The 66,437-nt window shown below is 43.1% G+C and overlaps 2 protein-coding genes across 5 annotated transcripts; one reads left to right on the top strand and one right to left on the bottom strand.

Annotated features, from left to right (window-relative positions):
* Window positions 1–4,738: 4,738 nt before the first annotated feature.
* On the top strand, window positions 4,739–11,571 carry LOC310761229 (ashwin). Of its 2 annotated transcripts, none has more exons than XM_083611078.1 (4): window positions 4,739–4,940; window positions 7,043–7,209; window positions 9,107–9,476; window positions 10,173–11,571. In XM_083611078.1, the coding sequence occupies exons 1-4, from the start codon at window positions 4,815–4,817 to the stop codon at window positions 10,227–10,229; spliced, it is 720 nt and encodes a 239-aa protein (XP_083467204.1). In that variant the 5' UTR covers window positions 4,739–4,814; the 3' UTR covers window positions 10,230–11,571. The 2 variants fall into 2 exon arrangements, with proteins under 2 accessions (XP_083467204.1, XP_083467205.1); XM_083611079.1 differs by lacking the exon at window positions 4,739–4,940 and adding an exon at window positions 5,038–5,177.
* Window positions 11,572–15,759: 4,188 nt separating this feature from the next.
* Window positions 15,760–55,979, bottom strand: FHL2 (four and a half LIM domains 2). Of its 3 annotated transcripts, XM_083611038.1 has the most exons (7): window positions 55,604–55,712; window positions 34,712–34,848; window positions 32,200–32,379; window positions 28,270–28,444; window positions 18,363–18,532; window positions 17,539–17,725; window positions 15,760–17,190 (listed from the first exon to the last, which is right to left on the bottom strand). In XM_083611038.1, exons 3-7 carry the CDS (start codon window positions 32,353–32,355, stop codon window positions 17,039–17,041), a joined length of 840 nt encoding a protein of 279 aa, XP_083467164.1. In that variant the 5' UTR covers window positions 32,356–32,379; window positions 34,712–34,848; window positions 55,604–55,712; the 3' UTR covers window positions 15,760–17,038. The 3 variants fall into 3 exon arrangements, with proteins under 3 accessions (XP_083467164.1, XP_083467162.1, XP_083467163.1); XM_083611036.1 differs by lacking the exon at window positions 34,712–34,848 and having other exon boundaries at window positions 55,604–55,979; XM_083611037.1 differs by lacking the exons at window positions 34,712–34,848; window positions 55,604–55,712 and adding an exon at window positions 46,936–47,144.
* Window positions 55,980–66,437: the final 10,458 nt, after the last annotated feature.

Raw genomic sequence — 66,437 nt, 5'->3', positions numbered from 1 at the left:
TTTGGTGCCACCATTCCCCTGTTGCTTGCCCACTATATGAAATTTGGCTGGGGACTAGTTCCCCACCCCTCTCTTAAAGTTTTATTATGGTATCTATTAACACATGACATGTGTGGTATTTATTAACAGATTTATTATGGTATAAGCTTTTCTGCACTACAGATGCATGACGTCTTACACTATGTTGGCAGATTTTATATATATTTATGGATATTTGAACTGTAAAGCAATGGGAAATGAGTCCAGTCCAGACTGACAATTATGTTGAAACTTAAATAGCAGTAGTTACAAACAAAGGTCAAGGAGCATTTCCATTACATTGAAACAGATTTAAACTTGCAAAGGAGTATGTCAAGAAACACTAAAAACTGTACAATAGTTTTTCAGTTGTAATATTTTTTTCCTGGTCTTAATTATGTATTTTCTTATAATTTCATAAAATAAAAAATACATTTATGAAGACAAGGACCCAAAAGCTACAAGGAAGGAGGGAAACCCCAAGAAAACAATGTGGACTTAAAACTGTCTGGCCACACAACAATCACTGAGATTCTGTAACAACTGCAATACCAAATGTGTTATGATGATTCCCCTTCAGCTTACTCCAGCTACTCCCATTTAACTGGGCTAGACAAGATCAGAAAGCAGAGTTAAACATTAACAACCAGTACAGCAAGTTTCTACGTTAATTATTTTCTTTGTGGTGATGCATCAGGTAGTTGTATGAAGTCTCCCAAGTCCTCTGAAGGATAGAGTGAAGCAGACCATGTCTTAGATATAACTGTCCCAAGACTCTCATACATAGCACAGGCTCTTTATGCAAATAGTATATTAGAATGGCACTGTCTAATACCTTAAAGGCTGCAATTCTAGACCCATTTACAGTATCTGGAAATAAGCTCCATCGAAAGAACTGGAATACATGTGGTTTTTAACAGCAGAACTAAAATACGTGCAAGTCTTTCGATAAGGAGGTGATTTAAAAACTACTTGCAATAAGCAGAAATATAGAGCCAGTCCACACTTTTGAAAGCTGTCTATTTTCCTTCTGTGCAGTGATGCAGATTGTGCCCAGAAGGTCAGAGCAAGCGTATGGGAAGCAGTAAAGAGGAAAGGTGGGACTACTCAGAGACAGGACTTCTTGAAAACATTGTTGCCCAAGGGCTGAGCAAAACCACCTGAGTTGACACTGCTTTTTTATTTCTTAACACACAAATTTGTTGATAAGCTGTCCAGTTACGCCACTCCCATGCAGTTGCACATAGACACAACATGTGTCGTTTAAGCACAATTATCTGTGTACACATTCTTTTTTCCTTTTAATCGCCCAAAGACCAGTTGGGAGTTTGTAGCAAAACCCAGGAATGAACAGGAAACCTGCAAGCAGCATGAGCTCATCAAATAAAAATACTGATTATTGCAAGGGCAGAATCTGTGCAATCAACCACTCCTATAGACTTGACCTTCTAACAATTTAAATATTAACAGTGCAATTGTATACATATATACATACTCAGAAATAAACCCCATTGCATTCAATGGAACTTAACTCCCAGATAATGCTGCATAGGACTACAGCCTAGCAGTGCACTCATATATATATATATATATATAGTACAAGTTCATATATATACAAGCTCATTTAAGTACCAAGGTGCTTACTTGCAGGTGAAACATACTTCTGAGCAGATACACTTTGATTAGAATGTTAAATATATTTGTTAGGAAAATAAGGATAATGAAATGTGAATTGGTTATTTCACAAAGCCAGCCTTGAAGTGGTTTTCAAACTACTGTACTAACATGCTAGTAACAAACTAGTCGAAAATATTAAAATCGTAGCCATTTCTAGCATTATTCAGCCCAAGAGGTCCCTCATGATGGTGTGTGTTCATAGTTCCATCCAGTACTTTTTTTTCTAAAAAAAATGTTTAGGGGTACTCTCATTTTGACTCCAGAAAACAACCGTTTTATACTTCAAATCAGGAAAAATAAATACAGTAAATGTACAAAGATTCACAAAATGTTTAAGGGTATGCATACCCCCAGAAAAAAGCACTGGTTCCATCCTTCACACATCAACGCCAAAGTAATAAGCCTCATCATATTCAGTCAAAAACCTAATCCATGTAATGCCAATTTTATCCACAATATATTATTTTTGACGGCAACATCTTCAGGTAGTTTTATGGCTTCAACAGGCGGAGGTAACTAACAAGAAAATTCAAACTCTAGCCAGGCAGCAGTGGTGCGACAAAGCGGCAGTCAATGCCACACCCACAGCACAGTGGGAGCAGAAGGTGGGAAGGCAATTCACTGCACCAGCCTGGCACTGGCACAGCAATCAAACCCAAACTGGGTTCAATTCTATTCAGCAACAGCAGGGGGATCGCCTCAGGATCCAGTGCATCCCAGGCTGGCCAAACCCCTCCACAACAGCCTGTTCAAGGGCTGAGGGCTGCTGGCAGCACTTCTTTCCACACATTTGGCAGGTGGAAAACACGCCTCTATGCCAGCAGGGCTGGGTAGAGGGACACCCCCACCCACCCTCCTGGCACAAAGGGGTGTGTAGATTTCCAGCCCAATTCTGCAATCTGGGGTGCAGACTTACCTGGAAAGAAGACCTACACAGTAGGCCTTTCAACATTTACATGCGGCCACTGGGAGAGATCATCAGGAGGTTTGGGCTGGGTGTTCATCAGTATGCGGATGATACCCAGCTCTACCTCTCTTTTAAATCAGAACCAGTGAAGGCGATGAAGGTCCTGTGTGAGTGTCTGGAAGCGGTTGGAGGATGGATGGCGGCTAACAGATTGAGGTTGAATCCTGACAAGACAGAAGTACTGTTTTTGGGGGACAGGAGGCGGGCAGGTGTGGAGGATTCCCTGGTCCTGAAGGACCAGGTGCGCAGCCTGAGAGTCATTTTGGACTCACAGCTGTCCATGGAGGCACAGGTCAAATCTGTATCCAGGGCAGCTGTTTACCAGCTCCATCTGGTACGTAGGCTGAGACCCTATCTGCCTGCAGACTGTCTCGCCAGAGTGGTACATGCTCTGGTTATCTCCCGCTTGGACTACTGCAATGCGCTCTACGTGGGGCTACCTTTGAAGGTGACCCGGAAACTACAACTAATCCAGAATGCGGCAGCTAGACTGGTGACTGGGAGCGGCCGCCGAGACCATATAACACCGGTCTTGAAAGACCTACATTGGCTCCCAGTACGTTTCCGAGTACAATTCAAAGTGTTGGTGCTGACCTTTAAAGCCCTAAACGGCCTCGGTCCAGTATATCTGAAGGAGCGTCTCCTCCCCCATCGTTCTGCCCAGACACTGAGGTCCAGCTCCGAGGGCCTCCTGGCGGTTCCCTCACTGCAAGAGGCCAAGTTACAGGGAACCAGGCAGAGGGCCTTCTTGGTAGTGGCGCCCGCCCTGTGGAACGCCCTCCCATCAGATGTCAAAGCGATAAACATCTACCTGACATTCAGAAGACATCTGAAGGCAGCCCTGTTCAGGGAAGTTTTTAATATGTGACATTTTAGTGTATCTTTCATCTTTGTTGGAAGCCGCCCAGAGTGGCTGGGGTACAAATAATAAATTATTATTATTATTACATTTTAAGTACAGTACAGTGGTACGTCGGGTTAGGAACTTAATTCATTCTGGAGGTCTGTTCTTAACCTGAAACTGTTCTTAACCTGAGGTACCACTTTAGCTAATGGGGCCTCCTGCTGCTACTGCGCCACCACCACACGATTTCTGTTCTCATCCTGAAGCAAAGGTTTTTTTTGTTAATTTTTTAAATTAATTTTCCAATAAAAAAACATCCAATTAACATATCAAATCATAATCCAATTAAAATAAAAAACTAAAATAAAAAAAGTTCTTAACCCAAGGTACTATTTCTGGGTTAGCAGAGTCTGTAACCTGAAGCGTCTGTAACCCGAGGTTCCACTGTATGCACACGTTTGCATGATAAAAGAAATATGTGGAGTTTTTCCCCGCTGTGGGAAGCAAGTTAATAATAAAAGCAAAAGATTTTTCTAGCTGATTTCTGCCAGCCACGCAGCAGAACTGCAGACAGGACGTTTACAAAACCAAACAGTTAAAAATAATTACATTCTGGTTTGCATCAAGATTAGGAGTGTGAATTAGCCACCCTTTAGCACATCCCAATTGCCATAAAACAAAAACACGCACAGAAACCAATCCTTCTAAAAGATGCATGGTGAGCTGCAAGCGAATATTCAACAGGGAACAAATTTTAATAATGATAATGCAGCATTGTGATCAAGAATACAGAAGCCTTCCCAACTGCACTCTCTCGGCACACGTAAACACAGCTCTCCAAACACGGATGCTGCCTTCGTGGCCCGGACTCCGCCTCCTTTGCGTCATTTCTATGCGCGCAGCTCTAGGCTGTTACGTCATCTACCCCGTTTCCCCTCCTAAAAAAAAAAGGAAAAAATGAAGAGTGACACATAGCCTCCACTTCCGATCGCTGCAGCCTTCGCCTCCTGGGTTGGCATCCCTTTATCTCGGGAGACAAGGGAGGAGTGCGCCTCCAAACTGCAGTCAAACTGGTGGAAGGTTTGCAGCGCTTGCTGTGGCCGCAGTGGGAGTTTTGTGGAGCCCTTCTTTTAAACCGCTTTCCCAAGCGGTGCCCGGAAACTCAGCGTGGATTGCCCTCTCTTCACTTTCCTCCCCCTCTTATCTCTGCGGCGTCGTTGCAAGCGTAGGAATTCTGGGTAACCGGAAAGAAGGTTCCGCTGAGCAGGAGGAACGCTCAGGCGGCCAATCAGGTTCGCGTTCGGAAAGATGGCGGCGCTCGGGTCCCGAGAGCGCTCTGCGGGGGAGGGAGGCAGCGGCGCGCGGGCGGACTCGGACCTCTTGCTGCACCCGGAGCTGCTCTCGCAGGAATTCCTCCTGCTGACGCTGGAGCAGGTAAGGGGGCGGGGCGGGGCGGGGCGGGGGGGCGCGTCGGTTGAAAGGGGGCGGGGCGAGAAAGGGAGGGAGGGAACCGTTAAACCGCCTCACCTGAGACCGAGCGGAGTCCGGGCTCTTAAAGCCGGGCCGGATCTCGGGTTGCCAGTTCATACCCTCCAACCGATGAAAAATAGGGACGTTCTGTTCAATAATGATACTGTAATATTGATGATGATTCAAAAAATAATAATGAAGGTAATTCTGATAATAACAAATATAATAGTTCAACTAACAACAATAGTAACAATAGCAACAACAACATTGCAAATAATAATAACGATTCAAATAAGAATAATAATTTATTCATACTTCATCAGCCTGGGTTGCCCCAGCCACTCTGGGCAGCGTCCAACGTTTATAAAAACACAACAAGACATTAAACATTAAATAACTTCCTCATACAGGGCTGTCTTCAGATGTCTTCTAAAGGTTGTATAGTTAGTTACCTCCTTGGCTCAGGGGTCGCATAACTCCATACCCTCCAACATTTCTCCGATGAAAATAGGGACGTCCTAAGGAAAAGCAGGACGTTCCGGGATCAAATCAGAAACCGGGACGGCTTTTGTAAATCCAGAACTGTCCCTGGAAAATAGGGACATTTTGAGGGTCTGCCAGTTTAACCCAAAGGAAACCCACCTGCCTTTTAGTACCTGCTAGATGTGGAAGAATCTTCTGAGGAAGCTTTATTCCTGACTTGGAGCATAGTCTGTTCACAATTGAAAAATGTCTGCTGATAAAAGCGCAAGAGCAGAGCCCTGGGAGGGGGGAGAAAAACCGGCAACGCTAGGTGCCTCGGAAGCCTTCGTAGCAGCACCTGCCCTGCAATTATTCCTATGCATGTTTCAGACTATACAGAGTCATAGTGTTGGAAGGGACCCCTAGGGTCGTCTAGTCCAACTCCCTGCAATGCAGGAGTCTCAACTAGATTATACGTGACAGATGGCCATCTAACTGCTGCTTTGAAACCTCCCAAGGAAGGAGAGTCCAACACCTTTTGAGAGTCCGTTCCATTGTCGAACAGCACTTACCATCAGATAGTTCTTCCTGATGTTTAGTCAGAATCTTCTTTCTTGTACGTTGATCAGGAGAAAACAGGCTTGCCCCATCCTCCAGATCTTTGAAGGGAACCATCATATCTCCTCTTAGTCTCCTCTTTACAGAAGCTTGTGGATTCATTTTGAAAATTTTGAAACTCACTTTTCAGGGTACAGTGCCATCACAAAGTTTCTCCAAAACATACAAAAATACCACTGCAAAACATGCACACACACAGCCAATGCAGCAACGGCTGAATATTACCCCCCCTCTCCAAAAAAAGTACTTTGCAATATCTCCCTGACAGATATTCCTGTCTACGACCATTGTTGTACTCACACTTTACACTTGAAGACACTTGGAAGACTGGTGTTACATGCCCACACAGTGATAGGTCTATTAGGGGTGCTCCTTTTTTATGGCTTTAACAGCAGCATAATATAAGGACATTAAGCAGGTAAAACTCTTTACGCTATAGTCAGACTGAGAGGAAAAAAGGCCCATCTGCGAAATTTCTGCATGTTGGACTCTCATTAAAGGCACAGAAGCAGGGCCAGTAAAAGAAGGAACAAGCCTATTTCCAGATAAGTAGTTTAGGTCAGCAGTCTCAATCTGGCAGCTATAATATTACAAAAGTGTATGGGTGTACTAGGGAAACTGGCCCTTCAGCTATTACTGAACTCCAGCTTGCTTCATCCCTGACCATGCTGGTTGGATTTGATGGAAGCTGGAGTCCAGCAACATCTTGAGGGCCACAGACTCCCCACCTTGAATTTGTGGGGCACTCAGAGTCTTCAGGCTGAGGGAAGCTGTTGTTTCCACCCCCAACTCTATTTTGCTTCCTGAAGTGAGGTGAACTGTGCATCCGTTGCAGGGTGCAGCAAATTTCTATGCATTTCTAACTGTTTTAATGAAATTACCAAGTTTATTACAAGTGATGTGATTTTTAAGTGTATTATGTACACTTGTTATCCAGAGAACATTTGCAGTCATAATGAATATGTTTTTTTATTACTCCGCAACAGAAGAACATCCCAGTTGAAGATGAAGTGAAGATCAGTAAAGATGGCCTTACTGATCTCTATGTTCAACATGTCATACCATTGCCTCAACGTGAGTTACCAAAAACTAGATGGGGAAAGTTGATGGAAAAGAAAAGAGGTCAGCAGGTATTCAAGCATGAGGTCAAAAGGTAATTCTGTTTTGCTTAGTTTGTGGATTCAAACGCAAATCCGTCCTTCCTTATACCAAGTAAAACCATTGATCCATCTAGCTCAGTACTGTATTGGCAGTGGCTCTGCTAGATTTCTGGCAATAGCTTTTCCCAGCCCTACCTGGCAAGGGATTTAACCTTTTATCATGCAACACATGTGCTCTGCCACTGGGTTTTGGCAAATTTTCCATTCAGAAGGGAGTTCCGTGTTTCTTTTGACCTGTTCCTCCTCGCTCAGTAACTACAACAATGGTTTTTTGTTTTTTATAGGTATTGGGGCTGCCAGCGGGATGTAGAGAATTATTATTGAAAGCAGTAGCGTAGTCAGCAGTCTGATAAATCCAGAGCGAGAGCAAATTAGATTAAGAACTGGAAGGTACTTTTCATTGGAGTTCATGCAGAACAGAGTATCTAGCTATTAAATAAATCTGCCGAATAAATTCGTTAAATGTGTGTGAGATACCACATTTATTTATATTGTGCAAACCTGTCCTATCTCCCCAGGTGTGGCTTCTTGTTTCAGACAGAAGCTGATATGAGTTAACTTTGCCCTGCCTGCCAATCAGAAGATTGGGGAAATGGGTCTGGTCCCATTGAGGATGGGCTTTGTTTTTCCACTCTGGAAAAAACAAAAAAACCCAAGCCTTGCACAGTTTTTTTGCAGTAAAAAACATTATCCCAGTGCTCAAATGTAGTGAATGATAGCAACACTAGTGCTAAAGCAAGGGATCAATTTCTCTGGATTCTGGGACTTGAGCACAAAATTGTATGCTGCCCAACTCTGAACCATGCCTTGGTATATCATATCTTAATTGCTCTTCTGGCAGGAAAATAGAACCTGAAGGCTTCCTCTATTGAACTCTAGTTTAAATCAATCGAACTTAATTATGCTTAGCTGTGTGCTGGGGCCTTTTGTTATTTTCACTGTTTTTTTAAAAAAAAATTCTAATCATCAGTAATCTGTATCCATAAATAACCACTATTTAAACATGTCCTGTTTTTGCTTCTAGAAATAGAGTGTTTCTTCTGAAGTGTCTCAACAATTGCTTCTATCATAACTCTTAATAAAAATGGGAAATAATACATCTATAAATTTGGGTTGGTCTGTTCATAATTGACTGGTTCCTTTTAGCAGATTCAGTTTATTTAGGCTGCAATCACATGTCCACTTAACTGGCAGTAAAATCCACTAAAATCGGTGGTCTTCCTTCTGGGTGGACATACTTGTGATGGGACTGTTAAGGAGCATTTATGTAGACCAGGGATGTGAAACCTGTGGCTCTCCTGATGGCGTTGGACTCCCAACTCCCATCAGTCCCAGCCAGCATGGTCAATGGCCAGGGATAATATGAGCAATAGTTCAGTCACATCCTGAGGACCACAGATTCCTCATCCTTGTTGAAGACAATTGTAAGATGCAAAGAAACTTGGGATGAACTGTACAAGTCCTAAATTGTTTGAAGCTAAAGAAGCAGAAATAAAAATGTTTTTTGTTAATTTATCTGATACCCAACATTTAAGTCCACTGATTTAAATAGGTTTACTCTGAGTATGACTTAATTTTTCTGACAGTGTTCATTTATTTTTTTAAAGTGTTAATGTTTTCCTGATTGCTCAGGTGAATTAAATGTGAAATAAGTGAATATCAGAAAAAAGCAGCAGCAGTGCCATACCGCACTAGATGAATTCCCAACCTATTTCAGCGCCTGACCTGCTGATCTGAACACAAACCCAGATAAAAGTTCCACTGAAATAAATAGGACCCACTTCCAAGTAGTTGTGTTTGGGACAGTGTAAATCTGTAATGACTGTGGTTTCATTTACATCTGTGCTGCAGTAATTAATATTGTTTCTATGTTACCATTTCTTTGTTCAGCACTGCTCCAGCGGAAAGTCTACGGAAACGACCTCTCATTGTGTTCGATGGTAGCTCAACGAGTACAAGCATAAAAGTGAGGAAGACTGAGAATGGGGCTATTGATAGTCTAAAACTCCTTACAGCTAGAAGCGCCAGCACTACTTGTAAGGGACTGACGGTTCCTTCAAATTCTTCAGCATGTGTGTCTGTCTCCACTTTTTCACCGGACATTAAAGTGGGATCCAGGATTCACGAAGCTAAGCAGAATAATATTATCGTCGATAACAATATGGCACCTGGTCAAAGGTCACCCCCATTGGTGCCTTTAACAGGAACTACTGTTGTGAAATTAAAGAGAGCTGCTCCGAAAGAAGAATCTGATGCATCCGTAAGTCTTTCCACATCTGTTTCCTTTAACCAGATGTAGTTGTTGCCATGTCTCGTAGCATAAATGTGAAAGCTGTAGCAGTATTTTGTTATCTCTGAGTTTCTGCAGGCCACTAGGATGCTGTGCACTAATTAATTGAATATTGCCATATATTATGCCTTAACACAAGTTTACTATGGTTAAAGAACTGTAAGATGGGCATGAAAGAGTTCCTTTCTAAATTACTTCATCATTATTACTGTGTAAATTACGGCCAACCAGTAACATAATTCTCTGACTCAATCTGAAATGTGAGGGTCATTATTTCGGAATGTGGCAAGCTTCATTTGGCTTTGGCTTTCAACAATGCCTATTTTTCAAGAATATGAGTTCTGTTAGGAGTAGATTTTGAAATTAAGATCCTGCTGGTTTCTATGCTCTGCCAACTCACTCGTCTGCATGCCATTTCTTGTTCCCAAAGGTCATTGGGCGAGTGCTTAAACACAAGACTGATCTAAACATTTTCATGCTCATTTTAGAAATGGAATTGGGTGGTCTTTTGGTTCTTGCTTTTCTCTTCTATGTTTAGTTACGACCATATTTTTATTTTAGCCACAAGATGGCATCAGAAGCCAAACTCTATAGTATAATATACAAGGTTTGTTTAAATGATTTCGGACAGGCAATCTTAACATCGTTTAAATCTTTCTCCCTCAGAACGGTCTGAAGTCTCCGGAATCAAAAAAGAAGATCCAGCATGTGAAATGGCCATGAACCAATGAGGCGCTGGAAATGTAAATAACATTTAGCCTCCATTTCAGAACAGATGAGTCATATTGAACAGGGTTGCAGATTGCGGTGGATTCTTCATAACGTTAACAGTTCTACAGTACAAAGCAGGCACCATATTCTCACCCATCACCTTAAGGATATTTTCTGTATTGCACTTTGAGTCATTTACTTCCCATTTTAATGGTTGGTTTTGGTGGAACAAAATTATTCTACCAGCCCTCCTTTGGAATTCTCACATGTACTGCAGTTCAGCCTTTGCATGGCCTGGTAAGAGAAAAGCAGTGTGCATTTATAACTATTCATGTTCAACTGTACAGCAGTATTGCTTTTCTTTTCTTTTCTTTTTTGCGAATACAGTTCTCTACACAAGTGTATTTAGACAGGGTGGACGACTATGTTTCCCCGTTCAACTGGACTTCCCATGGTAATAGTGGCTTTTGCACAAAGTTCTGTTGGCAGGGCAAGAAAAATATTTTGAATTCTTAGGTGCTGATACCAAGTGTCTAGATGTCTTTTCCAGCCTTGTTATGCGATGGTTACCTCTTACAGACATAGGAAAAATACTGAACTGTGTAATTTCTTTGCTTCAAATTGAAGTTTTTGTTACAATTGAAGATGAATTTCTGTTGTCTTTTGAGCAGATGGAAGCACATTATAGACTGTATGCAGAGAGTATTTGAGAGAAAAGTAGTGCATGAACTAGTGCCATGCTTTTGTACAGTACATGCATAAGTATTTTTGCATAAAATACATGAACCTTTGTGGTCGATTTAACTTGCCTGCCTACAAAATGCCTGCTAAAATTCTGGAGAAAAACTAACACTCCACTCATTGGGGCAGTTTGAATAGAGAGATAAATTATACGGAGAGTAAGCAATTGTGGTTTGCGAAGGAAGAAGTCTTGCCTATTTCCTATCTGTGAATAAATGTGGATTTCTTTTAAACCACATGGATCCTCTTTCATATGATGTAAAACCCAACCTAGCTGGGTATAATAGTTAGAATTGCGTACCATACACAAAGTAGTGTTCAGTCAAATTCAGGCTGCCATCCTGTACATGCCTACCACAGAATATGGACTTAGTGGTATTTACTTCTGAGTAGACATGGTTATAACTGCATTGTTGGTGCACGACTTCCACTAGATCATGATCAAAGATTTGGAAAGAGTGGTGTGTTTGAGGTGTATTTTGAGTTTCCCTCTTCCTGAACACGTGTGCAAGTTTTGTACTTTAGTACAGCACAGTTTAATTTTGTGTGTTTGTATCTGAGCTGTCTTTTTAGTAGCCTCACCTGATTTAAATAAATTGATTTAAACTGACAATGTATTAAATTGTGTGGACCATCTCTGTTCTACAGGACTGGAGACAAACACCTGTTATCCCAGTCTTCAAAAGGGTTTGAGGAAACCATACACTGGTCCAGGGGTCACCAGTCCAGCACCCATGGGTGCCGTGGTGTGTGCAGAGGCCTTCATTGGCACCCTCAGGCAGGGATCCCAGATTCTGAGCTTTCATTAAAAAAACCCACTAGCACTTTAAAAAAGAAATGTGTAGAAGAAACCATTCTAAGCAGTTTCTGTGAAATGAGCCAGACTGGCTGCTCCCGCCTATCAGTGTTTCAGCCAACGAGTGACAGAGCTGCGATAAGTCACTTGTTTGGACATCAGGCAGTTAACAGCCTGGGGTCCTAAAGATATAACCCAATTTTGTTGTTGGAAAGAAATCTTGAAACTTGGAGTTCACCATTTGTTTTATATACAAGCATCCCCTTACGCGGGGGTTACGTTCTGGGCCCTCGTGTGTGTTAGTGAAATCATGTACAGTGGGGAGGCCTCTCTAAACACTCTTTAAGTGCAGTCTTTGCCGCGCTCTCTTCAATTCATACTAAAAATACTGGATCACAACTAGAATCAAAGCTCTGGGCCGCCTGGAGGATTCACAGGAAAGTGGCTGCTGTCCATAGCTGTCAACTTTTCCCTTTTCTTGCAAGGAATCCTATTCGGAATAAGGGAATTTCCCATAAAAAAAGGGAAAAGTTGACAGCTATGCTTCTGTCTTTGCCCTACCCTGCACATGAGCTGTTAGGCAGGGAGGCTGAGCAGCCTAAACAAAGCCCCACTGTGTCTCAGGTCCCTTTGGGGCTTCCTCTGCCCTCACCAACATCCTCTTCAGGCTCCGGGGAGGGTCTCCTCATGAGCCGCAAGGACACTCCAGCATTCTCCCGCCATTTCCGGGTTTGATTGAATTATTAAATTATTTCTCAGTGCCTTACATATATGTGGTCACAGGTGACCCAATCAGGGGTGTGTGTGCATGGCCGTACTTGATTTTTGGCTTGGCTACATTATTCTTGATCTGCAGAGCCGCACATTCTCAGTACTGCAAAACCGGTTTTGGTGTGGCGCATTGTCCTCAATCCTTGCAGGATGCGTTCAAAATAAGCAGGTCCTCTCTTCCCCATGCTCCAACACCCTGTTTGAAGAGATCTTTTTCAAAAGTCGGCTGCACCGAAGACGAAATGGGTAGTGAACATGGAAGTACAGTGGTACCTTGGGTTACATACGCTTCAGGTTACACACTCTGCTAACCCAGAAATAGTGCTTCAGGTTAAGAACTTTGCTTCAGGATAAGAACAGAAATCGGGCTAAAGTGGTGCTTCAGGTCAAGAACAGTTTCAGGTTAAGAACGGACCTCCGGAACAAATTAAGTACTTAACCTGAGGTACCACTGTAGTAAAAAAAATTGCTTTTCACTTTTAAGTCAAAGATCCCCGAGCGTATCTGTCCTGCAGCCAGCCGAATGAACCCACAAATGATGTGGGTTTTAATATCCTTGTCATGGAGATGGTGAGGAGTAAGGAGTATTCGCAACCCCAAGTACTTGTTCAGAAGACCATTTCTTTGCCCCTGTGTTGCCTTTTCTGATACAGCAATGAGAGATTTTCAAGCATTTTAAGATCATTTGCTTGATATCATTCTAAACAGAGATTGAGTTAGTGGGCAGCACATCGTAAACCCATCGTCAATACCCAAGACACATGGTTGCCACCAACAATATCCATTCATTACCGTGTTTGATGAAATGCAGAAAGCAGCTGCTACTGATTCATACCATCGAAGGAAGCTGCAGGAGCAGCGCTCTTGAAGTCAGTAAGGTGAACTTTATATTTTTGGACAAATATAGAAAGGTTTCATCTCATGGTACCTTTCATGCAGAGGCCATGACATATATTGTGGCACACTGCATAGCAAGCATCACATTACATTCCTCTGCAGTAGGACTGTACCTCTCTGAGCTATCGGTACAGAATTTTACTACGTTATCTAAGAATGTGGGTAGACAAACTAAGGCCCGAGGGCCAGATCCAGCCCAATCGCCTTATAAATCCAGCCCGTGGACAGCCCTGGGTATCAGTGTGTTTTTACGTGAGTAGAATGTGTCCTTTTATTTAAAATGCATCTCTGGGTTATTTATGGGGCAAAGGAATTCATTCATTCCCCCCCCCCAAAAAAAATATAGTCTGGCCCCGCACGAGGTCTGAGGGACAGTGGACCGGCGCCCTGCTGAAAAAGTTTGCTGACCCCTGTCTTAGAATCTATGCAAGAAGTTAAGTCCAGACATTCCAGCAACTTCATGAGTGGCAACGACCGTGCTGCTTCCTGGAATTGGCCTCAGGTTCTGCACAGGAGCATGTGAGAGAGGGCAACAAATGCCAACGAAGGCTAATATGAATATGGTCTTTGACACAAAGTAGTTTGGCCAATAGGGGAATCGATTGTAAGTGGATTATGACAGTGATCTAAACATTAGTTTATCAGATTATCAGGTTGTCAGTGGCCTGAAGATTTGCTTCTAAATTCTCAACCTCATTAATGTATAAATGGCTATATAACTTCTTAAAGGTAACAGTGCAATCCTACACGTGTTTGCTCGGTCCTCTTGCCTTGACATTTTTAAAAAGAGCTATAGATTGGTCATAGTAAGGGAACTTTGGTTGTCAGTCTCCGTATAAAGATAACAATTGGGATAATCTCTTGGGTGGGTGAAGTTAAGCGAGATTGTGATTAACGGTATGTATTCCTGGTAGAAAAAGATTCCCTCTGGGGAAAATAAAGTTGTTAAATAATTTTATGTATGCTTCCATCTGGGAAATAGAAAAAAAAATCAAGATTGATTCGGGGTTTCCTTTTCATTATTTGTTTTGTTCTAGAGCCTGCCTTGAATTCCTCAGCAGCAACTATATGCGATGAGTGGCTTCCATAACTGGTAGAAATTCACACAGAACTGCTGTGTCAAAGTTTAATATTTAGCTTGGGAGAAAGATCAAGCTTTTATGGTCTTCTCTTAAGAGTATATATGGATTTTAAATCTTCTGCATTAATCGCTGGAGAGCTTATGTTTTTATTGTAGAAAAGAAACAGCATATGCCAGAAATGGATTTACATAATTCTTCCCCAAAATTATAATTTGCCTGAAAAGACTAACATTATAAATAATTATGCCCTGCACACTTTTTGAGATGTTTCCCCTATATTGTTTGAGAGATCTTAAATCTGAATTAATATCCTGACTGTGTGAAAAGCAGAAAATATTCTGTCACTGGTCCATGTACAGTCATACCTTGGGTTACAGACGCTTCAGGTTGCACATTTTTGGGTTGCGCAACGCGCCGAACCCAGAAGTACCGGAATGGGTTACTTCCGGGTTTCGGCACTCGCACATGCACAATAATACTAAAACACGCTTTGCGCATGCGCAGAAATGCCGAATTGCGATGCACACGTGCGCAGACGCAGCACTGCGTGTTGCGAACGTGCTTCCCTCATGGATCACGTTCGCAACCCGAGCATCCACTGTATACATTTTCTTCGGACCTGTTTTCAAGAGCTGAGATAAAACGAACCCTATGTTTTTGTAAAGTGGACAAACTATCTACCTAATATAATTGGACACAAAGTGAAAATGAATGTACTGCAGTAGCAGGAGCTGACTCCTAGCTACCTTATCCTTAAGCTAGGAAGATAAAGCCTTCTCAAGCCCTACTAATAGTTATGCATCACAGTATAAATCTGAGGAAGCTGCAATCTCATCTTCCTCTTGCTTATTTATGATTTCAGAATCTGTTTTGATCAGCGCCTGAAGTTACTGATTGCGAAAGTATGATGAACAGCAGACACTGGAGCAATATTGTACAAGCACTGCAGATACACTACTGGAAATACCTGGAACAGGAATGTAGCTGCTCTTAATTTCCATGATTGCCTAATATTTCAGAAAATAAGGGCAATTTTCTGTTTGTACCAGTAGCAGCCAGTGATTGGGCTGTTACTTTCTGAACATGTAATGCTTCTGTTTTTTAATGGCCTCACTGAGATTTGGGGTTTGGTTTTGTTGTTCATATGGATCCATTCTTTTTAAATAAAAGGAGTTTATCCACGCCTTACCTCAAATGCTAAGATTTATTGAAAGTTAAGTCTTTAAGATGTCAACTTCACCAAAATACAGCAGACTTCATTAGAAATACGCTTATTACTTCATAAAATACAAGGTGCAATGGAATTTCAAAACGAGTACTAAAAACGAAAAATGTACTTTGCAAAATGGCCTTGCAGTATCATGCAATAATGTGTTGCGGATTCACATCAATTTAAACCTCATGCAGTCTGTTCCTGTGTACATTTATGTCGAAGCACGTCCCAGTCAGTTTAATGGGAGTAATTCCAATGAAAATATGCATAGAATTGTAGCCTCAAAGCCCTTATTTTAAGGCATAACCAAAACTTTCTATCTAACTTTCTATCACTGATTGAACCAACATACCCTACTTTCAAATTATCACCTACTTGGACATGATGAACATTGATACTTGATCTATCAATACCAAACAGTAGCTCCTGTAATCTTTCCGGAATCCCCAAGTCGAATATGATATCAGTTTTAAACTACATACATCTTTTGAAGAGAAATTTGTGTTGCTAAGAATGTAACAGCCCTGTTGAATTAAACCAAAGGCCCAGCTACATCAGCACCCTGTGTTGTGTGGTAGCCAAGCAGATTATTATGGGAAGTCCACAAGCAGGGTATGAGCTAAATTAGGGTTGCCATATTTCAAAAAGTGAAAATCCAGACACAGAAGCTGTTGAGCTCTGCTCTTTTTGGCAAAGTTGTTGAGTTGTTGAGCTTTCCCCCCACGAAATCTCAACAACAACAAAAAATGCGTTTTTGAGCTATTTTTTAAATTAAAATTGCCTAAATCTACACTACCAACATGGGCTGCCATATGTCCAGATTTTCCTGGACATTTAAGCAATTTCCGCCTGGATGCTGCTTAAGGGGGATGAGTGCTGGCTATGTCTGGAAAATTCCAGGCGTATGGCAACGCTATCTCAATACCACACTTCCTGTTGTGTTCTCCAGCACCTGGCAGTCAGAGTTCACACTGTCTCTAAACCTGGAGATAATAATCAGCTATCTTCACTGGTAGCTTTTATCCTCTAAATATCTGAGCAACTCACAACTCCGTATTTGAACTGGACTCGATTCATAAATGTATTGCCTAGCAATCAATGTCAAAACCACCTCCCCACCCTTTTGTCTTTCCCTTCTCTAAAGCATTTCTACAACCTAGAAAAAGAAAAAGAAAAAAAAATCCTGATGACTATATATTGCAGGGGGGAAAACCCAAACACTTTTTTCACTTCTGGTCAAAACCCACAGCTGTCATTGCTTATTTGAGAAAATATATGCACTTGTGAGAGCTGATGGTGGTGGTTTTATTCTTTTCACATTTTAAATGTCCTTCCCACACTCAGGACACAGGATGTCATCCCTTTCTGTGAGGAAACCGCGGCCCACCAATGACAGGGAGCACTTCTTGCAGTTGAAGCAATCGTTGTGCCACTGGCGTTCCTCAAAGGAGATGTACTTGGTTCCTCCAAGTCCTGAAAAGGCAAAACAAGTATTTAAGAAGAAACCATGGGAACACCTTCTGTAAGGTCATTTGGGTCAGATTCCCACATCGTTTCCAGTTGTGAATAAACTTCCTTGGACTTAAACATGTGGGAAAGTTGCATTTAAACACATCACTGACATAACTTTGTCACAGCTGAGTCTGCATGCAGAATTCTAGATTCCTGTCAGTCCCTAGATCAGAGATGAGGAACCCGTGGCCCTCCAGGAAAAGCAGCAAATAAATAAAATGAACAAATTAACTTTATTCTGAACTGTCTGATGCTGTTTTTGAGGTGCTTTTTTATGTTTGCAAAGGAAAACGGTAACATGATACTTACCACTGATTGGATTGGTGCATCCTGCACACTTCTTGGCATAGAGGCTGCAGTAGCAGTTCAAACAATAGGCAAACTCATCCCGGGAAGTAAAGCGTTGCCCAGAGAGCTGTTTTTTGCACCCAGTGCACACAAAACACTCCTTGTGCCATGGCTGCTCCCGGTAAGTAATTCCTCCTGTAGTAATTGGCTGTGAAATGAAAAGAAAAATGGGAATGAAAAAGAAAAGAAAAAAGGAATTCCTATTGATTTTGTGCCCCATTTCCGTTCACCTTGCAAATCTTTTAAGCAAGAGGCAGCAGAACTAGTCTCAAGCTTAACCCCTCACACCTTTTCTGCGAAGCCCCTGACAACCTTCTTTGTTCCCGTGTCTTTCTGTCTTTTACCTTGTAGCTAAGCCAAAATACACATGACTTCAAAGCATTGCACAGCCTGATATAGTTCAATGCTCTGGAACATGTTGGCGCAAAAGTACAGTGGTACCTCGGGTTACATACGCTTCAGGTTACATACGCTTCAGGTTACAGACTCCGCTAACCCAGAAACTTTGCTTCAGGATGAGAACTTTGCTTCAGGATGAGAACAGAAATCGTGCTCCAGTGGCGTGGCAGCAGCAGAAGACCCCATTAGCTAAAGTGGTGCTTCAGGTTAAGAACAGTTTCAGGTTAAGAACGGACCTCTGGAACGAATTAAGTACGTAACCCGAGGTACCACTGTATATGCAAAACTGGATTGCAGTTTTGCTTCAAACTAAAGCAGACAAATGTGTGTGTGTGTGTGTGTCGCTTTCGGTTTAATAGCCATTTGCACGAAGCAATAAACAATACCTTCTTGCACTGGACACACTGCATAGCAAACTGCTTTTCATAGCAGGGCACGCAGAAATTTTGACTGTCTTTGGGAATGAAACTCTTTGTTCCGATTGGCTGTTGGCACCGATGGCAGATAAAGCAGGTCTCATGCCAGCTGTTTCCTTTATATTCCATCTTGCGGGTACCTAGGAGGAGACCACAGCATGAGATTTCTACCTTGGCTTTCAGGCTGCTGTGTAGGGAAAAGGTAAGCCAAAACTGTGTTCCATTTTCCAGTTTGCATATGAGGAGAAGCCGGACACACTTTTAGCAGAAACTTGGGTTTTTGTGGGAACAGCAAAAGTATAAATTCCTGCAGCTATTACACTATTATGCAACTATTATGCTATTATGCAACTATTATGCTATTATGCAACGCTAAAATTCAACACTGCATTTTTGTGTGTGTCCCCTGCATCATGGTGCCCAGCGTGACAGCACTTAGTTGAGCCACCCTAAAACCACCTCCGATTCATTCCCTCTCTGGAAACAAACCAGAGCAGAAGAAGCCCAGGCCAAAGCGAAAGAGGAATTTTTGCATTTAAATATTTCAAGCACACCTTGTATCGGTCTTTGAAAAGCCAATGTTGAAGGGCATCCTAGTTAAATCAACCACATTATTGTTGGGCGGCAGTTTAAAGGCAAAGTGCTATTACCTCTGTATGATTTGCAAGCAGCTTTCAGTGATATTAACATCATTTATCAGATGGGAGGATTTGTCCCTCTTAGAGTAAGCACTACATTGAAAGAGACTTAAAAAATTATTAAGTGAGCTCTAATTGGCATAAAAGCAATGTAGCAAATGTGTTAACAGATTATTATCTTGCTCTATGACATTTTAAATGGCTTTTCACATCTTATCAGTTTATTAATGTGCTATATTTATAAAGCTATAATTATGCTACGTTTAGTGCTTATGCGATTTTTTTATTATTAAAAAAAAAGAGAATTAGGTAGACTTGAGAGCTAAAGTGTCGATCCCTGAAAGAATGAAAGGATGCCCTATTAAACAAAGCAGATCTGATAACTAACAGAGCTGGGCAGCTTCACAAGTTCCCATCTTTGAAGTACTGCTGAGATGTTTTCAGTTCTTATTCCATCCCTACTACGAGGGTATAATTTTATTGCATTCTGTTTGGACCACTGCAACCTGCTTAGATCAGAGATAGCAACAACATCTGCCCACCTGCGATGCACTTCTCAGCCCACATTGCACAAGCCAGCAAGTGCTATTATACTACCACATTTAATAACCACACTGGAAAATCCAGAGCCTGTAGCATCTGCCTTTCCTATGCAGAAAGGGGTCGTGTTTCATTCATCTCTACTATTATATTTATTATATTGCATTGCATGCTGTAAGCACACAGTGCAGGCACGCACTATGAAGCTGCATCTGGATGGATTTGTGTGTACAATTATTTTCATAATTTCTGTTCTGTTTAATTATATGAGGCGATATCTAGAGTTACTCATGCTCAGAGTAGACCTGTTTAAATATATGGGCTTAAAAACTTTGATTTCAGTGATTTCTGATGGTAGGATTGGAGGAGGACCTCAGTTCAGCAGGGCTACCACCGTGGCTCCCCCCCCCCCAGACGGAACTTGCCACAACTCAGTTCTGGCATCTCTCAGGTGGGCACCATTATAGGAGAACAAGGGAGAAGTTCATGGTGAGTTACGGCACCTCTTTTTCTATAAAATAGCACTGGCTACCATGGTCCTTTTATAGTTGCCAGACTCTGTGCAGAACAGTTCTGATGGTATAAGATTAGTCTGTGATACATGTGTCCTCAGCTGATTATATATATTTTTTTAAACCCTCACATTTTTTAATGCTTTTTTGTGTGTGTGTCATTTTTGGCTCGGGTCTCAAAAGCTGGAAGTGGCCTGGGTCTCTCCATACCTTTGAGAGGGCCTGGCAATCCCCACCCCTCAACATCTGCTGCCTGATGTGGCCACCTCACTTTGGCCAATGGTAGGGCCAGCCCTGCTGCCAGGGACTGGACTGAGGAGGAATGGTGGGGACCGCAGCCCCTTCTCCTAAACCTTCCCGAGGACAGGAGGACAGCATAGATTTAGAACAGTGGTTTGCAGAAGGTCATATTTCAGAGGCTGCAGAGGATATAAGCTGGGAAATACTGGAAGAGGAACAGCAGGAAGAGGAAACACCAGGGGAGAGACAGCTGACAGACGCAGTGTCCTTTGAAAGCATTCCTGACCCTCCTCCCCATCCTAAGACAAGGCAGGCATTGAGGGTAGCAGAAGAGAAAGCTCAGCGGCAGAAAGCTCATATTAGCCAATGTAGCGGTGACGCAGAATAGTAGAGACGGAGAGAAGAAGAAGCGTTTGGGTTTGATATCCCGCTTTATCACTACCCGAAGGAGTCTCAAAGCGGCTAACATTCTCCTTTCCCTTCCTCCCCCACAACAAACACTCTGTGAGGTGAGTGAGGCTGAGAGACTTCAGAGAAGTATGACTAGCCCAAGGTCACCCAGCAGCTGCAGGTGGAGGAGCGGGGAAGCGAACCCAGTTCACCAGATTACAAGTCCACCGCTTTTAACCACTACACCACACTGGCACACTGGAGGGGATGGAACTTTTCTTGGAGCAAAACCATTTCTAGAGAGAGACGCATTCTTTTGTCTCTCCCTTTGATTGTTGAATAAACCAATTGGTAAGAACTCTTCTATTCTTTTATCTGCTTCTTTGCTGCCACCGGGGGAGGGATCTGATTCCCCGAAGCCTGACACCCACCTGCCAAAGGTGTTTCCGTTTCCTCGTCCCAAATCATGTCATGCAGGTTCCTTTCCAAAAGTGAATGCTAGCGGCCATTTAAAACACGAAAAGCAAAATCCTTGCAGATAATTCCCAGATGATAAAGGGCACCTTTTGTGGACTCTGGGGTATGCTTTTAGGCAAACACTTGTGTCCCCTCCCCCCCCGCATCTCCCAAATGTGTGGTTTCATTTAAGCCTTGAATCAAGCCTCTGTAATCTCCGCAAGCGCTTTAACACACCACCTAGGCCATCTGCCATTATACATAGCAGGGTTGGCGGCGGCGGTGGTGATGGGGAGAGACCTGTAGCTAATGCAAAATTGCAGCGGATTTTGGTCATCTGCTTTGAATGTAGCTGCATAGTTGTGGTTTCTGCTTTCCTCTCTTGTAACCCAAACCTCTCTAATTTTAATGTCATGGCTAATCAAGCATAAAAATTAATTTGAGGATAAGCGACACAAGAGGCAATTCAAAAAGGTTGGGTTTTTTTTACTAGTGATCATCTGTTGATTATACATCGACTTCCTGACTCATAAAAAAAACTGGTTTTCCCCTGCCTTCTATTTTCAGCACAGCCATCAGACTCTGCCAGCAAAAACACCCGTATCAGCCAAGTTATTGCATTATATTCAGAAAGTAAAATCAAACCATGTTTAATTGGGCTTTGACTCCACGATTCAGGATGTTGGGAGGCTGCTAGTTTGGGGGCAGTGAAACCTGAGCATGAAGCATGCTCAGCTTCCAGGGTTTCAGAGAGTGCCTTTTCTGATTTTCTTATAAAAGCAGATAAACTGTGTGCCTTTTGATAGCCCCAGTTAAAAGTCAGAAAGTCAGGGAAAAAACCCTGCTGCTTAAAAATAATAATTATGTACTTAATTTTCAAAGTATGGAGAATACGTCTTGCCTCCAGGTAAGCTTTTACATTTATATTAAAATTTATGAAACCTTTAGGTCTTTGGGGCGCTTCCAGTATTCCTCTGCAATCAATGTAGGGCATTATCTACTTCACAGACTTAAGCAATAGGAGATCCAAGATGGCGTCGTCGTTAGTAGTAGCGTCGACTTGAGCTCCGCATCAGTTGATGCTGTTTTTATTATTTTTATCAGTTTTTATTAGCTTTTTATCAGTTTTTACTAGCTTTTATCAGCCTCAGTATTATCTTTGTTAGTTGGCAGCTATTAATTTACAAAGCCTAGGTCAAGGGCCTGAGTTACAGAAAGTCTGGAAAGCGCCGGAGAAGGCCCTAATTAGCTCCGGCTCAGCAGGAGTGGAGATCAGACCCCTATTACTTTGCTGCAGTAAACCATTCTGATTTATTACCTTTTTCCACGCTCAACATGGTCCTCACAAGAAAGAACTATATGGACCTGGGAATTGCACCAATATCACCTCAGGGGGAGAGGGAGCCCCGAAGGAAGCAAAGTAAAATCACCAATTACTTCCCCCATAAAGAAGGGAATAAGAATCCACAGCACGAGAGCACTCCAAAAGAAATTGCCCCTACTCTGCTGGATTGGTCATTACAACGCAAAGACTTACAAACTAAGCATGAAAGACCAAATTATTCCATGAGCTGGGCGCAGGAACTGGACCTAGCTGAGAACGCCTTAATAACCAATTCCCCCAACCCCAATGACCTCGAGCACCAAAAAGCAACTCAGAATCTCAGGGAAAACCAGCAAGACCCCCAGAATCTCCGGGAAAACCAGCAAGACCCTCAGCCCTCAGCGAATGCCAACAGTATAGAAGAGAGGGGTGACCAGTTACACAATCAAAGAGATCAGATATGCACAGACCTCTACAATATAAAAAACTACCTAGCAGTAACAAATGGCCTACTCCTGACGCTTGTGGAGAATTTCAAACAAGCAAAAAGAGCCACAGATCAGACCCTGGACACAGTTGCTAGAATCCACATACCACCTAAAAAGAACTCACGCAAAAGAAAACCGAAACCCAAGACTAAGAAAACTAAAAACATCAAAAACTTTAAGCCGTCTAGAAAAACCCAACATATCAGCAAAAAACAGTGGCAGAAACTCTTCAACTTATTATCATCACCTCCTATATCCACAAAAAAAATCAAAGCTCAAGGCACCAAAGAGATTGACAAGGGAGACTCGTCAAAGACCAAACCCCTCCCCATATGTGAAAATAATTCCCCAAGTACATTCCAAGAAATAAGCCCCCCCCCCCCCACGGCTGTTCTCCCCCTATGTTCACCCAGCCTGACAAAAGCAACCAAACCACAGCTGGATGCTCCTGTCTTGAACCCACCTAGGACCCCAGTAGCAACTGCAAACAGAAGTAAGTCGGGGATCTCCAATATAGATGGGAACCCAAGCCCCCAGTAGAAAGAAAGAATGGATCCTGGTCCTAAGCCCGGAAAAGATGGTATTCACGAACTATCCAAAACCACTGGGTCCTCGCACAGGGACAGACCGCGTGAGGCACCTGCTGACTATTATAAACAACATTCTACCTGGGGCAGTTAAAGCAACCGACATAGACAGTATAGACTACCTATATCAAGATGGTCATTCAGTCCATGCCCTGATCACTTTCACAGATCAAAATCTGGTCAACTTCATCTTTAGAACAAGAAATCTATTTTTAAAGAAAGGAATAGATTTATTAAGAATCTTTGAAAACAGAGCTCCGCTAACTTCCCTACTGGCGGTCAAGGGGGAAGGGAGACCAGGAACAGAGGAACAAAATGATAGAGTGCATATGCAACAAAACCAGCAAAACCAGAGCCTAGTGCACCAGCAGGAAAACATAGCCCCCACTGAGACTCAACTTCATTTGAACGACAGAGAGGACTTTTTCTCCATAGAAGAACATGCCCTAATAAATCGGTTCTGGTCACTGCAGATGCCAGCCCAAAAGGAAATCTTGGTTAGACTGGACACCCTGAGAAGCAAACTGACCAAAAAGGAGACCCATGTTGAGACTACGGAAGGCTCTCACACACGGCCTATATCCCCCAAGTGCCTAGTGGACAAGAGGACGGTGGGAGGCGCCTTTAAATGTATAGATTCGGAAGACCAATCGCAGCCCCCGCTGGTGTATGGTAAGGCAAAACTAAAACAGACTGTCACATCTCCGAGTACCTGGTTCAACTATCTAAAACTCTCCCCAAATGAAATAGCTACTCCCCCAAGTCCAAACCACCCCCTTAAGTCCCCAAGAGTTATGGATAATCATTCCCTTATGCAGCAGATGCCTACTGACAAACTTAATGGGAGTGTTTTTTTAGATGTAAAGGGGTCACTGGACACCGTGGACCCAACAAATCTACACCATGGAGGGACAAAGAATTAAAGCTGCTGTCCTGGAACATTGCAGGATGGCACGCTAAGAAAAACAATCAACAACTTGCAATGTTTCTTAAGCGATTCGATATCATCCTCCTGCAGGAGACCTGGCACAGGGACCCCATTCTGTTCAATGGGTATTCTAGTCACTCCCTATTTGCTACTCCATCTGCGAGGGGAGGTAGGCCTAGTGGAGGTTTAGCTAGCCTTATCTCCACAGAGCTTGAACATTCCTTAAAAGCCCTCCCAAACTGCAAATCACTAGCCACGGCAGTCCTACTCAAATTTAAGAGAGATGCACTGGTAGTGGTCAATGTCTATCTGCCCCTCTGCCAAAAGAAATCTATAGTGAAAGCTAACTGGGCAGAGTTAGAGGCATTCCTAGAGTCCATAGAATCTTCACACCCTTCTACACCGATTATAATTGGGAGGGATTTCAACGCCCGTATGGGAATTGATGATAACAATCTTTACAGCCAATATAATCAGATTCAGGACCCTGAAAGTCCAACCGAAGCAGGCGTTTCACGACTTTCTAAAGATAATAAATGCAACTTCTCGGGGCTATGTCTAGCCCAGGTCGCAAAAAGAAGGGAGCTGATGATATTAAACGGCAGTAACGAAGAGGATCGCCCAGGGGAGTATACCCATTTTTCAAAAATGGGAGGAAGTGTGATAGACTATATACTGATATCAAGATTCACCTATAACTCTGTGTCGAAGTTTCAAGTGGGACACAACACCGAAAGCAACCACCTCCCACTAATTGTAGCGCTCAATGGCCCATTGTTTAACAAACCCACAGCTAACCTTTACTACACCCCCATCGTTAATCTGGGATCACTGGCCCCCAGAAGAATTAAATGGACCTCCGTGCTCAATACAGAGCTAACTTATCTCCTCCATTCGGAAGACGTGAAGACCATCTACTCAGCCATTGTATCAGCTAATACCGGGGGAAAGGCCATGGACTCGTTCAACGAGTTATTAGCAAGACTAAAGACCTTCATAACAACTGAGATACTTAATTCTGTTACAAAGTGGGCAAAGGATCAAGAGAGATGGTTTGATTTGGAGTGTAGACAAGCAAGGAAATGTCTGAGATCAACCTACCGGAATTATAGAAACACCGAAGCACCCTCGCTATTTATGGCTTACATCTATTTAAGACGAAATTACAAACAGCTATTAAAGGTAAAAAAACAAAAAGCTGAGAGATTGGCCTGGTGTAATTTAGTGAAGGCCTCGAATGAGAAAGACTCAACCTCCTTCAGGCGTACCATTATGGGCCTCCTGGGCCAGGAGCGGATTGGTCCCACATGTACTGTAGAACCACAGGAGTGGATGAAATATTTTCAAACCCTCTTCTATGACGACAAAGCCCAGCACAATGATCCAAGTGCCTACCCCGAGAATTTACCATATTGGCCTCCTGTCTCCATAGAGGAGGTGGGGAAACTAATTGCCCAACTGAAAAACAACAAAGCCCCGGGCATAGACCACATTCCAGCAGAGCTCATGAAGAACAATATCAGTTGGTGGGATCCTATAATGGCGTCAATATTTACATACATCGATTCAACAGGCATAATACCTGGTTGCTGGACAGAGGCAGTAATTATTCCAATCTATAAAAAGGGTCCTATGGCAGATCCAGCGAGCTACAGACCCATTAGCCTCCTTACTATCCCCAGCAAACTGTATGCCAAACACCTCCACATCAAACTAATTGACTGGATGGAAACTGAGGCAGTTCTGGCAGAGGAGCAAGCCGGCTTCAGACAGGGCAGAACAACAATAGACCATTGCTTCGTATTAGCACACCTCATCGACAAATACGTCAATAAAACACGTGGGATTCTATACGCAGCATTTATTGACCTGAAGGCGGCCTTTGACTCGATCTCACGAGTCAAACTTTGGGCTAAACTCAATGCTACCAACATTGACAAAAGATTACTATTCTTGATAAAAAGCCTATATAAAGACTCCAAGTTATATGTAAGAACCTCAGTAAATGGGCAACTAATTGGCCCTGTACCAGTCACCAAAGGAGTCAAGCAGGGCTGTATTTTAGCCCCGGCCCTATTCAACTTATATATAAATGACATGGTCAAATACCTAACATCCCCGGAGTTTCATGCCCCCAAATTGGCCGAAAAATCAATTTCAGCGCTCCTCTATGCGGACGACGCGGTTCTCTTATCACGAACTAAAGTAGGCCTCAAAAGGCTACTAAGAGAATTCTCAGCCTACTGCAGGAGAGATCAACTGGTGGTTAATCACCAAAAAACCAAAGTCATGGTCTTCGCTAGGAGACACAGATATCACAGATTGGAGATGGACAATCAGCCAATAGAACAGGTCAAAATTTTCAAATACCTCGGAGTAGTCTTCCAGTCAACAGGGGCCTGGGAGGCCCATCATAAATATGCTAGGGAAAAAGCATCTCAAAGCGCCAAAATACTGTCTCGCTTTTACTTTACGAAGGGGGGCAGACATATCCCAGCAGCTCTGGAGGTCTTTCAAGCAAAACCCTTGGCGCAATTACTCTACGGGGCCCAAATCTGGACGGGAAACCATTGCCGCACACTTGAAACGGTCCAGTCTAAATTTTTAAGACAGATTCTAGCCGTTCCACCATGCGTACCAAATGTAGCCCTACGGCTGGAGACTGGCCTCTCCGTCGAAACCCGGACCTGGTTAAGAACATTCAACTATTGGCTTCGCTTAAACTTAAACCCATCTGGACTACTACCTCTAGTAGCACGAGATGCTCATAGAAGTCGGTGGTCCAAAGTAGTGCATCAAAAACTACTTACATGTGGCCTCCAAGCACAGCATCTCCTGAAAATGGGTCTACCCAAGGCAAAAACCGTTATTGACCAGCGCATGAAGGATATTGAGCAACAGAATAATCTGGCCTATATTAAGAAATTTAGTGCTTGGTACGCTTATCTGCCCCCCTCCCACTTTGATTTTCGGGCACCTTATTTGTCTACCCTAACCACTCCAAAACTTAGGTGGGCCTTTACACTGGCCAGACTAAATATGTTACCATCAGCTGTTCTTGAAGGTAGATATCAAAAAATTTCATTTGAGAACCGGCTCTGCCCCTGTGGAGCTGGTTACGTGGAGACTGTGTCACACGTTCTCTTGTTCTGCTCCCTGTATAAAGATCTCAGGGACGAGACCATCACGCCGCTACTATCTGCCATCCCAGGCGCTCTTGTGAAGCCAAGTTGTTCTCACTCCTAGCTGACCAGAGCAGCTCGACCACAGAGAAGGTTGCCAGGTTTGTCGAGAGAGCAATGAGACTGAGAGCTGCTGTCTGAATGACATCAGTGTCGTCGCCTAGGATCTTATTATTATTATCATTACCTCTGCCAAGTTTTAAGTACTGAGATTATTTTATGATAACTATTTCCGTAATGTATTTTTGTTTCTGTCTGTCCTTCGATGCAATGGCCTGTTGGCTATGCAAATAAAGTCTATTCTATTCTATTCTATTCTATTCTATTCTATTCTATTCTATTCTATTCTATTCTTAAGCAATAGCAACAAACTGATATAATGAGGCACAACCAGCCAAGATTCAGGGATTTCATTATCAGGATCTATCTCCTGCATTTTTAAAATGTTAGAAGCAGAGGTGATTGAGCATCTCCTCCTGCCCCATCACCCTGGCTTACAGAAATAAGATTGTGGAAGAGCCTCCCATTGGCCTTGAATTCGATCCCCCAAAGACACTCCCATCCGCGTCCTGAAAGCGGACCAAGTCCTAACCTGGCATGATGGTCTTCTTGCACTCGCTACACTTGGAGGAGTATTCATTGGAGTAGCATTCCGTGCAGAGAAGATGTTCTTCTTTTGCTGCGAAAGGTTTGTCCACCAGCGAGTTCTTGCACTGGAAGCAGTGGAAGCAAGTTTCGTGCCAGTGCCGGTCCTTGTAGGACAGATCCTGTAGAAATCCCAAAGCACAAAGGAGGCTTAGTAAAGAGCTTACTAAGAGAAATGGAGGAGAATTTACTCAGACTATGCAAGGGAAGAACTAGGTCAGGGCTACTGAGGTTATTAATATTGCAGTTGGGTGAATAAAAACCGAGTCTTCTTTGAAATAAATATGATCCAGTCCAAATATAGGGTTCATAAGCTTCACTTACAGAACTTCAACTCCAAACAACTTAAAACAATTGCAGTTAAGTTCAGCTAGTTGCAGGATTTTGTATACTGCTCCCACCACACATACTTGCATACCCTTAATGAGCTGCCCTCCAGTTTTTAAGAAAAGTTCATTTATTATAACAAACAAACCCACCAAAGGGGATATTCATTAAAGAGTATTTTAATGGCACACTCCCCCCCCCCCGCAGAAAATAAACCAAATGCAAGCCCTGAAACACAGAATCTGTCACTATCAGAACTGCTCAGTGACTCTCGAGCAAAAGCGTAATATTAATTGTTCGTTTAGCACTGAAAATTCAACAACTTTCCTTTGCAGGAAATTACCTCACATAATCCTGATAGTATCTCTGGAAAGGAATTTTTATGGAAAACAACAACTTGGAGCCAAATGGAATATGTGCAATGTGCAATGTCCCTTCAGTTATCTGAAGAAGTGTGCATGCACACAAAAGCTCATACCAAGAACAAACTTAATTGGTCTCTAAGGTGCTACTGGACATTTTATTTATTTATATATATATATATATATATATATATATATATATATATATATATATATATATATTTCTCCTGCTATGAAACAATGGCAGTTTGTGAAAACTTAGGTGTATAAAAACGATCAAGTTCCTTTCTTTGCATTTGCTCTCTTCTGCATTTTTCTTCCTTCTCATTTTCTTTTTGCCTCCCTCTGTTTGTCTACCAAAGTAGTAGCATCTTTTTTTAAAATACAAAATTCAAGAAAAGAAAGCCCCATCTGATTACTGTTCCCTTGAAAGGAATGTGTTCTTTTTAGGGCTTTAGTCTTCTAATTTCCTGCTGAGCTGTGTGGGCAAATAAAACCATATTTCCACATACAGAAGCTGGCTGAACTGGTCCTTGAATCTTACTTCAGTAATGGTGATGGGATAATGTCCTCCTTTGAACCCAAGGTGGCAGGCTAGTTGGAAGGGGGCGCAAGACATGTTGCACATAGCACACACAGGCATGTCCTCTGATGGAGGGGGATGGCAGAGCAGCTTAGGAAGGACAGACAGGAGGGCTATGGCTTGCCTCTCAGCTTCTGCCACCTGAGGCGGTTGCCTCATTTTGCCTAATGGTAGGACTGGCATAGACTTCCTTGGGACTAAGGTACGCATAACTGCATAATGGACTATGACCTTTCAAGGGATTTCAAAATACAGTTTGCAGGAGGGTCTGCTGATGAAGAAACTTGTAAAGCAAGTTTTCTGTCCCACAGAAGAGTTTGTGGCATGTACTCAGGCCATATTCCGTGAGGAGTATACACATCAAACTGATCCATAGTTGATATGGAATGCTGTTGCCACATGATGGGCAAAGTTTATTGCGGCAGTTGCTAAGTGAGGATCACTGAAGTTTAATTGGCAGAAAGAGATATTAATCACAAACACATCTTTGTTATTCTCTCCTGTTAAGTCACTCTTGTCAGCTTCTGTGTGTACATGTGAGTGTTCAAGTGGGAATATGTGTGTGCATATTTTTTCTTATCTATAGCAATATATTCCTAATCCTTCACTGGGGGAAAAACAACCACCACCAATCTTCTGGCTATCAAGGACTTTATCTGTCCTTGCAGAAAGTCTTGTTTTTTGTTTTGTTAAAAAAACACACCATAGAGATCTGATAACACCCACACTCCCCAAATCCATCAGTCTGGGTTGAAAAGTTCAGCTGATTAATTCCATGCTCTGAAATTTGTTGGAGCTTAGTCAAGTTTAGGGATTCTTGAATGTCAACACATTCAAAGTCCCCAAGGGATGGAAAAGATCTTAGAAGTAGACTCACCAAAGAAACTGCTGCCTTCTTTCTGCTTGGCAACTCAGAGCATCTTTGCACATGTATGTTTAGTAGGGATGGGAAGAAATTAGACTTGGTTGGCAATTCCATGAGAAACTGCCTAACTCACACATTTTTAAACCAATACACAAATCAAAACACAACTATCCTCCAAAATTCGCACTTCTTTGAATTTTGAAGTGCAATTTCTCCAACCAGAAAATGTGTGCAAAATCGCATTAAAAATGCATAGGATTTTGGAAATTTATTTGCAAAATTGTGCACATTAGCCAAAGCTGTGTAAAAATGTGTGTATTAGGATAAATTCACAATAAAGTGCTGATTATTATTATTATTATTAATCATTTATTGCTACAGAGAATTGAATTTAAGCCTGGAAAAATGAGAAATTGAGAGAAACCAAAACTCTGTTATTGAAAAAAGAAGAAGACTTGAGGCCAACCAAAGGAGATGTGGGAGATCTGTGATTAGATCATCTGATATGTTCATGTTTACCTTAAAGCAGTCAATGGGTGTTCCAGTTTTGATTGGCTCAGTAAGTGCTGGAAGTGGGAGGGTTTCAACCTTTCCCCCAAAACTGTTATCCTGATCTATTTCATCACTCCAAAGCTGCTCTTAGATGTGCAGTAGGAAACAGAGTCTCTGTACTCCCCCAGCACCTAAGGCAGGCATAGGCAAACTCGGTCCTCCAGATGTTATGGGACTACAATTCCCATCATCCCTGACCACTGGTCCTGTTAGCTAAGGATGATGGGAATTGTAGTCCCAAAACATCTGGAGGACTGAGTTTGCCTATGCCTGACCTAAGGCTAATAGCTTTAGGGATGATTTTGAACACGGACAGTGGCAGAAGAGAAAAAATTATAAAACTCAGCACTACTGAGCCCAGTGCGTGATGAAGGAAAGACCGACTTTCCCCAAAAATATTATCTTAGGGTGCTTCCAGACACAGGCTTGATATTGTGAATGGGTCACTGGCAACTGCTATTTTTGAATTATCAGATTTCCCTAATCTATATGTAGATTGGACTGGAAAGAAACATGGGTTGGTGCTGTGATGCCAAAGGCATTGTAGGGATGCTATGAAAAGTTTGTGTACACGAGCAACAGAAATCCTACAATAAACATGACCCATCTCATCAGTGCCCGAGCTTCATGCTCTGGCACCGGGGGGCAGAGAGCAGGTGGGGGCGGGGCTGGCATTCATCCTGGGGGCGGGGCATGCCACATGCAGGGGCGTGGTGCGCGTCCTGGGGGCATGGTGTGTGTCCTAGGGACGTGGCATGTATCCTGGGGGTGTGGTGCACTGCCCGCAGGGGCGTGGCACCCAGCATGGGTGGGGGGCAGCCGCAATGGCACCCCACTGGGATCACGTTGCCCGGGGCGGTGCGCTCCCCCCGCACTTCTCTTCCTCTGCCAGTGCATCTCCTTAGAGTAGGAGAGATGTGATGTAAAGTCCAGCTGCCACAAGGAAACTTCTATTTGAAATTTAGTAGTAGCAGCAGTAGTTGTGGTTGTGGCGGTAGCAGTAGTATTGTTTGGTTTTTTTGAATCTGGACTTTATCTTCTATTTGTACATTCCTTTTTGTTGGGACCTGCAAACGGCTTACACGTTTCTGCTGAACTAGGGAGCGCTGTATAAAACAAACAAATAAATAAAATGCTCATTAATTGCGATCCAAGAACGAGGCCAGTTGAAATGTGTATCCGAAGTACCTTGCAGTCGCAGCCAATCGGCTTTTTGCATTCCTCGCACGTGTTGGAGTACAGGCTGTCGTAGCACTTGATGCAGTAGGGGCTGTCCTCCCTCAAAATGTACTTCTTGCCAAACAGGGTCTCCTTGCAGTAGTGGCAGTCAAAGCGCTCTGTCATTTTGACATCTAGGATTCTGCCTGCCTGTCAACAAGAAAACAAGCAGCTTTGGATTAAAAACCAGGAACTCACTGGAACTCAGTCCCGGCACCTGTCAGGTGGGCGCCATGCCATCCTAAGAGAATGAGGGAGGTGTTCTTGGCCCCTCTTTTTCTAGAAAAATAGCACTGATAAACATGGTGTCTTCTTGAATGTCAGAGAGAGAAAGGTCTGTTTTGTTTGTTTGTTTGTTTTGTTGTGAGGTGTCATTTGCTTATCATATTTGTACCCCACCATCCTGCCAAGGAGTTTTGGGGTTGGCAATGTGTGGTTGGCGCTGTGGGCTAAACCACAGAGCCTAGGACTTGCCGATCAGAAGGTCGGCAGTTCGAATCCCCGCAACGGGGTGAGCTCCCATTCCTCAGTCCCTGCTCCTGCCAACCTAGCAGTTCGAAAGCACGTCAAAGTGCAAGTAGATAAACAGGTACCGCTCCGGCGGGAACGTAAACAGCATTTCCGTGCACTGCTCTGGTCCGCCAGAAGCGTCTTAGTCATGCTGGCCATATGACCCGGAAGCTGTACACCGGCTCCCTCGGCCAATAAAGCGAGATGAGCGCCGCAACCCCAGAGTCGGCCACGACTGGACCTAATGGTCAGGGGTCCCTTTACCTTTACCAATGTGTGGTTATTCCACCTAAGCCCTCAAAAGAGATATATTAGGGTGACAGGTCACCCAAAGGCATGCAATGAGCTAAGCAGGTATAAACGCTCTGGTTCAAACAGATCACATTGTATGTACCCCTACCCTAGCCCTCAGTTTGGTCTCTCATGTCAAATTGTTAGTTTCCTTTATTTTAGGCAAATTGCTGAATCCACTGTAATGGTGCATAAACAAATAAGAAAAAGCCTGATGCATCTTCTTCCCAGAACTTAGTCTCCCTCATACTATTTATCATGCAAGCAGACATAGGCCCCATCTGCTCCATGGGTTCAAAGCATGATGCTGTGAAGTGTCAGGAGCCTTGAGGGGTGGTAAGAGTTGTTAGGAGACACCAGGGTGTTGACAGTTGTTAGGAGACCCCCCTATTCCCCTCATAGAGCTACAATTCTCAGTGTGGTTTAACAACCAATTCCTCTTCCCAGGGAACCTCTCAGTACAACCCTCACAGAGCTACAAGTTCCAGAACCCCAAACAAACTACAGTTCCCAGGATTCTTTGGGGGGAATCACGTGCTTCAAATGAGCTTCAAATGAATAGTGTGGATGTGACAAGAAGTTATTTCCATGCCGCCATGTGAGGGTGCCAACTTGAATAAAATATTGGCGGATCCCAGGTAAGCCCCACCCTGCACAAGTGATCACATGACATACTGCACACATAGCATTTGAATGACAATGCCCATCAACTTTGAGGGGGCCTCGGTCCCCTCAAATATTTTATGGGGAGTGCCGAAAGGACCTTGACCCCTAGGAGTTGTATGTGTTTGTGGTTTGTATTTGCATTGCTAATGTTGTTAAAATTGGCAGGAGGCTGGTTCACACCAGTAGAGGCGTTATGTCAGTGGAGCTGCCTCCATGTGGTTGGTTTTGAGAGGTTCCTTGCAGTGCTGAATGGTCAAGAGAACCGGTTTTTAAATGTGCAACAGGAAATGCAGATGAGATCTGTCTGTCTGTCTGTCTCTCTGATAGCAGCAGCCCACACATTTCAAGTGCGTTCAAGAGGACTTATTCCTGCCTGCAAATATAACACATAGCATTTCTTGGACAGTGTCACCAACTGCAGATCACATGAAGGGAGTGCTGGAAAAAAATCCTTGCACTCAAAGAGCAAAGGGAGGTGGCTAGGCTGAACCTATGCTTGTTCTATATACACAGGGAGGTTTTGTCACATGGAACAAAATCGAAATATATAATTCTTCCCTCCCACCTGCAGAAGCCAGTTCAGGAAGGTCCGTACTATTATTTCTGCAGGGTTGGATACGTTTTGATTCTGGAATCTTTCCGAACTAAACCCCAACTATTTTAACTATTGTGTGGGAAATTTTTTCGAAAACGTAAATCGTGCTCTCGTTAGCATTATAGTAAAATATGAAAATATGCCCTCTCTGTATTCCTATAACAATCCCAGAAACATTATAACACACAAGGGAAATATAGAAATTCCATGGCAGCCGTACTCTTTTAATTTGCCTTGGAGAAAAAGCAGATCTTAAGCACACCACACACAAAGACACTCACACACACACACAATTTTCTCTGTTTTCTGCTGTATTAAGTAAGTAAGAAAGATATTGTTTACAGTCCCCAGAGAAGAAGGCTGGGTCCTAACCAAGCACATTTACTGAAGAGTACCCCCACTGAACATAATAAGACTTACCTCCAAGTAAACATGTGTATGATTACACTGTAATAACAGGGCACTCTTGAGTTTGACCCTTCATAATTCCCCTGAGGCAAGTATGGTACACTTATGCGAACTTCTGCACCGAAAAGCAGATTTAATAAAAGAAAAAGCTGTTGAAACCAGAGGCAAAAAGCTTCAGTAAAAATGATGACATGGAGCTTAGATGCCGACAATAAGCGACCACAGAACTTGAAGCAGGACAGGAGCTATGGGGGTCAGTCACCAATTCCCTCCTCCTTGCCGGGGCATTGATTTGAAAAGACAACTTGCTGCATGTAATTTGAGTCAGGGAATCAGGTGATGTCAGGTAATTTCCAGATGCTCATTCACCCTGATTTTTTTTGCACAAAGCTTGCAGGGAGGTTAGATGATGTTGGTTATTTATGTAGCATTCATACTGACCTGCTTGTGGGGAGGTTTTCTTTTTAAAAAAATATTCATACAATTTAAACCGCTTGATTGATGACATTGCATCATGCAAGCGTTATATCCCAGTTGCCAGCGCATCGTCTCACTGCTTCCCTTATCACAAGAGGTCCAATTCTGAGGGGAAATTTTTGAGGGGGAAACCCTCAAATTTCCCAGTCTGGGATGGACTCTTGCCCCAACAAACCACCAGAAAGCTCCCAGCCCTGCGGCATTCCCTGAATTTGGTCAGGTTTGCTCTTCATTACGTTTGTCATCTCTGCCTGCACCTGCCTTCTCTAAGCATTTGCCTGCCTTCGGACCTCAGTGCCAGACAGGGCTTTTTTCCAGCCAGAACTCACCACAACTCAGTTCTGGCAAATCTCAGGTGGGTGCCATTGCCATTCTAAGAGAACAAGGGAGGTGTTCATGGTGAGTTCCGGCATCTCTTTTTCTAGAAAAATAGCACTGGTGCCAGACATTGTCCAAACACCTTTCTTGTTGCGATACTCTCAGGGAAGTATCAGGCCAAAAAGGGAGATGTGTGAATTTCAGATGTACAGTGGTACCTCTGTTTAAGAACTTAATTCGTTCTGGAGGTCCGTTCTTAACCTAAAACAGTTCTTAACCTGAAGCACCACTTTAGCTAATGGGGCTTCCCGCTGCTGCTGCACCGCCACCACACAATTTCTGTTCTCATCCTGAAGCAAAGTTCTTACTATTTATGGGTTAGCAGAGTCTGTAACCTGAAGCGTCTGTAACCAGAGGTACCACTGTATCAGTGTGTTTTTAACTTAAATAGAAAGCAGGATTAGAATTGGAAAATGGGGAGGGGGCTTAACTCATACTACCAACACTGCATTGCTGAGGAAAATTTTCCCCATGTTGCCATTAGTCCTAGGAGTTAAACCACAGTCCCAGTAATGATCTCCCAGGTCCCTCTATTTAGGATTTTTTTTTTTTAAGATCAGATATGTTGCAGTTGTGGCCTCATAGTTCATGAGACTGACAGACTAGTATACAATTCTATGCAGGAATGTAGTTTTTCTTCACAGTTATTTTGGGGTTTTGTTTTGTTTTACTGGTGTGAGCCTATTGTAAGGCATTCATGATTTGTGCTCAATGTACAACCCCCCCCTTTGTTTTCCTTCTTGAAAGAAAGGAAGATTTGTATCTGGAACATTTTGCAGACATAAATCCACGCAGGAAGAGGTGTTTGGAAAGGATTTTTGTTATTGTTTCAAAAGCTGTAAAGATTTACAAGGTCCTCTTTTTGTTACAGCCTAGCAAAACTGAACTACCGGGAGTAGCTCATTTTTCAGTCCCCTACCAGTTTGTTGGCACAAACATTGCCTCTCATTGCTTCGCGAGAATTTTATGTCCTCCTTCCAAGAACTCTAATCCATTTTCCGATCAAAGCTACAAATCTCTGCAAACAAGAATGGAATGAAGAGACTGGAAAATAAGAAAAGATGGTATGTGTGTGTTTAGATAGATGATAGATAGATTGATAGATTGATAGATGATAGATGATAGATGATAGATGATAGATGATAGATGATAGATGATAGATAGATGATAGATAGATAGATAGAGATAGATAGATAGATAGATAGATAGATGATAGATGATAGATGATAGATGATAGATAGATAGATAGAGATAGATAGATGATAGATAGATAGACAGACAGGTGATAGATTAGATAGATAGATAGATAGATAGATATAGATAGATATAGATAGATAGATAAATGATAGATAGATAGACAGACAGACAGACAGACAGATGATAGATATGGATAGATAGATGATAGATAGATAGATAGATGATGATAGATAGATAGATAGATAGATAGATATAGATAGATAGATGATAGATAGATAGAGATGACAGATGATAGATGATAGATGACAGATAGATAGATAGATGATAGATAGATAGATAGATAGATAGATGATAGATAGACTATATGGATTACAACATTATCATGATGGGAGATATGAATGGAGTGGTATCTACAAACATGGACAAGTTGCAGAGACAGGTAGTTACTAAAGATGGCAGACTACCAAAAACCTTTTTTGAATTGACTGACAATATGGACTTGATTGACATTTGGAGAACTAAGAATCCCTTGGGTAGAGAGGGAACCTTCTTCTCTGAAGCCAAAATGACATGGACAAGAATTGACCAAATCTGGATAACTAGAGGACTGGCACCTAAGACTCGAAAAGTGGAAATTTGCCCTAAAACTTGCTCCGACCATAATGCTGTGAAAATGGAGATGAAATTAACACCAACCGGTTCCTTCAGATGGAGGATGAATGACACCTTGTTTAGAGATCAAGAGGTTATCAAGAAGGCCCAAAAAACCTTGAGAGACTATTTTGAGATAAATTTGAACACCACCATTGAAAAAAGAGTAATCTGGGACGCAAGCAAAGCAGTTATGAGGGGGTTTCTGATTCAACAGAATGCAATAAAGAAGAGAGCTCAAAATGAGAAAAAAGATAAAATTTTGGAAAAAATAAAAGAGGGTGAGAAGAAACTGAGAGCGAAACCAAAGTCACAAGAGATTCTGAGAGATATAAAGTTATATCAAGTGCAATATATGAAGATGATGAATCAGGAAATTGAATGGAAAATTAAACAAATGAGACAAAGGACATTTGAATCGGCTAATAAATGTGGAAAATTGTTAGCTTGGCAAATGAAAAAAAGACAAAAGCTCAACACTATTACTAATTTGGAAGTGGAAGGAAAGAATATTCAGAATCCAGTGGAAATTAGAAAATGCTTCCAGAGGTACTTTAAACAGTTATATACACAAGGGCCACAGAAAGAGTTTGATATAGACCAATTTCTAAAAACAAATGGACTACAAAAAATTTCTCAAGAAAATAAGTTAATGCTGAACTATGAAATAACAGAACAGGAGGTGGAAGGTGCCATCCAGAATATGCAGTTGGGCAAATCTCCAGGGCCGGATGGCTTAACCTCAAAATATTATAGATCCTTGAAGGATTGGATAATTCAACCACTAAAGGAGGTCTGTAACGAAATTTTGGAGGGGGAAAAAGTGTCAGAGTCGTGGAAGGAAGCTTATATTACGCTTATACCGAAAACTGAGTCTGAAAAGACACAACTTAAGAACTACCGCCCCATATCCCTGCTCAATGTGGATTACAAAATATTTGCTGATATTTTGGCTAAAAGATTAAAAAAAGTATTAGTGGAAGAGATACATAAAGACCAAGCCAGCTTTCTCCCAGGTAGACACTTGTCTGACAACACGAGGAATATAATTAACATTTTGGAGAAGTTGCAAGTGAACATCAATACTAAAGCAGTTTTAATCTTTGTAGACACGGAGAAAGCCTTTGATAATATTTCTTGGAGTTTTATGAAGAAAAATCTTCAGGGGATGGGGGTTGGTCAAGGGTTTGAAAATGGTATAAGTGCAATCTACTCAGAACAAAAGGCTAAACTAATAGTTAACAACGTGGTGACTGAGGAATTCAAGATAGAGAAAGGTACACGACAAGCCTGCCCAATTTCCCCATTGCTTTTTATTTCGGTCCTGGAGGTTTTGCTAAATATGATTAGAAGGGACCGTCTGATTAAAGGTATACAGGTCGGAGCCAAACAATACAAACTGAAAGCTTTTGCAGATGACTTAGTATTGACGTTACAGGAGCCAGAATCTAGTACTAAAAGAGTATTAGAATTGATTCAAGAATTTGGTCATGTGGCAGGATTTAAGTTGAACAAGTTAAAAACTAAAGTTCTTGAGAAAAACTTAACACCATTTGAGAAAGAGAGGTTTCAGAAGGAGACAGGCTTAACATTGGTTAAGAAAGTAAAATACCTGGGGGTTAATATGACTGCTAAGAACTTAAATCTATTTAAAGACAACTATGAGAAATGTTGGTCAGAAGTAAAAAAGGACTTAGAAATATGGTCAAATTTGAAGCTTTCCTTGTTGGGTCGAATTGCTGTTATAAAGATGAATGTATTGCCAAGAATGTTATTTTTGTTTCAATCATTGCAAATTTTGGACAAAATGGATTGTTTCAAGAAGTGTCAGAGAGATATTTCTAGATTTGTCTGGCAGGGCAAGAAGCCCAGAATAAAATTTAAAATATTAACTGATGCCAAGGAAAGAGGTGGATTTGCCCTGCCAGACCTTAAACTTTATTATGAATCAGCAGCATTTTGCTGGTTGAAAGAATGGCTGCTTCTTGAGAACACAGACATTTTGGATTTGGAAGGTTTTAACAATGTTTTTGGGTGGCATGCATATTTGTGGTACGACAAGGTCAAAGCACATAAAGCATTTAAAAACCATATTGTCAGGAAAGCATTGTTTAATGTCTGGACAAGATATAAGGACCTATTTGAAAATAAAACCCCAAGGTGGTTGTCACCGATGGAAGCGAAGGCTCAGAAAAAGCTCAATATGGAGGCCAAATGGCCGAAATATTGGGAAATTTTGGAGCAAGAAGGAGACAAATTGAAATTGCAGAGTTTTGAGAAATTAAAAGATAAAGTGCGAGACTGGCTTCACTATTATCAAATAAGGGAGGCTTACAATTTGGACAAAAAAAATGGCTTCTAGGTGGAAAAATCAAAATTGGAAACAGAACTGTTAGATCCCAAAATTAAGATACTTTCAAGAATGTATAACTTGCTGTTGAAATGGAATACTCAGGATGAAACGGTTAAATCTGCTATGATTAAATGGGCACAAGATGTTGGACATAACATTATGTTTGCTGACTGGGAACAGTTGTGGACCACAGGTATGAAATTTACGGCATGTAATGCCTTAAGAGAGAATATTATGAAAATGATTTACAGGTGGTACATGACACCAGTCAAGCTTGCAAAAATATATCATTTGCCCGATAATAAATGTTGGAAATGTAAAGAAAATGAAGGTACATTCTTTCACCTTTGGTGGACGTGCCCAAAGATTAAGGCTTTCTGGGAGATGATCTATAATGAAATGAAAAAGGTATTTAAATATACCTTCCTGAAGAAACCAGAGGCCTTTCTCCTGGGCATAGTCGGCCAATTGGTGCCAAAGAAGGATAGAACTTTCTTTATGTATGCTACAACAGCAGCAAGAATACTTATTGCAAAGTATTGGAAGACACAAGATTTACCCACCCTGGAAGAGTGGCAGGACTATATGGAACTGGCGGAAATGACTGGCAGAATCCGAGACCAGGGAGAAGAGTCGGTGGAAGAAGATTGGAAGAAATTTAAAGACTATCTGCAGAAATATTGTAAAATTAATGAATGTTAAAATGATGTTGGATTGAAATTAAGTGGCATTAGCAACATAAGAATATGTAAAAATTGACTGATAATGGATGAAAATATACAGTTATAATATGTTAAGATATAGAGTTAAGATAAATGAAAGAGGGTAAGGATTTGCTGAACTGACTATGTGAACGGGAATACAAAAAAGGGAGGTGTGAGGAGGTCAAGGAAACAAGCAAACGAGCTTAAAGATATGAAAAAAATGGATTTGTTTTTAACTTTTTCTACTTATTTCTTTTTTGTATTTTGTATTTTCTTTTTTAATGTATTTTTGTATTTTCTGTATTTTTTCTTTTTTTTCTTGTCTTCTTTTTATTCTGTTAATTTTTGCTTTTTGTAAAATCCTAATAAACATCTTGAGCGTGAAAAAAAAAAGATAGATAGATAGATAGATAGATAGATGATTGCTATCGATCCATCTATCTGTAGAGTAGTTAGCAGGGTTACAAATGTTATTCACAATTTTCCATGTCACACTTTTGGGGGGGGGGTATAGACTTTATATATCTCTTCACTCCTCAGAACAGTCAGTACCCTAGAACCCCAACCCTGCATAATCCATCATATTTCCATCTCTAATTAGGAACAATGAAACTAGGCTGCTTCAGCCAAAGTTCAGGTGGTTTGCCTATCTTGCCGCATAGTGTCATTTCTGGCTAGACGTGACTCTCAAAGGTCCTGGGTTCAAGAGAGGCCTTTCCCATCACTTGCTCTTTCGTCCTTTCAGCTAGAGATGTTGAGGATTGAACCTGGAATTTTCTGCATGCAAGGAATTGGCTTCCCCCCTCTCGCAAGACGCACCCTGGGAAGTTAGAGGGTGCTTTGGGGCTCAGGTGGTTCTCATTATAAGGGGAAACTTTACACCTGGTTCCAAAGCATCCAGGGATTTAAAAAGCATTTACAACTGCACCCAGAAACAGCTGCTTGTATTAAACCAGCGATAGGAAAACCCTTTTCAGCTCAAGGGCCACATTTTCTTGGGTGCAACCATGTGGGGGCCACACGCCAAGGTTGTGTAGGACAATAGGTCAAAAATGGGTGGCACCAGAGCTAAAAGGTGGACAAAGCAATGGATGTGGCTGTTTCCTTTGCATTGTGAGCTACGTGCCAAACACGCAAAAGCCAGAGGTATCTGCATGCACAACTCTTCATCCTATACCCAGGCAAGCAAAAGGTCTTATCAAGGATACAAAAGCTCTGGAGGAAGGTGCAGAGCTGTTTCAGTGAAGATTGCAACCTGGGCTGAGATTTGGGCCTGGGAGAATCCTGAAGGCTGACTGGGGAAACCCAGAAGGTCTGATTTGGTACCCAGGCCTGAGGTTCCACATCCCTGTCTTAAAACATGTGCCATATTTTTCCGTGTATAAGACGCCCCCATGTATAAGACGGCCCCTATTTTTTTAAACCCAAAATTAAGAAATTAAGTTGTTTAATTGGGGGGGGGCAAGTCACTTCCGCCAATCGCTCACCCGCCTGCCCCCCACTGCTGATCGCTTGCCGTAGCCACTGCCGATCACACACCTTGCTGCAGCCGCCAATCGCCTGCCCGCCTTGCCACAGCCGCCAGTCACCTGCCTAATTGCTGCAGCCACAGCCAATCGCCAGCATGCCTTGCCACAGCCACCAATCACATGCCCAATCGCTGCTGCCAGTCTCCTGCTTGCTGCTGCCATTAATCGCACGTCCCCCCTCTGCATTCTCTATCCCTGTATAAGACGACACCCATTTTTTGTCTAATTTTTTTTTTTTGCAAAAAGCATCGTCTTATACATGGAAAAGTACGGTATCTTCCCTCTCCAACTTGATGGTTCTTCTTGCTGATCTAGAGTGCATCAAGAAAACAGTGTGTTTCTGTTTACTTACGCACAAAAAAGATACAGGCTGCTCTTCAAAGAAAAATTCTTCCCAAACCAGTTCACTGAAAATGCACGCAAGCAAACCATAATATGGTTTTAAAAACAGATGCAAGCATACATTTCACAGCATGCTCAGCAGTATGAAATACTGCTAAAACCAGCACGAACCAGCATGGCCATGCAAAAAACCAAGGCACAGCCACAGGCTAGGTACTACAAGCAGAAGTAGATTCATGGGTCTTTAATGCCCCTTTAAAGAACCAAGGAATGATGCCTGCCTAAGTTCAAGTGGGATAGAGTTCAATAACTGTGGAGCCACCAAGAAGGCCCTGTTTCATTTACCTGTCATCCTAGTTGCCTAGGCACTTAAACAGGGCCTCTGAAGTGGATCTTAAGACACAGGCAGATTGATTCAGGTGCGGGTATTCCTTGAGGTAACCTTGTGTGAGGGAGAAGGACAAGCAAGGCCAATTGCTCATGCTTGCTTTGGCGTTCCCCCTTGCAGTTGACCTGATTGTAAAAAAATGGGTGGGTCAGAAAAGGAACGCCAGTGGGAAGGTGAGTCAAAGGAAATGTTCTAGCATGTACTGTGGCATCACAAAAGGCAGTCATTGGGAGGAACAGATATGATTGCTGGCCAGGAGTGAGAATCTGTTGGCCAGGACTGAGAATCTCAGGATGGATGAAAGGAGTACAAGTCTTTAAAAAGGTGGGAAGGAATCTCATTCAGGTGAGGCTTAAAAAGAAAAACCCAGGTGGAGAAAAAGGGAATTGTGTTATGCAAAGGGGAGAAGGACCAGGCAGAAAATGCTATGGGTTGCTGGGGATTAACTTGATTTTTGTTTAATGAGCTAACAAGAGAACCCTTGTGATGAGTAGGAACTTGACCTTTCATGAAACTGAGGGAACCAGCAGGTACAGAGTTCCACAGTGTGTTCTGTGGCTTTCAGGGGATACTTTACAAAGTGTTCGGGGATTTAAAAGCATTTAACCAGATGCCATCTAGCCCCAAACAACAGCTGGGTGCCTTCATTTTGTCCTTGTTGAAGTTTCTGAACTACCTTCAAAAGCAGCCCCACGTGAAATATATTGCATTAATCCAGACTAAGGGGATGCGGGAGGCGTTGTGGGTTAAACCACTGAGCTTCTTGGGCTTGCTGATCAACAGGTTGGTGGTTCGAAACCCCACAACGGGTGAGCTCCCGTTGCTCGGTCCCAGCTCCTGCCAACCTAGCAGTTCGAAAGCATGTCAAAGTGCAAGTAGATAAATAGGTACCGCTCCGGCGGGAAGGTAAACGGCGTTTCCGTGCACTGTTCTGGTTTCACCAGAAGCAGCTTAGTCATGCTGGCCACATGACCTGGAAAAACTGTCCCGGAAAAACTCAAATAGCACTCCCAAACTGGACACCACCAAGGACCGAAGGTAAAGCTGCCTCCATAAGAACTGGTTTCCCCACCTACAGGGCTTCTGTCCTATCTGCTTCAACCACTTCCACATCATTCAGCCCCAATTCAGAGGTCCAGCATTCTCCTTGGAATGAGTAGATGGGGAAAGAATAGATCTGTGTAATGGATCAGCACAAACCTCCAGATGACTTTCCCCCCACCAATTTCGTGTAGATGTTAAAAAGCATGGAGAACACAATAGAACCCCACAGGTCATCAACCAGGGGGTGGAATAAAAGCACCCAGAACAAACCTCCAAGACTGGTTCCCTAGGCAGAATTGGAGGTAATGTTACATGGGGCCTCCTAGGCCCAACCTAAATAACCAATCCTGAGGGATACTATGGTCAATAGTATTGAAAATTTCTTTTGTGTCCAGATTAAAAGGAAAATAAACCTTGGTTATAAGGATGTGAGAGGAATGCTCCCACTATTGCTGCATTTGGCCAGTCACCAACCAATTATTACACTGGTATAGAAGTGGCTCGAAAGATGTAAATACTAACAGTTCAGTGTCTTTTGCTACCTGATCAACTAGAAAATGTCAGTCAAGGAGTACAGTGTGTAACATCAGCTCGATATTTGGCAAGTAATTGCTAAAATAACAGTAGTTGGTTTACCAGAAAGACACACAGAGAGAGATTAGATAGAGTTGGATAATTTACTGAAATTGTTTTTCTTATTTAAGAACAATCCACCCAATATGCCTACCCAGGTTTACGTGTGGGTCTAGTTGAAGCATGGTGTTTTCTTATCTATGCATTTGGGAAAACAATGAGAAGAGGTTGGTGCACTTGCTTTTTGTTGCTGCTGCCCAGCCTTGTTGGTCAGAAAGGCTTTTAGAGAGGAGCAAGGAATGCTAGGATCCTCTTTCCTCTTTCCTTACCTTACCTTCCTAAGAAAAGGAGTGGGGATCCAGGATATTGAACAGGGATGGGGAACCTATGCCCTCCAGATGTGGGATTCTAGCGCCCATAAATCCTTGACCATTGATTTTGCCGACTGCAGCTGATGAGAACAGTAGCCCCAAAATAGCCTCAGGTTCCCCATCGCTGCCATAGAAGTTTAGAGAGGCATTTGAGAAATGCCTATGCACACACTTTCAGGAGGAAAGGACCTGTCAGCTATGCATGGCAGGAACACACAGGCAGTCCATTTTGAAAATTGCTACACCCTATTCTGCTGTCTCCATGAACTTTTGAGAGTTGTGGGTGGTTCTGTAAGCCAACCGTAGTTTGTTTAGCCTTGAGTATGTCCCAGACCGCATTGGGCCATTTAATCACGGCCATGTTCAGAATGTGCGTATACTCCAGCCTTTTCAATAGTGACTCCTGAGCCACAGCTTTGATCAGATGAATGAAGCGCTTGCATAGTTTATGTGCTTTTGCAAGGCTGTGGTTGTCCATTTTGCCCTAACTTTTCTTTTTCCTGGGTTCTACAATAGGTGGCTTAAAAGTGCAGGTGAACCAAAAGTCCCAAGGCTGAATGCACCATTGGATTGCTTCCGCATAGGAACTTGAAGTCCTTATTAGTATGTATAGATTCTAACCTTCCCAGTCTTGAAGTAAGACACCCTAAACAACAAAACAGACACTCTGTACACACCATTTTTGAAAGCATATCCTCTGTTCATTTATTATATTACATTACATTTTGCTTAAGAGGAAACCTCCTTTTTAATGTACTAAGTAGCAGGTAATTGGCAGGAGATGGGTCTTAAACCCTCCAGTTACTTAGGGACTACCTCTGCATGCAAAAACAGGCTCTGGCAAATTGAATGGATGAAACCAATGGTGGGTCCAGCAGTTAATCTGAGAAGGTAGCCCATCTGAGAAGGTAGCCCATCTAGGAGAAGGAAAGCTTCACATAAGGCTGAGAGGCGGGTCTTGTCGACTGGGCAGCCCTGGATCTCTATACACACTGCCCAGGCTTGCACCCCACAGAGGTCTCTTTGGTGCTGCTAACACAGCGGTTTGACTTCATCCATGGAATCATTGTCTCTTGAGACTGACAGATGCCAACAACAACAAAGCCAGTTAGTTTTGAGTCCATATCACTGATATCAATGGAACTAAAGTGCCCCGGCAATTTATTCCTTTGGAGTTAAATGGGACTTTAACTCTCTCTCTCTCTTTTCTTGGTTCTCCTGAATTCATCTTTTAAAAATTGCATTTCATGCATGACTCACATGCAATTATAATACACTATTCATATGGCAACTGTTCAATCTAGAGTAAATCATCAGTTTGTTTTAACAACCTTCAGAAATTGTTTCATCTGGCATGTGCAGTAACCCAAGATGTTTTGAATCAAGGGTAAAGGTATTACGGTGGGAAATAGGAAGGGAGGAAGTGACCCACTAATACAGAAATATACACAAAGCCGCCTTGGGTGCCTGCTAAGTCAGAAAGAGGGGACGTGAATATTTATAATTGAATAAAAATGACAAGATACAAAAGTTGCTGCTGTCAACTCACATGCATTTTCTCAGTTACAAACATAGAAGAAGCATGGCAGGGATTAAACATTAAATAAACGAATGAAAAGAAGAAAAGAACCGTGTACCTTCCATTTAAATATCTTGAAACAATAGCAATGCACTTTAGAGCACTCCCTGTCTTTTAGTTATTTTGTGTTCGTGCGTGAGAGAGAGAGACAGCAAAGAGGCAAGGCTACCTTTGTTTCCTCTGATTCTGCTACTGGAAAGAATTAATGAGGTCTTTTGTTGCTTTGGGAAGCAGGAAGTGTTCACAGAGGTGTAAAAGAAACCAATATCTGAACTCTCATTTATGAGCTTCCCTGGGGCTTATCCAGCATGTCATTGGGGAGTGAAAATTGTCGCGATGGGATCTGACACAATGCCATCCCTCCCTGCTCACATGTCACATTCAGACACTGAACATTCCCCCTGAAGACAACACCATTATTCTTACCCGACCTCTTTCTATAGCCCATATTTGCTAAAAAACAAAGGGCCAGCCCTGTCACCATATATAACACAGACAGCTAGGGCTGTTGCTGCATCTTGGGCAAACCATTGTTCTGCCTCAACATCACACCCTGTTCTCCCCATCACACCCTTTGTTATTTATAGCAGATGCTCCAAAGGTTTATTGTTGGCTGTTGCAGGGAGGGACAAAAAGGGACGTCTACTTACAGACAGGCAGTTAATGGTACCCTCTGGAGTTGGGATGCAGAGTCACATCCATTAATAAATGGGCAACACAGTGACCTGCTGGCAGAGGAGAGGAGAGATGTACAGCTAGCCGGGGATTCCTCCAGTTCTGAGCAAGCGGCTCTTCTGATTTCTGCTCAGCCGTCTGTGTTGTGTGGAAACAGGCGTCTGCCTTCACAGCCTAGTGAAAAACCCCTGTGTATCATTTTACCATATAAGGAGACAAAAGCACTAGAGACACTCACTCTTTGAGGCTCAGTGCAGCTGGCATTCGACACTATTCTAGGGAGCAGATCCTTCGCACCCCTAAATCCCCACACCCTCTTTTGTTGACTCTGCCCCTAGGTGTTCTTTTTATATGAAAAACAACAAAATAAGTGGGTTTCCCGCTCTCATACTTGCCCCCCCTTTTGGGGGGAGGTTTTGTTAAAAAATAATCTCTGTTTTAAATTCTGCATTGCTTCTAAGTGATGCCAGCCAACTGAAACAATTGCCGCCCACACGAAGAAAAATGCATAAGCGTTTGAATCTTGCACAAGCAGGCATCCTGGCACACCTTTCCCCCATTAATCTTGTGTGCCTCTTCGTCTGGTTAATGTACTAAACAGGATTATGATGTTACCTGTTTGTGCCCCCTTGTATTGGCCATGCTGTCTTGTTCAAGAGAGTCAGGGTGGCCAGAGGTCGTAAGTCTCCGCAATGTGTCTGGTGGGACTGAGGGCCAGTTTACGCTAGCCATCAATCCCCAAATGAGGATTTGACTACCAAGCTTTGCAACAAGCGAATTCTGGACACTGAGTTCTGAGACTTGCCAACAGAAACTTTACAGCACCATCAAGAAACGGGGATTCTTGCTTTTCATTAGGCAGTTCATAAACAGCTCTTGACTGGAAAGCCAGTTTTGAATCATTTTAAACATACAAGGTTGAAGCACTGTTAGCGCACCTGAACACTGGTGTGCAGGCACATTAATGTCCTGTTCAAATTCTGTTTGTACTCCATTCCTTGAGTTGGCAGAGAGTGGCGCAAGCTAAATGGGGAGTGTGTCAGGTGTTGATTGTTACAGAATTCAGGAGGCATTGCCTTCACTGAGTTTGTAATCATGTAAAACCTTCCTTGGCCAGCATGCTCATTTCCTCTTTCACAGGAAAAAGAATCAGCCATTAACATAAATAATGGGAACGAGGCTCAAAGGTGAAAATCCTCATGATAAAATTACTTGCAGTTTAAATTTAGTGCCACATGTAGAGCAGTGGGGCTAATCTAAGAGTGGGAAAACCGTATTACATCCAGACATATGTAATTTTGTTTAATCTCCAAGTGGAAGGGTGTGTGTGTGTGTGTGTGAACAGTTCTGTAAGTTTGCAAAAAAGAAAAAAGTGGACAGTGCACATAGTCCCCCCAGTTCATCAATAGGCAAACTAAGACCCGCCTTCTAAATCCGGCCTGCAGACGGTCTGGGAATCAGCGTGTTTTTACATGAGTAGAATGTGTTCTTTTATTTAAAATGCATCTCTGGGTTATTTGTGGGGCCTGCCTGGTGTTTTTACATGAGTAGAATGTGTGCTTTTATTTAAAATGCGTCTCTGGGTTATTTGTGTGGCATAGGAATTCATTCATCCCCCCCCCCCAAATATAGTCTGGCCCCTTACAAGATCTGAGGGACAGTGGACCGTCCCCCTGCTGAAAAAGTTTGCTGACCCCTGCGAGAAGTTTTGCAACTGTTGAAAAATGTTTCCACTTTTAAAAAAAAGGAAGAGAGAGAAACGTATAAATGCACATCACAGGGTGCCAAAAAAATAAAGCAGGCAGCCCAGCTAAAATAGAGTGTGTGGGGAAGATTGACAGCTAATCAATTATTTGACTTGCTAGGCTATGTGGCTGCCCCACAGATTGGAAGCCAGGAGGAAATCAGGCTCGCGCTGCAGGTGAGAAAACCTGCTGTGATTTCTCCTTACATTTTATATACGTTTCCCACCCCAAGAGACAGTGACTGCTAGAAAAGTTGGAGGATACAGGATGTTGACTTTGGCCATGCAAAACTAATGAGACAAAGTCTGTTTCATAATGGCGCCCTGTTCTCAAGCGTAACGTGACCAGAGGCAGATTTAGGGGAGCACGATTGGATCGGTCACACTGGGGGCGGAGTCTCAGGGGGAACCCCTATCGACGCTGCAACTATGCTTTGAAATGGAGTGAGGGAGGCAGAGGGGTACTGAATTTTGGCATCACACAGAGTACCACTGAAATTTGAGAACCCAAGATCTGCCACTGACACAGTCCAAATAGAATGTGACACCGTAGAATGTGGGGGTGGGGGGCTTGGACCCCCATCCCGAAAACATTTTGAACAGCCTTTGATCAGAGAGGTGGGATATGCACTGGTAAGGAGGTATAAGGGAGAAATCTGCCGCAGTCAAGCTCAAGCATGACTTTGCCACAGTTCGCATATCTGCCTTGTGTGAGGACCAGTGCCTTTCGCACAGATTCTGACGGCTTTCGCTAATATCATATTTTTTTTAGATATATACAAAAGTCAGCTAACTTTACAAAGTCATTAACTAAGTGAGGTCAGTTTCAATGTCAGTTGTGTTTTGCTTCCGTTAACTTGTCTGGGTGTCTCCTGCACTGGTACTTCGGCAAATCTCAATCAGCGGGAAAGCCTAGCCACCATGCAAACGAATATAGTGGTGTAGCGTGGGTTGCTGGCAGCTGGGGCAAGGCAAGTATCCATGGCACTGTCTGCTGATAGGCTGGAATGAAGGGGCAATAGCTTGGCCATCTGCCCAAGTGGCAGCCAACTTGCCCCATGAGTGTCAAGCACAGTGGAGAGCAGGATGGGGAGTGATTATCTTTCTAAATCCCGCACAAAGAGTGCCCTAGCACCCAGCTGCTGCCCAAATCTGCTCCTTAGCCTGTACCCACAACACAGCTAAATAATTTAAAGCATACATCCTAAACTTAGGAATTCACAGCACGGGCCTCACTTCAGTCTGAAATAATCACTAAATGTCACAGTGTAATCCACAGAGCTTCGGGAGCACACAGCAGGCAGACACAGACTGGATCAGTGGCAAGGGCAGCATGAAAATCTATCTAGTTTCCCAGTCTGTGGCAGACCCAAACAGCAAATCTCCAGATTCCCACCTGAGAGAGGGAGAGAAAGATCTTGGAGAAAGGCTGTATATTTTGCATTGCTTGACACCTTAAGGCAGGGCTGGTGACCCTGTAGCTTTCAAGATGTTGTGGACATCAGGCCCAGTCAGTCAAAGTTCAGGGATGCTAGGTGTTTGGGGTCCAGTGGCATCAGGAGGGCCACAGGTCTCTCAGTCCTTTTGAAAGGTAAAGGGACCCCTGACAGTTAGGTCTAGTCGCAGACAACTCTGGGGTTGCGGCGCTCATCTCGCTTTATTGGCCGAGGAAACCGGCGTACAGCTTCTGGGTCATGTGGCCAACATGACTAAGCCGCTTCTGGCAAACCAGAGCAGCGCACGGAAACACCGTTTACTTTCCTGCAGGAGCGGTACCTATTTATCTACTTGCACTTTGATGTGCTTTTGAACTGCTAGGTTGGCAGGGACTGAGCAATGGGAGCTCACCCCATCGCGGGGATTCGAACTGCTGACCTTCTGATCGGCAAGTCCTAGGCTCTGTGGTTTAGACCACAGCGCCACCTGCGCCCCATTTTTTACCATAGACCAGCTTTGTAATGCTGCGGAAGGAACACACTTTTCACCTATTCGCTTTTCTCACTCCCATTCTTAAGGTTCAGCTTGTGGATAGCTTTCTACATTGAACCACTCAGAAACACATTCTTTTAGGACTCAGACTCAGGACTTGTTGATTCGAATGTCTCCAAAATTTCAACTAAATGCAAGTTCCTCTGAGATAATGGCTCTGTGAAGAAGAATAAAAATGTTTATTCTAGCCTTGAAACAAACACCAAAAAACACGGAGAAAATAAGTGCTGTACCCCCACACTGATCAAACTATGAGTGGTGTGGGGAAAACATCTCAAAATCTTCCACTTTCTTTAAAAATAGCAACTGTGCAGCATTTTTTCCACTGTGGCATGTGTTTAAGAGCATTTCGGGTCAAGAAGGAGGAGGAATAACTATGATGTTTTGATTCAGGAGGCTGGAAAGAAGCAATGGTGACCTCAAAATGAAGCAGGCAGCACCATGGGTTGGATCCAGACCTAGTATCTCTGATAGCCACCTGCTGGGCCTCATCCAGCAGAGGCATCTGGAGAAGGTCCACAGAAGATAACCTTGAGGTCCAGGTAGGTATATAGGAGTAGGCAGGGAAGGGGCAGTTCCGCTGTTCAAAGGAAAAAGTAAAAAATAAAGAAATCCTGGACACATGGAAGTCCTCAGGTAGGGTGCGAGGGCTTTCCCTAGCAAAGTGTCCTTTGGTTTACTCTGTCCTACATCTCTGGGTCCCCCAGGCAGGCTTACCTGCTGAGGGATGGGCAGTAATAGCAGTGGTGTAATCTGCAGCAGGCAACTTGCAGATTGAGCTGCCTGGTACGGGGAAACCAAGGTTATTGACAGTGTGGTTCTCTTCGGGTATCCCAGCAGCTGCCCAAGGGTTCCAGATGTTGGTGCTGGCCCTGTCCTTAAAGGTAAAGGGACCCCTGACCATTAGGTCCAGTCGTGGCCAACTCTGGGGTTGCGGCGCTCATCTCGCTTTATTGGCCGAGGGAGCCGGCATACAGCTTCCGGGTCATGCGGCCAGCATGACTAAGCCACTTCTGGCGAACCAGAGCAGCGCACAGAAATGCCGTTTACCTTCCCGCCAGAGTGGTACCTATTTATCTACTTGCACTTTGACGTGCTTTTGAACTGCTAGGTTGGCAGGGACTGAGCAATGGGAGCTCACCCCATCGCGGGGATTCGAACTGCCGACCTTCTGATCGGCAAGTCGTAGGCTCTGTGGTTTAACCCACAGCGCCACCCGTGTCCCATGGCCCCATCCTTAGGAAAGGCTAAATGCAAGATGCAAGACTTTACACAGGGTGGCTGGGCTCAGATGTTTGGGATTTTCCCAGTTATGAAGAGGAGGAGGAGGAGTTTGGACTTGATATCCCACCTTTCACTCCCCTTAAGGAGTCTCAAAGTGGCTAACAATCTCCTTTCCCCCACAACAAACACTCTATTAGGTGAGTGAGGCTGAGAGACTTCGGAGAAGCATGACTAGCCCAAGGTCACCCAGCAGCTGTATGTGGAGGAGCGGGGAATCAAACCTGGTTCACCAGATTACAAGTCCACTGCTCTTAACCACTACACCACACTGGCTTAGGGTGAACTTATATTAGGCAAGGTGCACATTCAATGGCAAGTGTCTTTATTCCCTTTATACACCATCTATTCCCTACCATGAGAGTCACACACTCACATAAATAATGCAAAAGCAATAATTTAAACTTCATGGGAGATGAACACTGTCTATGCCTTCTAGAAAACGCTGCAAATTATGGTTGCTGCACCGTTTTCTGCAGCAAATGTCAATGTAAAATATATTATGTATTATGTACATGTCTCCCAAACCAGGTTTTCCAAATGCATGCATGCGCAAGCAGATTTGACTTTCATATGTTATGTATTTGCTGGTGTGATATTGGTGTAACAAATGTAACATGTCGTGCCACACTGCTGTAAGATTTTCCTGAAATGCAGCTATCTGATCCTAGGGCCACTTGGAGTTTAGTAGCAGAAAAAGCAGCACATACATAAATCACTATTATAATCATAGTATTATTGAGGAAAAGCAGCTATCTCCATTCATACTCAATTTATAAAATCCATAAACCATGAAACCTTCTCAGCTAGGTTTCACTCAGCTAATCAGCACTGCCTGGCATACTGATGCGGTCAAACTGGGTGCTAGATTTATTGCACGATAACTCAGCTTAAAGGAAGTCTGCAGACAGAACTGTCTGTGTAATAATCATTCCTCTTATTTAAAAAATGAATGGATGTTATTTAAAACACACACAGCCACAACTCTTTATACTGGCAACGCGCTTTTTGGTAAGGCTTAGCAAGGTAATTCTTAGGAAGAAATCAATAAAATAAAAATTGCCTTGCACAGAGAGAACAAGCACTCTCAGGGGGAGAGTTAGGGCAAAGCCATTCTGCCTGGCAAGCTACTTTTCTATGCACAAGCCAAATTCACAACAATGGAATTCGGGTTAGATATGAGGCCAGGATCAGCTGCAGGTGTCCTATTTTTCACAGGTGTGTATCTTATTTATTTAGTTAATTCCCATAGGTTAGCATGGGCTTAACCAAGGGGGTGCAGGGGCAGGGAAGCTGCCCCCCTTAAATCAAATAAATAAATATGCTTAACTAACTGACCAAATGCATTGCTGATAACTCAGTTCTGCCCCCCAACATAATGCCTGCCCCCCCAATAAATCCTGGCTATGCGCATGTTGTTTAGTGGAAGCATATTTTCCTTTTTATTAAAATCAATAGTAGATCAGGACACAGCATAATCAAATAAAGCAATATAGTATCAACAACTATGGGTGAAATTATATGTAGAAGTTAAGCTGGTTATATTTTGATCTATTATAAGGCACACATATATTTTTTTGGGTGGGTGGGAGGGAGATCTGATTCAACCTTGATGCCTAGAACTGGGATAACACAGGTTTCCTCACTCAGAAGTTCTTGGTCCCAGAACTATAATGCACACTGCAAACAAAAACAATTACTGTATTAATTTACACAGCCTGCAAATACCAGTACAATCACTCTAACTTCCCCCATGCAAACATCATTTGCAGACAAAACGTAGCACTCCCTTGAGATCACTTTAAAAGCAATTCAGGGTGATGAACACTTTACAGTGCATGTTTCGGCAGCTGTTAATGCTATTTTGCACAATAATTATGATGAAGTATTCTCCTGTCACAAGTCACACACAGTTTAGTTGGGGTTTTTTTTTTTTAAGTCTCCTTTAGCACAGCTTCTATTACCTCTAATGCAAAGCTGTTTAAATATATTATCAGGTTCGTTCTCCAGAGCCATCAGGAAGCAACAGGAAGGGAAAAAATTCAGAAGGCTATGCATATACTAAGGGTATGCTACCTTTTCATTTTCCAATGTCCAAACATTCCACTGCAGTGGGAAAACTGAAACTAATGAAAGGGCATTTCCCCTAGAATACTATTCTGTCTCCTATGCACTTAGAGGAAGAACTTGATTCTTTCTAAGTTTACTCAGTATGCAGAAAGTCCAATTAAGTTCAAGGGGATAGACTCCCCCCCAAAGTTTTCAAAGAAAATAGCTGAAAATACTACATGGTACACGTGAGGATTCTAATGTTCTACAAAAGTATACAGTTTGCTAAAAGTGGGGCATCCCTTATTTTCAGATGTATTTTATGAAAACCACCCATCCTGGCTCAAAGACGACGGAACAGAACTTTGGCTTCCTTTTGTAAGCTGCTTTGAAAAACAAACTTTTTGAAAATTGGGATAGAAATGATGGAAACAATCAAATGAGCACACCCACCCAGACAGTATGTAATTAACCCCATTTGCCAGGCAAATTAGTCTGTGTTTGGTGATGAAGCTGATTCCTTTCAACACATTGAAGTAAATTAAATTAAAGTAACAGAGATGGGATGTATGGAAGTGAGAGCTGGACCATAAAGAAGGCTGATCGCCGAAGAATTGATGCTTTTGAATTATGGTGCTGGAGGAGACTCTTGAGAGTCCCATGGACTGCAAGAAGAGCAAACCTATCCATTCTGAAGGAAATTAGCCCTGAGTGCTCACTAGAAGGACAGATCCTGAAGCTGAGGCTCCAATACTTTGGCCACCTCATGAGAAGAGAAGACTCCCTGGAAAAGACCCTGATGTTGGGAGAAGGGGACGACGGAGGACGAGATGGTTGGACAGTGTTCTTGAAGCTACCAGCATGAGTTTGACCAAACTGCGGGAGGCAGTGGAAGACAGGAGTGCCTGGCGTGCTCTGGTCCATGGGATCACGAAGTGTCAGAAACTACTAAACAACAACAACAGAGATCGGTGAATATGTAGATTTCAGTTTCACTCTGTTTCTCATTTTGCTAATTCTAAATTCAGTCCTCCACTTCTTTGCAGCAATCTGCATTTTTTTTCCCCTTTAACAAGAATAATGATGAAAAGTCACTAGCATTTTAGCCCAAGTTGCTACTAATATGCACATTTCTATTCACAGTTTTAGGACACATGACATGGCTGAAGAACCGCACTGGAAAAAATCAGGTAAGTGTGAATTTCAAAGGATGTTTCATTTCTCACATTGTTTAATGCAATGTGAATTTAGGCAGGTTTGGCTTTAAATGTGAACTGAGTCGAATTTGTCAGTTCCTTTACACATGCAGCAAAAACATGATGAGGCATGAACCGCAACTGAGATAGCTCTTGTCATCCCACAGCAACACGAAAGCAAGCAAAGTTCATCAGAGGGGAATCAGGGCAACAGGCTATCTGGCTTCTGTCTGTGAGAAGCGACAAAAACATCCTGTGCACGCTGGTTTCCTTAGGGTTCGAAAGAAAAATATACCAAGATTCCCTTAAGCCCCGTTCTCCTTGTAGCAGCAAGATTGAAGGGTAGCTGGAAAAGATACGTAGACATGCTCTTGTTGCTCTTACCTTGCTGAACGGTGCCTGCGTGTCCCAGTCAGCGAATGAGGAGACAAAAGGCCGGTACTGAGGCTTATTCCTTTATTGGATTACCCAAACTATGTATTTAGCAATTAGACTGTCAAGAGTTCGTTTGCCAGATGAGCTATAAATACAATATCTCCAAAGAAGCAGCCGTCCTGGGAGATAAGAGCCAACAGCATCTCTGCGAAGGGCTTGCCTTTTAAGGAATCGCCGTGAACAGGAGCACAGGTCTGCCGCAGAAAGGATGGCCTTGGTCCCAGTTAGAGCAGCCCTACAGTTTCTTTCCCAGAGGCAGCCACGCTTGTATCTATGCATATATGGACAGTTGTACAAACAATGAGTCCCGAGGCAGTTTAAAGACTGTCCAATTTATTGCCGCATAAGCTTTTATGAACTGCTTCATCAGGCGCATGATCTAGTTTGTAATGTGCTATATAGTTTATCTACAAAGGGTCAAACTAGATGTGAGGTTGTCTGGGCACCCGGTACTTGGGATTCTTTTCTTCTTTTTTAAACCTAGCTGCAGCTGATCCAGATCAGGGCAATGGTGCAAAGGGAGGAGATATTAATCCTTACTCCCTGCTGTTTTCAGCAAAATAAAAACAAAAATCTCCCAAGCTGCTGTTTACTTGCTAAGCCGCCATGTGCTACAAATAGCATCTCTAGGAGGGATTTTTCAGCAGGCAAAGGGTTAAAAAATATCTCCCTCCATGCCTTGAACTCCATTTGGATAGGGGGGCCCTGTAGCTACTATGGATTAAAAGACAAAGAAGAGTCTTGTGCTCTACCAAGGCCGCTACACTTCCTTGTGGGGCGGTGTTGCGGACAGACCACGTGGTCTCCCACACACAGCAGTGGTGTGGCTAAGCCCTGCATCATGGGGGACTTGCTGCCGCGTCACGGCCCCCAGCCAACCAATCTGGTTGGCCGGCGGGCGTGGCTTAGCGAATCTAAGCAGCTGTGCGGCCAGGAAGATTCCCTTCTTGTTTCCTGCTTCTGCAGCTCTCCCGCCCTCCCGCCCTCTTTTAAGTGTTCATCATCTTGGCCTTGCTATGGACCTTGATTGGTTGCCTAGTTGAAGGGGTCTGGTAGGAATTTCTCCACTTGGCTTGGCAAATTGGCACCAGCCATTTGGTTTTCGCCTACCTCGTAGCAATCGTCATAACTTTTGTAAGGTTTGGCAGTTAGGCATTGGTAAAGCCTGGTTGAGAGGAGGGGAGGTTGTGGCCATTGATGTTAGAATTCCTGCTCCATGACTGCAGTCATGGGATTTTTGTCTATCACATGACTGTATGTTTTGACTCCACAGAGTGGGAAGTGACGGAGACAGGATGTTTGTGTTACTGTGTTCCGTAAAGTGGGACTATTGTCCTTTGTTCTTTTTCTCTTTGCTGTCTGATGCTAGAGTGAGAGGGAGCCATGTTGCAGTAGTCCGTGTGTGTTTACATGTAAATAAAGTAGATTAGCCAAAATGCTGAGTTGCTGAGGTCTGTTACGCGAGCTGCGAAGACTCTGCGGATCCCTAAGTATGCCGATTTCTGTTGGCATCAGTCGCTGTGATGTTTGGGCAGAAGAAAGCTTTTGAAGCTCCCAAACAATAGATCAGGAGGGAGAGAACATGCCAGTTGGGCATGTGTCTCTGCCAGGGTCCTACTCGAGAGTAGGACGAGCTCCTGACAACCACCTGCCCCTCCAATTTAAGGGTATTCTATTAAAGGGATCCGGGTGTGTGGATCTTGTCCGAAGCCCGGTTAGGGGCTAGGGCCATGCCATGACCCCATCAGGGACCCTGCGGGAGCTCTTAGTTGATGTACATCAACAGGGCTCCCCCTGTTGGTGGTTGACCCTTACTGGACTACCTGCATGGCAGGCAGGAGTCAGGTATAGTCGGCTCAATTCCAGTGCCCAAGCCAATACCACTCACATTCTGTAACCAATAAAGTTGTGGCCTTTATTTGCCCATTAACCTAAAATACTGTGTCCAGGTGTAGTTATTCAACATAAGGTGGAGGCTCGGGGTCTTGACACGCAAATAAGCTATACTGGGTTCAATCAGATAGAACAAAATGGCTTCTTTCTCTGTGGGTACTGATCCTTTCTAATTGGTCAACAAAAATAATTAGGGTCTCAACAGTCTGGCCATGTGTCCTATTTGACTGTCCTTTACCTGAAGAGCTATCATGGTACATTCCTCTGCTCCTCCTTTGGAATGAGCTATTGGGTCCAACTCTGCTCTATAGGTAATTATCTACTCTTTATTTCAGGTTGGGGGCAGTGATTCATAAGTGGCTACCCTGGATCTATTTCTGAATTTCAAAATATTATTAATCATGGAAAGGATCTGATTCCAGAAACTTTGTGTACTCTTACAAGACCACAAGTAACTAAAAGAATCACCTTTCTCCTGCCACATTCCCAGCACAGTTCATTACAATTCTTATTGATGGCCTAGCGTGTTAAACGACATTGTGCAATTAACTGATAGCAATTCTCTCTTAAACCTGAGGAAAATATTCAGCTGTCCGTTTTCTCCTAAATGTGTTTCTACGTTTATATTGATAAGCCAAGGTTGCTTTTTCATTTGTGCAAATATCTGGCGGTCCACTTTTTTCTGAGTATAATAATATTGGGTGTACATCAGATAATGAGTCGCTAGGCTCATTTAAGGCAATCCTTTCCGAATGGAAATGTGCCCACAACCCTGTTCTCCTTAACCAGTTAGGTGAAAAGTTAAGCACTTTGAAAGCTGCAATCCCAAGAACAATTTGTTGGGGGAAAGTCCCAGCAAAATCATTGGGGGGCTTGCTTCCAAAACACTCCAAAGATTCACGAATAGCCCTCGAAATCTAGTCCAGATGAGTAATGAGGATGCATTGGTAAGGCCAACAGGAACTGCAAGCGAAGTAGACAGGAACTACAGTTCTTCCTGGTTACCACTAAGTGGCAGTGTCCAACAGGGCGAAATATGGGTACATTTGGTTATCAATTAACACATGAGATGTAGGGCCATACTAGAAGTGACAATGGCAGCTGGATGCTTTCCATGCGTTGTCTTTTCGCACATCTGCCCCATCCATATATGAAGTGGGGGTGGGGTGGCGGGGGGGAGAGAGACATCACTTCTCCTCCTCCTGTGTTTACCTCCCATCAGTTTTGTGGTCCAAGCTCTTCCCCTTTTCCCAATTCAAATAGTGGGAAAGAACTGGAGATCAGGGATGGGGAATACATTTGATCCAGTTCACATTGTTATGCACAGGTACATAATTCACCCTTTCCAAAACAATACAGAACTGAAACACAATAGCTCACTCGGTTAGAGCATGGTGCTGATAACGCCAAGGTTGCAGGTTCGATTCCCATATGGGACAGCTGCATGTTCCTGCATTGCAGAGGGTTGGACTAGATGATCCTCAGAACCCCTTTGCGCTACAATTCTCCAGCCTGGTAATGTATTTGTTGTTGTTTAGTCGTTTAGTTGTGTCCGACTCTTCATGACCCCATGGACCAGAGCACTCCAGGCACTTCTGTCTTCCACTGCTTCCCGCAGTTTGGTCAAACTCATGCTGGTAGCTTCGAGAACACTATCCAACTATAACTATCTTGTCTTCTGTCGTCCCCTTCTCCTTGTGCCCTCCATCTTTCCCAACATCAGGGTCTTTTCCAGGGAGTCTTCTCTTATGAGGTGGCCAAAGTATTGGAGCCTCAGCTTCACGATCTGTCCTTCCAGTGAGCACTCAGGGCTGATTTCCTTAAGAATGGATAGGCTTGATCTTCTTGCAGTCCATGGGACTCTCAAGAGTCTCCTCCAGCACCATAATTCAAAAGCATCAATTCTTCGGCAATCAGCCTTCTTTATGGTCCAGCTCTCACTTCCATACATCACTACTGGGAAAACCATAGCTTTTACTATACGGACCTTTGTTGGCAAGGTGATGTCTCTGCTTTTTAAGATGCTGTCTAGGTTTGTCATTGCTTTTCTCCCAAGAAGCAGGAGTCTTTTAATTTTGTGGCTGCTGTCACCATCTACAGTGATCATGGAGCCCAAGAAAGTAAAATCTCTCACTGCCTCCATTTCTTCCCCTTCTATTTGCCAGGAGGTGATGGGACCAGTGGCCATGATTTTTGTTTTTTGATGTTGAGCTTCAAACCATATTTTGCGCTCTCCTCTTTCACCCTCATTAAAAGGTTCTTTAATTCCTCCTCACTTTCTGCCATCAAGGTTGTGTCATCTGCATATCTGAGGTTGTTAATATTTCTTCCGGCAATCTTAATTCCCGCTTGGGATTCATCCAGCCCAGCCTTTCGCATGATGAATTCTGCATATAAGTTAAATAAGCAGGGAGACAATATACAGCCTTGTCGTACTCCTTTCCCAATTTTGAACCAATCAGTTGTTCCATATCCAGTTCTAACTGTAGCTTCTTGTCCCACATAGAGATTTCTCAGGAGACAGATGAGGTGATCAGGCACTCCCATTTCTTTAAGAACTTGCCATAGTTTGCTGTGGTCGACACAGTCAAAGGCTTTTGCATAGTCAATGAAGCAGAAGTAGATGTCTTTCTGGAACTCTCTAGCTTTCTCCATAATCCACGCATGTTTGCAATTTGGTCTCTGGTTCCTCTGCCTCTTCTAAATCCAGCTTGCACTTCTGGGAGTTCTTGGTAACGTATGCAATAATGCATATGCACAACCATGCATATACTAGGGTGACGTGTGCACAGAAATATGTGTGTGTTAGTGAAAACAGCACACAAAATGCATTATTAAAGGGGAGGTTGCTTTACAAAAACGTGTGTTAGGAGAAAATCCCACGATAATGCTGCTGGATTTTCAGTGGGACTTGTGTTGTTCTTGTTTTAAAATGCCAGTGGAGGCGGAAATGCGGAGAACTGGGAAACGAGAACTTGAGCAAAAACAGGATTGACAGATTCACCCTTTCCTATGGGAGACAGTCAGAGAAACGTGCTTACATCAGATCAGGCCAGATTTGTTGATTTGCATTTCGTCATCAGACCACCACAAAACAAAAGTTTAACAGGATGAAAGTAACATGGGGTAACAGCTTGGCTCAATGGTCTGAAGTATAGGGCAGGCAGAGGTTTCAGTCCCCTCCCCAACCCATTCAATGTTTGTTTTACAGTGTTTCTCAAACTTGAGTCGCCAGCTCTTGTCAGACTACGACTCCTATCATCTGTTACCACTGGTCCTGCTAGCCAGGGATGATGGGAGTTGTAGTTCAACAACAGCTGGGGAGCCAAGCTTGAGAAACACTGGTTTACTTTAGAGAAAGATACTCATACCTCACTTCATGCGAATGGGACATTGTACAGGTTATGTCTCGTACGACCTTCAAGTGGCCTTTAAACTTCTCTTGCTATTTACGTCAACAACTTCTTGAAGTGGGAGAGAAAACAGGAGAGAGGCACTTGTGTTGTAAATAGCCGTTCTGAGGAAAGCAGGTTTTACATTTGCACTTACAAATTCAGCTGAAGCAAGAGCCACCTTCAGCCTCATGTGAAATTGTCTTGTTTATTTCAAGGAGAGAGTTTAGCTCAGCCTTACATCTCTCCGGAGTCCATGGGACTCAAGAATTAGTGTGTGCTGCATTGGCTGGAATGGCGGAGTAGGTCTGGGGAGATCCAGGTTTGAATCCCAACCCATTTTGAAAGCTCACTGAGTGCGCTTGACTCAGTCACCCGTTCCAGCCTAACCTCCCTCACACAGTTGCTTGTGAAAGGACAACCTGGCAAGTTGGGAGAGAACCATGTGCCCTTTCTTGAGCTCCTTCGAGGAATGGTGTGATATAAATTTAAGGAATGAATAAATTAGGTAAGCACTTTTGAACTTTGGCTAGAGTGAACTGTCACAGCGGTGGTGTCCTAGTGGCCATGAAAATGGGTTTTCAAGGGACATTTGGCAATGCCCCTGTCTCTAGGATGTTTAGTTTGAATCAGGGCACACCATAGCCACACAATGGCCTGGGTGGAGTCTTTAGCCAGTGTGGTGTAGTGGTTAAGAGCGGTGGACTTGTAATCTGGTGAACCGGGTTCGCGTCTCCGCTCCTCCACATGCAGCTGCTGGGTGACCTTGGGCTAGTCACACTTCTCTGAAGTCTCTGAAGTCTCTCAGCCCCACTCACCTCACGGTGTTTGTTGTGGGGGAGGAAGGGAAAGGAGAATGTTAGCCGCTTTGAGACTCCTTCGGGTAGTGATAAAGCGGGATATCAAATCCAAACTCTTCTTCTTCTTCTCTTCTATATCAGAGACCCTCTGTACATGTGCAGAGTGCATTTCATCTCATCACCAATGAACGACACCAGCCCTAACACATCTGGAATGAAAAGCCATGTGGCTGCCATGCCAAACAGGTGTGGGCTGAAGTCAGATTTGAGTCCCAGCACCTCCCACTGCTGATGGAAAGAACTCTCTTCCTAATACAGTTAGTTAGCATTTGGGCATGCTAACAGCAGAAAGTTAAGGGATCTTATCTTGCAGGTGCCTGTGAATTTCCCCCAAGGCTGGGTCACAGAGGAGGGCGGGGGTGACAATCTGAAATAAGTAGCAATAACAAGATTATATCAGAATGCACCGACTGAATACCACATTCTTCATCTAGGAAAAGAGCTTCCCAGAGAGGTATTTGTGGGAATCTGACGTCACTATCCTGCTGCTCACAGGGAGCACAACGGATTAAACGCTGCATTGCAATGCCGTTGAGCCTTTAATCTAATTTGGTAGATTTAAGAGGTAAGGGCAATACATGATATTCCAAGGGATCCGGGGACAGAGCTGGCAAAGAGAAAGTGCCATGCAGAAATGTCAGCAACCTATTGTTCTAGGAACTTTTCATCCAGTGTTTGTTTGCAAGAAAAACTTTCTCCCTCTAAAATGAATGGAGGGAGTCAATGCATTAGAATAGAGCAGGCACAGGCAAACTCTGGCCCTCCAGATGTTTGGGACTACAATTCCCATCATCCCTGACCAGTGGTCCTGTTAGCTAGGGATGATGGGAATTGTAGTCCCAAACATCTGGAGGGCCGAAGTTTGTCTATGCCTGGAATAGAGCTTGTTCTCTTGTGCATTTGTGTTGCTCTTTGTTCCTCATCACCTTGCAATTTCTCAGCTTTTAATTCTTGGGTTGCTCCCTAGCAGCCTCCTGCACACGGGGGCATGATACCTGAGTTGCTTTTCACAGGAATTGTTAACCACCTGCATATGTACATGGCTGGTACTATCCCCAAAGAGATTAGGACTAGAGGTTTTCGCAGCCCGATCCAAATCAGCCTAGGACAAATATTGAACTTTTCACCAGTGTTTATTGGTTAAGATAAAGGCTGGTGTTTTGATTGGACGGGAGCCCTATATAAGTAGCAAGGAAATTCAGTCCTGAATATTCCACTGGTGTGTGCATTGTTTTCCTAACATGATCTGCAGGACTTGCTTCAAAATGTTATGCATGGAACCTATTCCCTGCTTCCACTCATGCACTGTACAGAACTTTCTTAATCTTTGTGCAGTTGTGGTTTGCAGTTGTATCTGCACTGATTATACCTAGTTCTTGCATCTCTGGCTGGAAGACCTCATCTCTTCCCATTCCCTCTGTGTCCCATGAGCTTCTAAGTGCCTCCGAAGTGCACCGCATCTGAAAATGGATGCAAACAGAAGAGGCAGGTGTACAAAATGTCAACAAATGTCTGTGGATGTCTATTGGTCCACCTATGAGGAGAAGAAAACTTGCAACCACAACTATGATTTGCAGTGCCTTAAATTGTACAGGTTTCCCCTGACAAACTCCCCTATGTTCAAAATGCAATGGAGAACTCGTTTATATACATTCACAGGGTGAGAGGTGTGGGGTCAGGTGTGTAGAAACTACAGCCATTTGCATGGCTGGGGTGGAACCTACCGTCCAAAGGTAAGAATCATATCCATAGTTTTGGCCACTTTTGCCTCTAGCCTCACCCACCACGCATGTGGCTCCCAGATGGCTGCCCACAAGGGAACATGCAAGTGCAGCATTGCACATGGGAAAAGAAGAAGGGAAAGGGAAGAAGGGAAGAAGGGAAAAGAAGAAGGGAAAGTTCCATTGTGTGAGCGGAAGTCGTTCGTTTGCGCAACACTGTTGTTGGATGAAGTCCAGTGAAAGAATGCACCCAAAGCACATTCTTTTGTCTTTTGGCAACCATCTACGTACCTATGAATAAGCTTCTGTACTTTGGGAGAATGAATGAGTTTTCTAGTCCTAATTTTATTAATCCCTACTCTCCCATTCTCTCTCTCTCTCCACCCTCTCCTCTGAAAATAGTATGATTTATAAAAGCTTCTGTTTTGCAGCTGCTTCTGGCTCTCCCAGGCTGTCTCCATTGTTTGTTCCTTCTTCTGTAGCTTCTGTTTAGAGAACACGCTCAAATAACTTTGGTCCAAATCTATATTCATCTCATAATCCACCCATCTAAATCCTCATTAATCTCGACAAGTTTTCATTTGGATGTAATCATCTGTTGGTTGTGACAGCAAAAGTAACCGGTTGCAAACCAAAACAAAGTTTAAATGTCAGAAAACTTCATTCAAGTGATCTCCTCACAGTCATCCACTTGCTTTCATTAATTTATGCAGCAGTCTTTGATGAGGTTGCATGCAATTAGAGGCCAAGGGAACATTTATTTCATTAGATAGTTTCGTGCTTACCTGCTTTTAGGCAATTTATTTTTATTTAATTAAGCAAGGCTTAATTTCTGCGAAATGTTGCCAACCAGTTGCTATCGCTGATGTGTGGTTGTTGTTTTTAATGTGAAGAATGAGTTGCATTCACAAGAATATGGCTCTCTTGCGAGATATAGGCCATTTCGTAGAGTCCTTGGGACAGCGGTTCCTGGCCTTCTTTGGCAATAACTCTAAGCATAGTTTTCTCCAAGCTCCAGGAGAGCCAATTCAACTCAACAACCCCCAATCTGCACTTCCCGTGTGTTTACCTGTTGTAATTCTCAGTATAGGTAAAGGTAAAGGTACCCCTGACCGTTAGGTCCAGTCGCGAACGACTCTGGGGTTGTGCGCTCATCTCGCTCTATAGGCTGAGGGAGCCAGTGTTTGTCCGCAGACAGCTTCTGGGTCATGTGGCCAGCATGACTAAGCCACTTCTGGTGAGCCAGAACAGCGCACGGAAACGCCATTTACTTTCCCGCTGGAGCGGTACCTATTTATCTACTTGCACTTGACGTGCTTTCAAACTGCTAGGTGGGCAGGAGCTGGGACCGAGCAACGGGAGCTCACCCCATTGCCGGGATTCGAACCGCTGACCTTCTGATTGGCAAGCCCTAGGCTCTGTGGTTTAGACCACAGCGCCACCCATGTCACATAATTCTCAGTATAGGGGCCCTGAATTTTGCAGTTCTGTGAAGAGGTTGCAGGTCTCTGATGGAAGGTTCTTAATGTCCTCATAAAATTGTGTTCCCAATAGGGGTGTGCAGCAGATTCCAAGCTGAAGTGGGCCACTTTGAACAGATTTGAAGCTGGTAATAGCAGAAGTTTGTTAAAAAATAAGTACCACCCCATTCTAATAGGGTATCTTAAAAATGGAGGCAATGCCCCTCGTTTCTAGAATGCAAGTGTGACTCTAAAAATATAATTTTAATGGGAACAAACAGGCTAATTGAATTAAACCCTTCATTTATTAAAAATTCTGAGAGTAGCATTTGCAATACCTGGAAAGTATGAGGACAGATAACTACATTAACTAATGAGCCAAAAGGGCAGAGTAAAACAAGAAAGGCAGATTGACCAGCGTCCTCCAAGCTCTCAAATCCTGGGATTATAACGCTATTCTTGCCCTGTTGTGAAATGCTGCAGAAATGTCAGGCTATAATGGTTTGTTCACTTCTATCTGGAGCATGATTGGGTGGTTCCTGCCAACCAATCATACTGCTGCATTGTTCTAGGACCAATCAGACTGCTGCATTCTGAATCCTATTGTTCTAGGACCAATCAGACTGCTGCCTTTTGGATCCTATTGTTCTAGGACCAATCAGACTGCTGCAGTTTGGATCCTATTCAACTCAGTACATAACACAAACCATTTCACTTCTTTTGCTTTTGTCTACTTATCATTTAAAGTGATAGTCGGTATACACTTAATGCCAGCTGGGGCTAGTGAAACAACAAACTGTTTGGGATTACCTGGGAGACTAATGACAGTGCATACGTCTGGGATTTTAAAATAAAATAAAATAAAGATACATAGGTATTGCACAATACCTCTATCATTCTTGTGGATGATTTCACTGTTTCTTTAAAGAGAAAAATAAACCCAAATGCCCAAATGGATAAGTGTATTTTAATATTTTGTGTATTTTAATATTTTGTGTATTTTAATATTTTGTGTATTTTAATATTTTGTTGGAAGCCACCCAGAGTGGCTAGGGAAGCCCAGCCAGATGGGCGGGGTAAAAATAATAAATAAATTATTATTATTATTATTATTATTATTATTATTATTATTATTGATATTATATCACCTCCTCCCCTCAAAAAACAGCATAAACCTCCATTTTGGCCATTGGGAAACTGTCCGGGCAAGGCTGATAATGCTTGTTCTTGTGCACTTCCTGGAATTTATTTATTTTTAATGCATGCACATAGATAAAGAAATAGCTGCAACCATTTCCAGGATGGAAACAGATACCTGGAGTGCAGGGGAGGGGTGGCTGAGTGAAGAGACAGCAAAACACAGCCCAGATACATTGCATGGTATCAGACTATCTGCTGAAGTTAATGAACATGACTAAGTCAAATCCATTGATTTCAAGTACTGTAAGTATCACTCT

This window comes from Podarcis filfolensis, assembly GCF_964270895.1.
Source record: "Podarcis filfolensis genome assembly, chromosome: 4".
In the NCBI taxonomy this organism is placed as follows: Eukaryota; Metazoa; Chordata; class Lepidosauria; order Squamata; family Lacertidae; genus Podarcis; species Podarcis filfolensis.
Note: the sequence above shows the minus strand (reverse complement) of the source record. Positions and strands in the feature narration are given on the sequence as shown.

Excerpts from the sequence above, each read along its gene's own strand:
- LOC310761229 (XM_083611078.1), top strand. The coding sequence starts at position 4,815 with ATGGCGGCGCTCGGGTCCCGAGAGCGCTCTGCGGGGGAGGGAGGCAGC. Across the intron at positions 4,941-7,042 it reads TCCTGCTGACGCTGGAGCAG|AAGAACATCCCAGTTGAAGA; the intron begins GTAAGGGGGCGG and ends ACTCCGCAACAG. Across the intron at positions 7,210-9,106 it reads TTCAAGCATGAGGTCAAAAG|CACTGCTCCAGCGGAAAGTC; the intron begins GTAATTCTGTTT and ends TTCTTTGTTCAG.
- FHL2 (XM_083611036.1), bottom strand. The coding sequence starts at position 32,355 with ATGACAGAGCGCTTTGACTGCCACTACTGCAAGGAGACCCTGTTTGGC. Across the intron at positions 18,533-28,269 it reads CAAGAAGACCATCATGCCAG|GTACCCGCAAGATGGAATAT; the intron begins GTTAGGACTTGG and ends GTCTCCTCCTAG. Across the intron at positions 17,726-18,362 it reads AGTGTGTCCAGTGCAAGAAG|CCAATTACTACAGGAGGAAT; the intron begins GTATTGTTTATT and ends TTCATTTCACAG.